The 57,276-nt window shown below is 42.6% G+C and overlaps 1 protein-coding gene across 1 annotated transcript; it reads right to left on the minus strand.

Moving 5' to 3' along the window:
• Positions 1-6,069: 6,069 nt before the first annotated feature.
• Positions 6,070-56,164, minus strand: LOC144592594 (copine-3-like). Its single transcript, XM_078397243.1, has 16 exons — positions 55,941-56,164; positions 46,256-46,392; positions 43,670-43,849; positions 40,410-40,484; positions 38,780-38,851; positions 38,206-38,289; positions 35,379-35,468; positions 33,746-33,844; positions 30,619-30,705; positions 28,631-28,690; positions 26,097-26,230; positions 25,375-25,429; positions 25,225-25,276; positions 19,283-19,416; positions 12,337-12,573; positions 6,070-7,774 (listed from the first exon to the last, which is right to left on the minus strand). The coding sequence occupies exons 2-16, from the start codon at positions 46,382-46,384 to the stop codon at positions 7,667-7,669; spliced, it is 1,596 nt and encodes a 531-aa protein (XP_078253369.1). The 5' UTR covers positions 46,385-46,392; positions 55,941-56,164; the 3' UTR covers positions 6,070-7,666.
• Positions 56,165-57,276: the final 1,112 nt, after the last annotated feature.

Here is a 57,276-nt window from a genome sequence, read left to right on the forward strand (position 1 = left end):
GAGAAGGAATGTGTGACATCTCGGGTCGGGACCCTTAACCCGATCTGAAACGTCACCCATTCTTTCTCTCCAGAGATGCTGCCAGGCCCGCTGAGTTACCCCAGCTTTTTGTATCTATCTTCAGAGAAAAGCCTTTGCTGCGTGCTAACCAGTCAGCGGAAAGCCAATGCGTAGATTACAAGCGATCCATTTACAGTGTACAGATACATGTTAAGGGAATAACGTTTAGTGCAAGGTACTAGGCGCCATCTTCCAAAAATGCTGCCCTGTCCTCAAGGTATGCCTACTTTGAAGTTCTCCGATCCACTCTTGCTGCTATCTCTGTCTCCCCCTCTCCCATTACTCAGTCTGAAGAAGGGTCTCGACCTGAAATGGCATCCATTCCTTCTCTCCAGAGATACTGCCTGTCCTGCAGAGTTACTCCTGCATTTTGTGTCTATCTTCAGTGTAGACCAGCATCTGCAGTTCCTTCTTACACATATCCATGTTCTTTGTAAGGTACGTTGAACAATCTCGGTTCCATGGTGTATACTGGTCTTATCCCCTAACTCTATCTCCGCTACATTGACGACTACATCAGTGCTACCTCCTGCATCCATGCAAAACCCTTGGACTTCATCAGATTCACTACCAATTTTCAACCTGCACTCAAATTCACTTTGACCACCTCAATCCCCTTTCTTGATCTCACCATCTCCATTACAGGAGATAGACTATTGACTAACGTCTATTATAAATCTACTGACTCCCACATCTATCTAGACTACACTTCTTCCCACTCTGCTTCCTGCAGACTATCCCCTGTCCCGCTGAGTTACTCCAGCATTTTGTGTCTATCTTCGATTTAAACCAGCATCTGCAGTTCCTTCTTACTCCAATCCCACAACCTGGCTGCAGAGCTGCAAAAGATTTGATCTCGTACACAGCAGATTAAACCAGTGGAGTCAATGAATTTACATCAGAATTGGGTAAAATTACAAATGAAACTTTGTACAAGTGAAATTAACATCTGTAGTTGGAAAATTACGAGAGGGTATCCCGAGGGATAGGAAATACAGGCATTTCGATGGACAAGGGCTGAGTAGGGATAGTCAGCATGGATTTGTAGGTGGGAGGTCGTGTCTCACAAATCTGATTGAGTTTTTTGAAGACGTGCCCAAATAGGGTGATGAAGGCAGAGCTGTAGATGTTGTGTACATGGATTTCAGTAAGGCATTCAACAAGGTTCCGCATGGTAGGCTGCTCTGGAAGGTTAGATCGCATGGGATCCAAGGGGATAGCAAATTGGCTTCATGGAAGGAAGCAGAGGGTAATGGTGGAAGGTTGCTTCTCAGACTGGATGCCTGTGACTAGTGGTGTGCCTCGGGGTTCGCTGCTGGGCCTGTTACTGCTCGTTATCAATGATTTGGATGAGAACATACGTGGCAAGATTAGCAAGTTTGCTGATGATACAAAAGTGGGTGGTTTTGCAGATAGTGAAGATGGTTGTGAAAGATTGCAGCAGGATCTTGACCGATTGGGCAGGTGGACTGAGGGAATGGTTGATGGAATTTAATACAGAAAAATGTGAAGTGTAGTATTTTGGGAAGTCTAACTTGGGCAGGACCTACACAGTGAATGGTAGGCCTCTGGGGACTGTGGCAGAGCAGAGGGATCTAGGAGTGCAGGTGCATTTCTCCGAGATCTTCGGTTTCCTCCCACACTCCAAAGACGTACAGGTATGTAGGTTAATTGGCTGGGCAAATGTAAAAATTGTCCCTAGTATGTTGTGTTAATGTGCGGGGATAGCTGGGCGGCGCGGACCCTGTGGGCCGGAGGGCCTGTTTCCGCGCTGTATCTCTAAATCTAAAATCTAAATCTACAGGGTGTGAGCTATAGGGAGAGGTTGAGCAGGCTGGGACACTATTCCTTGGAGCACAGGAGGATGAGGGGTGATCTTATAGAGGTGTATAAAATCATGAGAGGAATAGATCGGGTAGATGCAGAGTCTCTCGCCCGGAGTAGGTGAATCAAGGACCAGTGGACATAAGTATAAGGTGCAGGGGAACAGATTTAATAGGAATCTGAGGGGTAACTTTTTCACACAAAGGGTGGTGGGTGTAAGGAACAAGCTGCCAGATGAGGTAGGTGAGGCTGGGACTATCCCAACGTTTAAGAAACAGTTGGACAAGTACTTGGATAGGACAGGTTTGGAGGGATATGGACCAAATGCTGGCAGATGGGACTAGCATAGCTGGGACATGTTGGGCACGGTGTGGGCAAGTTGTGCCGAAGGGCCTGTTTCCACACTGTATCACTCTGTGACTCTATAAAACTCCTTTTAAATAGATGGAATCTATTTTCCTAATATATCAGCCATACTGTACTAATTCATCTGTACTGTACTAAATCAAAAGTGAAATTTAAATGATGTAAAATTAAATTATTGACACCGCAGTATAATACACATAACTAAATTAAACAATGGTAAATTAAGTATCAATTTTTTGGGAAGTTTTTCCCTGCACATCATTTGGTTATTGCCGAATTCTTTGCTTCTCTGCATTATGCATTTGCGTTTTATTAAAACAAACGTGCCCTTGTATACCTCTGCCAGAAAATGAATAATCCTGATTACATCAGCCGTTCCTTCATTGTAAAATGGGATGTGTTCTTTAAAATGGATTTTATTAAGTGAAATATTGTAAATTGCAAATGCATGGTGAATTCCGTTGTTTGTATCTGAAGCAGGGTCTCGACACGAAATGTCACCCATTCCTTCTCTCCTGCGATGCTGCCTGAGTTAGCGCAACATTTTGTGTCTATCATCTTGTGAGTGTTTTTACATCAGCATTACAGAGTGGTATTATTCAATATAGCAAAAATACATTCGTAAATTGAAGACCTAAATCACTGCCACAGAATGTTTGTAAAATGAGGAATATGCACAGGTTATATTAATTTTTTTATCTTAATCACACATAAGGTCATAAGTGACAGGAGCAGAATTAGGCCATTCGGCCCATCATCTACTCCGCCATTCAATCATGGCTGATCTATCTCTCCGTCCGAACCCCATTCTCCTGCCTTCTCCCCGTAACCTCTGACACCTGTACTAATCAAGAATCTATCTGCATTAAAAATAACCATTGACAGCCTCCACAGCCTTCTGTGGCAAAGAATTCCAGATTCCCCACCCTCTGACGAAAGAAATTCCTCATCTCCTCAAAGAAATGTCCTTTAATTCAGAGGCCATGTCTCCCTCGTCCTCGACTCTCCCACTTGTGGAAACATCCTCTCCACATCCACACTATCCAGGCCTTTCACTATTTTTTACGTTTCAATTAGGTCCCCTCTCATTCTACTAAATTTCAGTGAGTACAGGCCCAGTGCCATCAAATGCTCTTCATATGTTAACCCGCTCATTCCTGGGATCATTCTTGTAAACCTCCTCTGGACCCTCTCCAGAGCCAACACATCCTTCCTCAGATATGGGGCCCAAAATTGCTCACAATACTCCAAATGTGGCCTGACCAGCAACTTATTCTTGATATTTTCCTCACATTTTATATAAAATCATCCAGTTTACAAAAATGCATAGAAATTAACATACCGGACATTCACGTGAGCATTCCACAACATTATTTTAAGCAAAAGGGACTAAATGAGAACATAACTTGTTGATTTTTGCTAATGAAGGCAAATGATGTAATATGATAATGTATGAAAGGCGAGTTATCAAGTTATGCATTGGCCTCTGATTAACATTATACAATCAACTCTCATCCTACCATAATCAGTATAATTATATTAAGATGCGTTCCTTCACAAAGATGTGGATGATATAAACCAACTACCTGAAGTAGGCCAGAGTTCTTCCAATATGTTCCACAACATCTTCTCACTATGTGAATTGACATAATACCATGGGTATGTTTTTTTTTATACAGCCACTTTGAAGCAATCCATTATGCAAGTACACCACAAGGATGTTGCCAGGCCTCAAGGGTCTTAGCTATAGGGAAAGGTTGAGTAGGCTGGGACTATTCCTTGGAGAGCAGGAGGACAAGGGATGATTTTATAGAGGTGTTTAAAAACCATGAGAGGAATAGATCGGGTAAATGGCGGTATGGTGACACAGCCAGAATTGCTGCCTCACAGCACTTGCAATGCCGGAGACCCGGGTTCGATCCCTACTATGGGTGCTGTCTGTACGGAATTGGTAATGTTCTCCCTGTGACCGCATGGGTTTTCTCCAAGATCTTCGGTTTCCTCCCACACTCCAAAGACGTACAGGTATGTAGGCTAATTGGCTTGATGTATGTGTAAATTGTCCCTAGTGTGTAGGGTAGTGCTAATGTGCAAGGATCGCTGGTCGACGTGGACTCGGTGGGCTGAAGGGCCTGTTTCCGCGCTGTATCTCTAAACTAAACAAAAGATGCAGAGTCTCTTGCCCAGAATAAGGGAAATTGAGAAACACAGGACACGGGTTTATAGTGAAGGGGAAAAGATTTAATAGAAATCCGAAGTGTAACTTTTTCCGTACAAAGGGTAGTGGGTGTATGCAAGAGCTGCCAGAGGAGGTAGTTGAGGCAGGGACTATGCCAACATTCAAGAAAGTTAGATAGGTACATGGATAGGACAGGTTTGAAAGGATATTGGCCACATGCAGGCAGGTGGGACTAGTGTAGCGGGGACATGTTGGCCGGTGTGGGCAAGTTGGGCCGAAGGGCCTGTTTCCACACTGTATCACTCTATGACTACTTTAGATTATTCCACATCAGGATTGTGCTGTATAAAAAGGTAAATGTTTTACAATTTTTTAACTGCAAGTGCAAACTTGTTGAGTTTCATTTGATTGTATTACCTGATCTGATTGGATAGCATGCCAAACCTTTTCACTGTACCTCAGTGCATGTGACAATAATAAATCTAGACATAATGAATCCAAACACACATATGGAAACTATTTAAAATACATGATAGCTTTAAGGCTATGCTATCATCTTTTAAAAAACCATGTGCAGAAATGTACAAAATGTCAAGTTTACTTTAACGTAAAAATAAAAAAACACATGTGCTGGGAAAAAAAGTACAAATAGCTGGAAACTTACGTGTTTCCATATAAGCTGCCTCATAGCCAAGTGATTCCAGCATTTTCATATTTGCTTTAACAATCTCCTGGTAGTTAACTTTATTTCTCGTTAACGTTTTCTATGTTATTTTGGTTACTAGTTTCAGATATTGTCACGATAGTAAATGTTGTTGCTTTATTTCACACCCCTCCCCCACTCAGAATGGTACTTCTAGCCATTAGGTTTAGATTACGACTAGTCACATGATAATTTTAGGCAATTAATCAATCAGGCAGTGAAGAAAGCCAATGGAATGTTGGCCTTCATAACAAGAGGAGTTGAGTATAGGAGCAAAGAGGTCCTTCTACAGTTGTACCGGGCCCTGGTGAGACCGCACCTGGAGTACCGTGTGCAGTTTTGGTCTCCAAATTTGAGGAAGGATATTCTTGCTATGGAGGGCGTGCAGCGTAGGTTCACTAGGTTAATTCCCGGAATGGCGGGACTGTCGTATGTTGAAAGGCTGGAGCGATTGGGCTTGTATACACTGGAATTTAGAAGGATGAGGGGGGGATCTTATTGAAACGTATAAGATAATTAGGGGATTGGACACATTAGAGGCAGGAAACATGTTCCCAATGTTGGGGGAGTCCAGAACAAGGGGCCACAGTTTAAGAATAAGGGGTAGGCCATTTAGAACGGAGATGAGGAAGAACTTTTTCAGTCAGAGAGTGGTGAGGGTGTGGAATTCTCTGCCTCAGAAGGCAGTGGAGGCCAGTTCGTTGGATGCTTTCAAGAGAGAGCTGGATAGAGCTCTGAAGGATAGCGGAGTGAGGGGTATGGGGAGAAGGCAGGAACGGGGTACTGATTGAGAGTGATCAGCCATGATCGCATTGAATGGCGGTGCTGGCTCGAAGGGCTGAATGGCCTACTCCTGCACCTATTGTCTATCGTCTAATATCACGACTTCGTGTGAAGAAATAAGAACACAAATTTCAGATAACAAGAGCAGTGCTGATAGAAATACTGATTTAATTTCAACCCCATCGTTTTTGGGTTTGTAATTGTACATGAGGTAACACAAATAGTTGGTTCAGTTTACAACTTGAAAGTTAGAAAGATTGGTTTGTAGAATGGTGTAATTTCAGGCTGTATGGTAACTCAAATTTCACTGTACCTTAATTGGTACATGTGGCATTAAACTGACCTTGAAACTAATAGGTTCCAATGAATTACGAACGGTATAACATTAAAATATCAAGATAAAAATGCTGTAACTATATTAAAAAAAACAAATGCATTCGTGTCTAATATATTCTGGACAACTTTATCAGACCAAGAAAGGCCAGTAAACACTTAGTGAATTACATATATAAAGTAACTTTTTTTTCCTTCAAATTGCACTGTTTCTGCATTGACAAACAACATCAGAATTGGATAACAATTGGAACTTTTTGGCACTTTTAATTAATATAAAGTCGGAATGTGCTTTTGATAGTAAACTACTTTGAATGGTTTATCTTCTGTATGTTGGAGGCATTGTTGTAATTTCCCCACACCACAATAGCTAGGTACATTTTAAAGTAAGAACATGCTTTCACCCCATGCTTGGTTGCCTTCATATTTTGACTTCAGTATTTTAGATCTTCAAACCAGCAAGAACAGATAAAAGTAGATACAGTTAAATGAAGTATTCGTTCATTCATTCAAAGTTAAATGAAGACATGGAAACTTACTGTAGACACGAAATGCTGGAGTAACTCAGTGGGACAGGCAGCATCTCTGGAGAGAAAGAATGGGTGACATTTCAAGTCAAGACCCTTCTTGAGTCTGAAGAAGGGTCTTGACCCGAAACGTCACCCATTCCTTCTCTGCATAGATGCTGCCAGTCCCGATGAGTTACTCCAGCATTTTGTGTCTATCATCAGTTTAAATTAGCATCTGCAGATCCTTCCTACACATGGAAACTTACTGACAGATTTAAGAATATTTCTTCCATCTCGTTTTAATTCTGGTTAATGTTTAAGTTACCAGCTGTCAATAAACTGCCAGGGTCCTAATGACCGACATACTATACTCTTCAAACAACAGGAAGAATGTTATTGTTTTTGAGTGATTACATGTGATTATTCAGCATTAATTTTTTTTAAGGAAATATATTCAGCTATTATTTTTTAAATGAATATTTAGGGTGCTAGAATATGAAAACCCAAAGCATTCAAAAGCATTTATCTTATATTAAGTTATTTGGCCTAAATATAAAAAACTGTACATTTTCAAAAAAGATGAACATTAAAAAAAATGTAGACCAACATGTAGAATATGTAACAGAAAATTTAGAGAAAATGAGATGAAAGTTACTCCAGTCTTGAATGATTAATTTGTTGAATGAGTTGAATTGAAATTACTGAATAAATATTTGACACAATCAGTTAATTTGGCCAATTATATTGTCTTCGGAGTTACTCAAAATGTTAGTGAGAATGAATTTAACGTCACCTATATTTATATCGTGCATTTTAGGTTTAGTGAGACGTACTGATAGAACTGAAGATTTCCGTACTATGTTGAATTTACTTCGAGGTCATATATTGTCAGACCGCACTTTCAGATAATTAAGAAGGTTGATCTTTGGGAGGTTGGAGTTTGCGCGAGTTGAAGTAGCACACCACTTGTTGAGGTAATTCAGCCAGTACACTCTGTGCAAGAACTTCTTTGGGTGCCTGTTAAATGAGAGAAGAGTGTGTTATCACTTGCAAAACCGCTACCGCGAACAATAAACCACAACTGACAGGTAACACAGCAACTTTCAGTCGTTACAGAACAAGCTTCCGATGTGTAGGAAGGAATTGCAGATGCTGGATTAAACTGAAGATAGACACAAAAAGCTGGAGTAACTCAGCGGGTCAGGCAGCATCTCTGGAGAAAAGGAACAGGTGACGTTTCGGGTCGAGACCCTTCTTCAAACCGATCTCAAGAAGGGTCTCAAGCACCTCATGTCATTGGTTCCGATTATGTCATTGTCCCCATCAGTTTAGTTTGGTTTAGAGATACAGCGCGGAAACGGGCCCTTCGGCTCAGCGATCCCCGCGCACTAACACTATCCTGCATGTATTAGGGACAATTTATAATTAGACCATGCCAATTAGCCTCCAAACCTGTATGTCTTTGGCGTGTGGGAGGAAACCGGAGCACTCGGAGGAAAACCCACGAAGGTCACGGGGAGAACGTGTAAACTCCGTACAGACAAGCACCAGTAGGCAGGATCGAACCTTGGTCTCTGGCGCTGTAAGGCAGCAATCTACCGCTGCACCACCTCTCCTCTTGAAAAGATATCCAATTAATCCTAGTCCACATAGTTATGCTTTTCTTTCCTGCTAATTGTACTTATTCAATTCACTTTTGAAAATCTTTAAATCTGGCAGATTCTTTGGGGTGGTGGATGCAAGGTCTTGAAAGGTATTACTTGATGCAAGGTATTACTTGAAATTGGAGAATTCAATGTTCGTAAGGTCATAAGGGATTGGAGCAGAAATTGGTCATTCGGCCCATCAAGTCTATTCCGCCATTCAACCATGGCTGATTTATCTCTCCCTCCTAACCCCATTCTCCTGCCTTCTCCTCATAACCTCTGACACCTGTTACTAATCAAGAATCTGTCTGTCTCTGCCTTTAAAATATCCACTGACGGCCTCCACAGCCTTCTGCGGCAAAGAATTCTACAGATTCACCACCCTCTAACTAAAGAAATTTCTCCTATCCCCTTCCTAAAAGAACGCCCTTTAATTCTGAGGACCTCTAGTCCGAGATTCTCCTACTAGTGGAAACATCCTCCCCTTATCCACTCTATCCAAGCTTCTAGTCCTAGATTCTCCCACTAGTGGAAACATCCTCTCCATATCCATTCTACCCAAGCCTCTAGTCCTAGACTCTCCTTATAACAGTGGGTTGAAAGCTACTGAAGCCGAATAGGAGGTGCTGTTCCTCCAGTTTGCTTGTGGCTTCACTCTGGCAATGGAGGAGATCAAGGACAGAAAGTTCTGTATGGGAATAGGAGAAGAAGTTAAAATGACGAGCAAATGGAAAATCTAGCAGGCCTTGGGGGGACAAAGCTCGAGTGTCCGATGAAATGGTCGTCTAGTCTACACTTGGCCTCGTTGATGTAAAGGAGACCATGTTGGGAACACCAAATGTGTTAGACAAGGTAGGAGGGGGTGCATGTGAATTTGTCTCACCTGAAAGGGCTGTTGTGGTCCTGGATGGAAATGCAAGTCTCTTACAACTCAACTATATGAACACTGAATACCCCAGCTTCAATACCCCCCCTATCCCTTGTCGTTCCCCTGCCCTCACTGTAATGCACACCCATCTCTCTCACCACCCCAGCCACCCTGCTCCCTATTGCCACCCGTACACTACACTCCCATTCCCCAGTACCATATTTCTTTTTATCCACTCTTACCCACCCACCCCCCCACTTCCAGCCACACCCCTCCTTCCGGCTTCACATCTCACTTTTCCCCTTCTTTCCGTATCTGATGCCCTTTTGTCTCCTTTTCACCTTCATCTTTTGTCAATCATTTCCCAATCACCCCCTCCCCTGTATCCACCTATCACTTAAAATAGACACAACGTGCTGGAGTAACTCAGCAGGACAGGCAGCATCTCTGGAGAGAAGGAATGGGTGACGTTTCGGGTCGCGACCCTTCTCGACCCGAAACGTCACCCATTCCTTCTCTCCAGAGATGCTGCCTGTCCCGCTGAGTTACTCCAGCACTTTGTGTCTATCTTCGGCTTAAACCCGCATCTGCAGTTCCTTCCTACACATTCCACCTATCACTTGCCAGTCTTTGCCCCACTCCCACCTCTCTTTCCCAACCTTCTGCCTGCTCCTCCATCAATCTAAAGAAGGGTTCCGACCAGAAACGGCATCTGTCAATTCCCTCCACAGATGCTGCCTGACCCGCTGAGTCCCTCCAGCATGTTCAGTTTTTGGGGGATTGAATGGGAGCAGTTAGAGACTGAGAACATCAGCGATAGACAAAAGAATGTGAGTCTTGCAAAATCCCCTTCACTCTAACGGATGCCGCCTGACGTGCCAAGAATTCACAGCATATTCTGCTGAATTTCATTATTCCTTTTGCCATTTAGCTTAATCTATAGGCTGCTTAAACCACTCCTCCTGCTGCTGGAAGCAGCTTTTCCTTTCTTCAATATTTGTAATGTTACACACAACCACCTTGACAAATTGTTTTGCATTACATTGTTTAAAAATAGCTCTAGCAAATAAACTGCATTGTTAAAATCCGGCAGCATGGTGCTTATTTACTTTCCAATGTGCCCAGGACTCCGGCCAAATCCTACAATTTTCATATTCGATTGATAGTTGGAAATGGCTAGTGGCACTCACTTTGTTTACCTAGGTGTGTGTGAGTAATCAAATGTTAAAATCTAAAAAAAAGCAATACAATTCCAACGCACAAAAAAATGTCAAGGATTCCACAAGCAAGCCTCTGCTCTTAACACTGGTAGGGTTCCTTAGAATTAAAGATACCGCATGGAAACAGATGCTTTGGTCCACCTAGTCCATGCTGAGCACCGTTCACACTAGCTCTGTGTTATCCCACTTTCAATCCACTCTCCACACACTGGGGGCAATTTACAGAAGCCAATTAACCTACGACGCCATATGTCTTTGGTACGTGGGATGAAAATGGTGCACCCAGAGGATACCCACGATCAGAGGGAGAACGTGCACACTCCACAGGGACAGCACCATGATCGGGATCGAGCACGGATCTCTGGTTTTATGTCAACAAGCTACCTGGTGGACAAGAGTCTTGCAATTGGCGATTGGAAATCAAAGGCCTCACTCTAACAAAGGTATGCCATGTCCAAGATCCAAAGCATACCACCTTATCTGTGAAACACAGTGGTGGGGGTGTTATGGCCTGGGCATGTATGGCTGCTGAAGGTACTGGCTCACTTATCTTCATTGATGATACAACTGCTGATGATTGTGGTATAATGAATTCTGAAGTGTATAGACATATCCTATCTGCCCAAGTTCAAAGAAGCCTCAAAGCTCATTGGTCGGCGGTTCATTCTATAGCAAGAAAATATTCCCAAACGTACTGCTAAAGCAATAAAGGAGTTATTCAAAGCTAAAAAATGGTCAATTCTTGAGTGGCCAAGTCAATCACCCGATCTGAACCCAATTGAGCATACCTTTTATATGCTGAAGAGAAAACTGAAGGGGGGTAGTCCCCAAAATAAGCATAAGCTACAGATGGCTGCAATACAGGCCTGGCAGAGCATCACCAGAGAAGACACCCAGCAACTGGTGATGTCCATGAATCGCAGACTTCAAGCATGCAAAGGATATGCAACAAAATACTGAACATGACTACTTTCATTTACATGACATTGCTGTGTCCAAACATTATGGTGCCCTGAAATGGGGGGACTATGTATAAACACTGCTGTAATTTCTACATGGTGATACCAAAATGTATAACAATGGCCTTCATTAAAATCTGACGATGTGCACTTTAACCACATGTGATTTTTTAAATTATAAATCTCAAATTGTGGAGTACAGAGGCAAATAAATAAATGATGTGTCTATGTTTCAAACATTATGGAGGGCACTGTAAGTGATGTTTTGGGTTGGGACCTTGTGACTTCCAACTTGCTTTAATTTGAAGGAATCGCCTTTTTATCTCTGTAACAGCAGTGCTTTTAGGAAAAAAACTATTTTCAAATATCAAAAGTAAACTATTTAGCAAATGGAGACACAATGAACTGCAAATGCTGGTGGTTTACAAAAAATGGGATTGCCGGAGTAACTCAGCGAGTCAGGCAGCATTTCTGGAGAATATAGATTAGTGACATTTCGGATTGAGACCCTTCTTCAGACAATATATTTTTCAACTGAAATTGAACAAAAAAGATGTAATAAAGCACAACAAAATGACAAGCCCAAATCCTGCTTATTACTTAACATATTCAACTCATAACTCAATCTTTTGTATGTATCAACATAATCAAAATGTACAAAATCCAAGGCAGAATTTCAGTTTTTCTAAAATTACTTAACATTAGAACTAACAAAATATTTACACATTGTATACACATGCATGTACATAAATTATGATATAAATTACCAACTGCATTTAACTACCTATACAAACGTGATTAATTTTCAGATTTTATTTTAATGTGTTTGTTACAGTAAGCATGTTAAGTAAGCTCAAATTATTACCGGTCGGTATCACATACTTACATTTTGAAACTTCCTAAATGGTACAAATTGGACAATGTCTCGGATAGCTGGTTCTCCAGTGGGTGATTTCAGAACTCCATCATCACCGTCCAGAAACTCCATAGCACTGAAATCTGCTCCACCAACACCAATAATGATGATGGACATTGGCAACTTTGCTGCATTAACAATGGCCTGTCTCGTTTCATCTAAATCTGTTATCACTCCGTCTGTGATGATCAGCAGGATGTAATATTGCTGCCAAAAGATAGATCTTTCATCAAAAATATTTAAAGTTTACTGTGTTAACAAACAATTTACAAATATCAGATAACAATTCTTTAGTCAGAGGGTGGTGAATCTGTGGAATTCATTGCCACAGAAGGCTGCAGAGGCCAAGTCAATGAATAGTTTTAAGGCAGAGATAAATTCTTGATTAGTACGGGTGTGAGAGTTTATGGGGAGAAGGCAGGAGAATGGGGTTAGGAAGGAGAGATTGATCACCAATAATTGAATAGCAGAGTAGACTTGATGAGCCTAATGGCCTAATTCTGTTCCTATCACTTATGACCTTATGAAAATTAAGAGTTTAGAGATACAGCGTGCAAACAGGCCCTACAACTCACCGAGTCCACACCGACTATCGATCACCTGTACACTAGTTCTATGTTATCCCACTTTCGCATCCACTCCTTTCACACCAATGGCAATTTTACAGAAGCCAATTACGCTACAAGCCCACACATCTTTGGAATCTGCAAAGAAACCGGAGCACCCACAGAAAACGTGCGTGGTCACAGAGAGAACGTACAAACTCTGCACAGGCAGCAAACGTGGTCAGGATCGAAGCCAGGTCTCTAGTGCTGTGAGGCAGCAGTTCTGCTGTACCACTATCCCATCCTAAAATGAAATAATATCTTTGCCTGCACTTACTATAGATATAAATGATTTTTTATTATAAATATGCTTGGAGCATTGCATTTATAGAAACATAGAAAATAGGTGCAGGAGTAGGCCATTCGGCCCTTCGAGCCAGCACCGCCATTCAATATGATCATGGCTGATCATCCAAAATCAGTACCCCGTTTCTGCTTTCTCCCCATATCCCTTGATTCCGTCAGCCCTAAGAGCTAAATCAAACTCTCTCTTGAATACATTCAATCTCCTTTTATATGCAGATCTCAGAATGTGAACAAATTTGTGGACAAATGTCAAAGTTCTTCTGCTGTCCAAAATAAAAGTAATAATTTACTACATTTAAAAAACTCTCCTCATCTCTTCTTCTGTCATTTTGCTAATTACCTTAAAAATGTGTTATTTTTACTGGCACATTAAAAAAATTAATGGGTAATCCTTTGTAACACTGTTATAAGTACGGTCAAGAGCTTTTCAGAGCTCAATCAGAAAGAAAGATTTTCTGATATGGAACAAAGAGCAAGGCACAAAATTCAACTATGTTTTGTAGTGAACTAAATTACACAATGCAAACATGTCTTGCAATGTCTTCATGAAGTGAGGGCTGAAAGCAAGCTTGTGGTCCTAAATATGAGCTATAACTGGAAAACATGCCAACAGGGGCAGCAAGGTGGCGCAGCAGTCTAGTTGCTGCCTTACAGCGCCAGAGACCCGGGTTCGATCCTGACCACGAGTTCTGCCTGTATGGAGTTTGTACGTTCTCCCCGTGACCTGCGTGGGTTTTCTCCGGGTGCTCCGGTGTCCTCCCACATTCCAAAGACGTACAGGTTGTAGGTTATTTGACTTCGGTAAAAATGGAAAATAGTCCCTCGTGTGTAGGATAGTGCTAGTGTAAGGGGATTACTGGTCAGCACGGACTCGCTGGGCTGAAGGGCCAGTTTCTGTTCTGTATCTCTAAACTAAACGAAACAAGCAAAATCAGATTTGTTCTATCTCCAACGTAACCTGCCTGAATATGTCTGGAAAGTGCTAGGATTTGTCGACATTAATGCACGCATGTAATAGAGTAATTAAAAGTTCCAGCCAAATAGTTAGTCCAGTTTGCCAGTATTGTTCGGAATAAGTTTGTGTGCTGAATCTCTAGTGGATTTCCAAAATTACAACAATTTCCCACTGCCTACAGTGGAAAAATTCCTGGCACAGAGTGAGGAAATTTCTGCATCAGATTGGACCATGTACAAGGATTTCACCATCGCTTTCAATGAAAGAGGAATTGTGAGAGACTCAGAATTAGAACATAGAACAGTAAAGCACAAGAACAGGCCCTTTGGCCCACAATGTTTGTGCCGAACATGATGCCAAGACCATGACTTATCTACCTGCACATAACCCATATCCCTCCATATCCACATACCTATTCAAAAGATTTTTAAATGCCACTTACATATCTGGTTCAACAACCATCCGCACCAGTGTGTTCCAGATATATTTAAAAAATCTTGCCCCCACATATCCTTCAAACTTTGCCCCTCTCTTAAAGCTGGGAAAAAGATTCTGACTGTCTACCTTCTTTATGCCTCTTATAATTTTACATCCTTCTATCATCTCCCCATAACCTTCGATGTTCCAGAAAAATTAATCCAAATCTGTCCAACCTCTCCCTGGAACAAATAACCACCAATCCAGGCATCATTCAGGTAAAATTAGTACTTAGGTTTTTGACTTTAAGTTGTTTAAGTGTCTTTAAGTCTGAGAATGTTAATTTTCCACGTGTCCTTCCAAGTGGGTCTTAACATCAGAAATATTAGGTGTTTGACACCTTTCAAAATCAGCTAAACCTGTTGCCATGTTATGTCCTTATCAAGCCATTGGATTCTGTCACACAAAGTCGCCTTGAAGTGGAGTCTATGCCAGAAGGGATTGGGTCAGTTCTGAACCAAGTTCCCCCAGAGGCACATGTTGGCATTGGAACATTTGCCATTGCCTGTAGATTTACTATGTAGGCCTACAATTTTTTTTCCTATTATATAGTCACAGTCTTACAGCATGGACACAGATCCTTCGGCCCAACCTGCCCACACTTACCAACATGTCTCATCTACCCTAGTCCTCCACTTGCATGCGTTTGGCCCATATTCCTTTGAACCTGTCCTATCCATGTACCTGTCTAAATGTTTCTTAAACGCTGTGAAAATACCTGCCTTGACTACCTCCTCCGGCAGCTCATTCCATACACCCACCACCCTTTGTGTGAAAAGGTTACCCCTCAGGTTCCTTTTAATTCTTTCCCCTCTCACCTTCAACCTATGTCCTCTGTTCTCCTAAGTTTTAGGAGGCTAATCAGCCCATTGAAGCTATGCTGTAGACACAAAATGCTGGAGTAATTCAGCAGGACAGGCAGCATCTCTGGAGAGAAGGAATGGGTGATGTTTCGGATCCTCTTCAGACAGGTTCAGAAGCTATGCTGAGCCTTACAACAAACGGTTTCTCTCAATTATTTTCTCAGTCACCCAATCTCCCCGAATTTCTATGAACTCTGTTCCACACCCTCTAAATAGGTTCTACCGTTCCCTAAACCAGGAGCAGTTTACAGTGGCAAGTCTTTAGAACATGAAAGACACACAGAGCACCCAGATGAAATCCTCATGCTCACAAGGAATACAGACAAATATATACGAGGAAAGGTATCCAGGGTAGTTGAAACTATGACTAGAAATAACTCGAGTAATAGAATCAGAGCTGTGTAGCGTTGAAACAGTGCCTTTGGATCAACTTGTCCCGTAGCAATCCAAACCCTTCCTATTCCTCTATCTGTCCAAGTCATGACAGAATTTATTGTCCAGTATATGTGCTAAACACCCGACAATGAAATCTTTCTTTTTTTTTTTAAAAAGCTGTATTTCTGCAATTTTGCTCCATTTGGGAGCTCAACGCACACACACACTACACTACATTGGTACCTTTATCCCAGGGCGGAAAATACTAGATGACATAAGTTTAAGGTGAGAGGGGCAAAATTTAAAGGAGACTAGACCAAGTGGATCCGTTGGGCCCAAACCTCTCCTGCATTGGTGCACACCCTCTCCTACCCCCCTCCTCCTTCTCTCCCCACTTCCCCCTCTCCATCCCCCTCAACCCCCCCTTATCCACCTTCCTCCCACCTTCCTCCCTAGGAGATAGATTTAAACTTTAAAATGTCAATAACTTTAAAAATATAACTGTGGGAAGAAACTCCGTCTCATCCTCTCCGTTTTCACAGCGTGACAGCGGAGGCGTTTGCCTGACCGTAGCATCTGGAACAGTCCGTTACTGGGGTGGCAGGAGTCCCTCATAATCTTGCTTGCTCTGGATCTGCACCTCCTGATGTATAGGTCCTGCAGGGGGACGAGTGTAGTTCCCATGGTGCGTTCTGCCGAACGCACTACTCTCTGCAGGGCCATCCTGTCCTGGGCAGAGCTGTTCCCAAACCAGACTGTAATGTTGCCGGACAGGATGCTCTCTACAGCCCCAGAGTAGAAGCAATGAAGGATCCTCAGAGACACTCTGAATTTCCTCAGCTGTCTAAAGTGGTAAAGGCGCTGCTTTGCCTTACCCACCAGTGCGGCAATGTGCGTTGCCCACGTCAGATCCTCTGTGATGCGGACTCCCAAGTATTTAAAACTGCTCACCCTATCCACAGTAGACCCATTTATCTCCAGTGGCGTGTACGTCCTTGGATGTTGAGCCCTTCTAAAGTCCACAATCAGCTCCTTAGTTTTAGTGACATTCAAGAGGAGGCTATTGTCTCGACACCAGAGTGCCAGATCAGCCACCTCCTCCCGGTAGGCCTTCTCATCGTTGTTGGAGATCCGGCCCACCACCACAGTGTCATCAGCAAACTTGATGATGGAGTTTGAGCTGAACCTGGCCACACACACATGTGTGTACAGGGAGTACAGTAGGGGGCTAAGGACGCAACCCTGGGGGATCCTATGTTCAGGGTGAGGGAGCTAGATGTGTGTTCCCCCATCTTGACCACTTGGGGCCTGGCGGTGAGAAAGTCCAGGACCAAGGCACACAGAGGGGTGCTAAGCCCCAGTTCCAGCAGCTTCTCAGCCAGTCTGCTGGGGACTATTGTGTTGAATGCTGAACTAAAGTCAATGAACAGCAACCTCACATAGCCCCCCTGGCTGTCCAGATGAGAGAGAGCGGTGTGCAGAACCTGGGAGACCGCATCATCCGTGGACCTGTTCGGACGGTATGCGAACTGTAGTGGGTCCATGTTGCGAGGAAGGAGGGCGCAGATGTGCTTCTTGATTAGCCTCTCGAAGCATTTCATGACAACCGAGGTGAGGGCCACCGGTCGGTAGTCATTTAAACACGCTGGAGAGGCATTCTTTGGCACCGGTACAATGATGGATCTTTTGAAGCATGCAGGGACCACGGACTTGGCCAAGGAGAGGGTGAATATTGTGGTGAGCACCAGAGCAAGTTGAGTAGCACAAGACTTTAGTACTTGCCCAGAAATACCATCTGGACCTACAGCTTTCCTCGTGTTCACACGCGTCAGAGCCCACCTCACGTTTTGTGTTCTCCTATCTCATTGCGATACTGGGGCATGTGATGCAAAGAGTCATACAGAGTGGAAACAGCCCTTAGGCCCAACTTGCCCACACTGACCATCATGTCCTATCTACAGTAGTTCCACCTGCCTACTGGCCCATCTCCCACCAAACCTGTCCTATCCATGTACCTGTCTAATTGTATCTTAAACGGTGCAATGGTCCCTGTCTCAACTTCCGCCTCTGGCAGCTCGTTCCGTACACACTTTCTTCCATACATAGAAATATAGTAATAGGGCAGAGTAGGCCATGCAGCCCTTCGAGCCAGCACCGCCATTCAAAATGATCATGGCTGATCATCCAAAATCAGTACCCTGCTTTTTCCCCATATCCCTTGATTCCGTTAGCCCCAAAAGCTAAATCTAACCCTCTCTTGAAAACATCCAGTGAATTTGCCTCCACTGCCTCCTGTGGCAGCTAATTCCACAGATTCACAACTCTCTGGGTGAAAAAGATTTCCCTCATCCCAGTCCTAAATGGCCTACCCCTTATTCTTAAACTGTGACCCCCGGTTCTGGACTCCCCCAACATCGGGAACATTTTTGCTGCATCTAGCCTGTCCAATCCCTTAAGAATTGTATATGTTTCTATAAGATCCCCTCTCACACTTCTGAATTTCAGTGAATACAAGCCCAGTCAACCCATTCTTTCATATGTCAGTCCCGCCATCCCAGGAATTAACCAGGTGACCCTGCGCTGCACTCCCTCAACAGGAAGAATGTCCTTCCTCAAATTAAGAGACCAAAACTGCACACAATATTCCAGGTGTGGACTCACCAGGACTCACCACTGTACAACTGCAGTGGGACCTCCTTGCTGCTATATTCAAATCCTCTCACTGGCTTTCTTCACTACCTGCTGTACCTCCATGTTTACTTTCAGTGATTGATGTACAAGGACACCTAGGATCCGTTGCACCTCCCTTTTCTTAATCTGACACCATTCCGATAATAATCTGCCTTCTCGTTTTTTGCCATCAAAGTGGATAACCTCACATTTATCCACATTATACTGCTTCTGCCATGTTTCTGCCCACTCACCCAACCTGTCCAAGTCACCCTGCAGCCTCATAGCATCCTCCACCGACACTGCCACCCAGCTTTGTGTCATCCATAAACTCAGAGATGTTACATTTAATTCCCTCGTCTAAATCGTTAATATATATTGTAAATAACTGGGGTCCCAGCACCGAGCCTTGCGGCACCCTACTAGTCACTGCCTGCCATTCTGAAAAGGACCCGTTAATTCCTACTCTTTGCTTCCTGTCTGCCAGCCAGTTCTCTATCCATGTCAATACACCTACCCCCAATACCATGTGCTCTCATTTTGCCCACTAATCTCTTGTGCGGGACCTTGTCAAAGGCTTTTTGAAAGTCCAGGTACATTCTTAGTATTTCTACATGCAGCTCTGAGATGTAAGTTAGTTGGTGTGTAAAGGGAGGGATACTTACAGAAGCTTTGGGCTGCTGGGCGGCTGCAGCTGCAAACCTCCCCACATGGTTTATAATTGGAGAGAAGTTTGTTGGCCCATAAAGCCTGACTTGAGGAAGGCAGTTGCGGTAGGCGTCAATTATCCCTTGCACCCCTGAAGAACAAAATAAATAGTTAAGAAAAGAAATTTACTAAAATCCTTAAATGTAATTCTGATTTTGGTCATAAATTCTGCTAACCCACAGTTAGCTTTCTTAAAAAATTTGATTCAGTATAGTTTAGAGATATAGCGTTGAAACAGGCCCTTTGGCCCACCGAGTCCACGCCTACCAGCGATCACCCGCACACTAGTTCTGTCCTACAAACTAGGGACAATTTACAGAAGCTAACCTGTACGTCTTTGGAGTGTGGGAGGAAACCGGAGTACCTGGAGAAAACCCATGCAGGTGACAGGGAGAACGTGCAAACTCCGTACAGACAGTACCCGGTGTCAGGATCGAACCCGAGTCTCTGGCGCGATAAGGCAGCAACTCTAGCGCTGCGCCACCTGTGCTGTAGCCATTCTGAAGCAGTAGTTAAGAGGTAACCATTATTGAAACAGCAGTTACTTAACTGCAAAGTGGACGGAACGCATCTTCTGGCTGCTACAACTGTGGAAAGTGTGCCCAGGTTCAGCTCCTGAAGGACCGTGTTGGGACACTGGAGAGGCAACTGGATGACCTCAGGATCATCCGGAAAAACGAGTTTCCTGGACAAGACCTACAGCGAGATTGTTACACCGAAGGTACCGGAAGAGAGAAGGTGGGTGACGGTGAGGAAGGGAAGGAAGCTTGGAGTACAGGAGACCCCAGGGGTTGTACCTCTAGAAAACGGGTTCACCCTCTTGGAAGCTGTCGGGACAGAAGACACCGCCAGTCTGAGTGGCGGACAAGTCTGCGAGTCAAAACGTGGCGCTGAAGCAAAGCCAAAGAGACCGACGTCAGGCAGAGCCATGGCCTCCCTGGTGCCAGGATCCAGGACTTCACGGACCGATTGCAGGGCTTCCTCAAGGGTGAAGGTGAGCAGCCAGAAATGGTAGTGCATGTCAGCACAAACGACATCGGGAAGAAGAGGAAAGAGATTTTGCAGTGTGACTTTAGAGAGCTCGGAAGAAGGTTGAAAAGCAGGTCCTCCAGGGTGGATATCTCCGGTTTGCTTCCAGTTCCTCGTGCTGGTGAGGGCAGGAACAGGGAAATAGGCGATCTGAATGTGTGGCTGAGGAGCTGGTGCAGGGGGCAGGGATTTAGATTCTTAGACCTCTGGGATTCTTAGACCACAGGGGGCAGGGATTTAGATTCTTAAGACAACTGGGATCTGTTTATCTGTTTTGAGGTACGGGTGAATTGTACAAAAGGGACGGGTTGCACCTCAACAGGCGGGGGACCAGCATTCTGGCAGGCAGGTTTGCCACTGCTGCACGGGTGGGTTTAAACTAAAAAGTGGGGGGGGGGGGGGGGGGGGGGAGGAGACAAATGGGATAGACAAGGATGGAGTTAAAGGGAAAGAGAGTATAGGAAAAGTTATAAAAGACCCCAGAATTAACGGAACACAAAGCACACGAAGGGATAGGAGAGTCTGGCCAAGTGTAATAGGAATCGATGTGAAAGGTGAGGTGAGTAATGGATTAAAATTATTATATATGAATGCACGAAGTATAAGAAGTAAAGTGGATGAGCTTGAGGCTCAGTTAGAGATTGGTAGATCATTGAGGGGATTACAGAGACATGGCTGCAGGAGGATCAGGACTGGGAACTGAATATTCAGGGTTATACGTCCTACAGCAAAGACAGGCAGGTGGGCAGAGAAGGTGGGGTAGTTCTGTTGGTGAGGGATGAAATTCAGTCCCTTGCGAGGGGTGACATTGGGACTGACGATGTAGAGTCGCTGTGGATAGAGTTGAGGAATTGTAAAGGTGAGAAGACACCAATGGGAGTTAACTACAGGCCCCCAAACAGTAGCCTGGATATAGGGTGCAAGTTGCAGCAGGAGTTAAAATTGGCATGTAACAATAGTAATGCCACTGTGGTTATGGGAGATTTCAATGTGCAGGTAGACTCGAAAAATCAGGTTGGTTCTGAACCGCATGAAAGGGAGTTTGCAGAGTGCCTCCGAGATGGATTCATAGAGCAGCTTGTACTGGAGCCCACCAGAGAGAAGGCAATTCTGGATTTAGTGTTGTCCAATGAACCAGATTTAAAAAGGGGAACTCAAGGTAAAGGAACCGCTTGGAGGTAGTGACCATAATATGATTAGTTTTAATCTGCAATTTGAGAGGGAGAAGGTTAAATCAGAAGTGTCAGTGTTGCAGTTGAACAAAGGAGACTATGAAGGCATGAGAGAGGAGCTGGCCAAGGTAGACTGGAAAAAGATCCTAGCAGGAATGACGGTGGAACAGCAATGGCAGGAATTTCTGGGCATAATCCAGAAGACGCAGGATCATTTCATTCCAAAGAGGAAGAAAGATTCTAAGGGGAGTAAGAGTCAACCGTGGCTGACAAGAGAAGTTAGGGATGGAATAAAACTAAAAGAAAAGGTGTGTAACATAGCAAAGAGTAGCGGGAAGCCAGAGGATTGGGAAACTTTCAAAGGACAACAGAAGGTAACAAAAAGGCCAATACGGGCTGAAAAGATGAAGTACGAGGGGAAGCTGGCCAAGAAGATAAAGAAGGATAGTAAAAGCTTCTTTATGTATGTTAAGAGAAAAAGATTAATAAAGACAAATGTGGGTCCCTTGAAGGCAGAAACAGGTGAAATTATTATGGGGAACAAGGAAATGGCAGAAGAGTTGAACAGGTACTTTGGATCTGTCTTCACTATGGAAGACACAAACAACCTCCCAGATGTACTGAGGACAGAGGATCTAGGGAGATAGAGGAACTGAAAGAAATTTGCATTAGGCAAGAAATAGTATTGGGGGGACTGAAGGCTGATAAATCCCCAGGGCCTGATGGTCTGCATCCCAGGGTACTTAAGGAGGTGGCTCTAGAAATCGTGGACGCATTGGTGATCATTTTCCAATGTTCTACAGATTCAGGATCAGTTCCTGTGGATTGGGGGGTAGTTAATGTTATCCCACTTTTCAAAAAAGGAGCGAGAGATAACGGGGAATTATAGACCAGTTAGCCTGACATCGGTGGTGGGGAAGATGCTGGAGTCAATTATTAAAGAAGTAATAACCACGCATTTGGATAGCAGTAAAAGGATTAGTCGAGGTCAGCATGGATTTAGGAAGGGGAAATCCTGCTTGACTAAACTTCTGGAATTTTTTGAGGATGTGACCAGTAAAATGGATGAAGTAGAGCCAGTGGATGTAGTGTATCTGGACTTTCAGAAAGCCTTTGATAAGGTCCCACACGGGAGATTAGTAGGCAAAATTAGAGCACATGGTATTGGGGGTAGGGTATTGACATGGATAGAGAATTTGTTGGCAGACAGGAAACAAAGAGTCGGAATAAATCCCCGTCTGAATGGCAGGCAGTGGCGAGTGGAGTGCCGTAAGGGTCGGTGCTGGGGCCGCAACTATTTACAATATACACCGATCAGCCAAAACATTATGACCTGATGAGCCAAAACATGATGACGACCTGCCTCCATGTGCAGCCCCATACGCTGCAGGGTGCGATGCACTGTGTATTGTGACACATTCCTCCCGTGACCAGCATTAAAAAAAATTGTGACTTGTGTCACAGTAGACCTGTCGGTTCGGACCAGATGGGATAGCCTTCGTTGCCCTTGCTCGTCGATGTGCCTTGGGCGCCCAACACCCTGTTTTCACCCAGTTGTGAATTTGTGTAATTCTCTGCCACAGAGGGCAGTAGAGGCCAATTCACTGGATCAATTTAAGAGAGTTAGATGGAGCTCTAGGGGCTAGTGAAATCAAGGGAAATGGGGAGAAGGCAGGCATGGGTTACTGATTGTGAATGATCAGGCATGATCACAAGGAATGGCGGTGCTGGCTCGAAGGGCCAAATAGCCTCCTTCTGCATCTATTTTCTATGTTTCCATGTAAAAACATTCACCTACGTTTCACTTTTGCTTCTATTTACAATCTAGATAGACTTAGATATAGTGAATATGGAGAGGATGTTTCCAGTAGTGGGAGAGTCTAGGACCGGAGGGCACATCCTCAGAATTAGAGGACATGCCGATAGAATGAGATGTGGAGGAATCTCCTTAACCAGAGGGTGGAATTCAATGCCACAGAAGGCAGTGGAGGCCAAGTCATTGGGTATTTTTAAAGTGGAGATTGACTAGTAAGGGCGTCGAAGGTTAGGGGAGAAGGCAGCAGAATTGTGATGAGAGGGAAAGATAGATCAGCCATGTCCAAATGGTGGAGCAGACTCGATGGGCCAAATGGCCTAATTCTGCTCCTATGTCTCCTGAACATAATATAAATAATGGACAATTAAAATAACTCAATTTGTGTCAATTTTCAGTTTATGATTTAAAATTGTAAGTCATGTTAACCTGATTAGTGGCAATGTCGTAGCAGCCATGATTTTATCGTACAGAAGATAGGACATGAGGGGCTGAATGGTATATTACTGTTTCTTTACGTTTTATTGTGCAAAAAATAATAATTACGAAGGGGTTACTATTTGTGCTGGTGAGTTACATTCTTCCAACAGTGCCACCTTCCAAAAGAGTTACCGCCACACAAACACGTAATCTTTTTAAAGATTATTTTCCCTTGACGAGCCTCTTCCACGATGGTTGACCAATTGAGAAAATATAGTGAATTGGCCTCCACTGTCTTCTGTGGCAGAGAATTCTAGATTCACAACTCTCTGGGTGAAAACGTTTATCCTCATCTCAGTCCTAAATGGCCTACCCCTTATTCTTAAACTGTGACCCCAGGTTCTGGACTCCCCCAACATGGGGAACATGTTTCCTGCATATAGACTGTCCAATCCCTTAAGAATGTTATATGTTTCTTTCAGATACCCTCTCATCATTCTAAATTCCAGTGAATTCCATTCTAAATTCCAGCCCAGTCGATCCATTGAATTTTAGCCCAGTCGAAGCATGTTCCTTGATCTTTCGTGAGAATTGAATTTTTAAATCAACACCTATTATCCAGTTACATACTAATCTGATTGTTGTTTATACTGAAAAAAAGCCATGCTGCATTATGAATCAGTGTATTGGGTGGAAATGGTGGCAAATTAGTTGGGTTCTTGCTCCTGACTACGTGTCAAGTAACATTCAATCTCCAGAATGTGTCCACTCAATGGCAATTAGTGGACAATGTACATACAAAGTTCATACGTGTAGCAGTCTGCCAACATGTGTTAGCTCATACCCAATGGACTCATCCCAACATTAGTGTGTAAGAAAAAACTGCAGATGCTGGTTTAAATCAAAGGCAGACACAAAATGCTGGAGTAACTCAGCGGGACAGGCAGCATCTCTGGAGATGTTGCCTGTCCCACTGAGTTACCCCAGCATTTTGTGTCTACCTTCATCTCTTAACATTAGTTACCTTAGCCAGGAGTAAAAGGCAAATCAAAAAAACGGAAAGGTGTGCAATATCTGATAGATATTTCAAAAAGTATGAAGCAGAAGGATCATGTATTGGGTGCTGTGAGAAGAGAAAAAGATAATGTGCAGACAGATAAGATTAGTTTAGCTTTGCATCATGTTAGTCACAAATAGGCTGTACATTTCTATTTTCTATGCAAAAGAAAATCAAGTCAGATTAATTCTGAAAGGGACAGGTACCTCAAATATGATAGACACTATTGTACATTGGAAAATTAATGATTGCTTTATCAAATAAAGCTTTCAAAATGAAAATCTATACTTGGATGGCAATATTGCATCCGATCAACAACACACTTCCTACAAGAAAAAGTAACGTTATTTTAACACTATCTTCCCTCTTCTCAGTTACAAACCTATTAAGGAAAAAAATGTTCCCTACCTTCACAAAATGGATTTTGCAGATTGAAGTTAAGTGGAAATTCATGTGATACCTGCAGGAAAAAAAACACTGCATAGTACAAGTCATTTACAAAAATCTTTCATTTGAATACATATTAATGCAAAATATCTACTTTATTTTGATATTTACCTGCCAGGTAGGAGGTATTTGTGCACCAAATCCAAATGAAGGGAATAATTTGTCTCTGTAAACATATAATTAAAGGTCTGCCCGTAAGTCACTGGTACAAAAAATGATAGAATGCAAAGTTCATTGAGCATCAACATATAATCAATTTTTAAAAAAACAGGTAATCAAAATATTCATTATATTAATATCGTATCATGGATGTTCTTAACATAATTTTGCATCAGCTACTAAAATACTGTTGATCAAAAGCAATCAGAGAGTGGATAGCATGTGCAAGTGATTCCCCACCTATTTTACACCCAAAGCATGTGGGACTCGTGTAGATGGGGCTTCATGGTCACTATGGGTTAGTTGAGCCAAAGGACCTATTTCCGTGCTGCGTGACTCTATGACTCTAGGTGCGTTAATGGAATTCTCTCTGATTCTATCAGGACATTGCTTCTCTCTACCCTCACCTTTTGTTTTCTCACTTTCCTAGTCCTGACCAAGCGTGACAAAATTATTAACCATTTCTCTGATACGCAGAGTATTGCCGCTATTTTCTGTTTTTAATGTTACTTGCCCACACAAAGCTGTTGCACGTTAGATTTATTCACTCAAATTTTCACACTGGTTCCAAGTTATCCCACTTTTCCATCCACTCTCTACACACTGGGAGCAATAGCTTTGCAAATTAAATTTAACATATAAGAACACTATGCTGACAACACAGAATACATTACGCGTCATAGTCTTGAATGATCACTCCAATGGACCAGATTGCCATCTGATATTCATTGAGTCCACTTGGATTTAAATAATGCAGGGAGTTTGGTGTCCGAGGATCCCCATTAGAACCTGTGAAATCAATTCCAACCTACAAATTGGAAAACAAGAAAACATTTACTGGAAGGAGAAAATAAAGTGTATTTTGGACAGCCAATGGCTAACATTCATCTTGGTAAACAAACAGTTGTAGAAATTTGTCCTTGGTGGTTTTTCCGTGTTAATAGCATGAGTGATCTCACCCGATGCCATTTTTAAAAACTTCAAATCATGGAAGTGATAGTTCCCAAAGCAGTACGAGGTTGATATGTTCTGTTGTGTAATGTGACTCAGGTCCATGGGCACGGGCGCCGCGGGGGGGCCCGGCGGCGGTCGATGAGGGCGCTGGAGGTCGAGGACATGCTGCCAGGAACAAAGGAGGAATGGCGTGGGGGAACCACTGTGAGGTGGGTGAGGGAGAGAACATAGGTGGATCTGGAGGGAGGGGGAGGTGGTGAGAACAGAGGAGGACCAGGTGCAGGATACTTTGGAACTCTGTCGGTGCCCTTTATGTGGTGACTATTTGCATAACTTGGGTATGCAAGCAAAGAATTTCACTGTGACTTGTCAGATGTGAAAATAAAGTATTCATTTATTCATTCATTAGTCAGGAATCCAAATTCCCGTAGTAGCATCTGTTATTACAATTCTAATTTCAGATTTTAGTTTAGTTTGGTTTAGAGATACGGCCGGAAACAGGCCCTTCGGGCCACCGAGTCCACGCCGACCAGCAAATCCCCACACACCGACACATATTAAGGGCAATTTTACCACACCCAATTAGCCTACAAACCCGAACATCTTTGGAGTGTGGGAGGAAACCGGAGCACCTGGAGAAACCCCACTCAGGTCACGGGGAGAACGTACAGACAGCACCCGTAGTCAGGAATGAAGATGGGTCTCTGGCGCTGTAAGGCAGCAACTCAACCACTGTGCCACCCGATACCCTTTAAATGATCACACAATTACACCGGCACTCTTTCAACTACAGGGAAATGCTGGCAAGTATTGGGCAGATATGATAAAGATGGGTGGCAAGGAAGCAGAAAAACTGCACACAGTTTTCCGAGAAATGGTGAACGCAGGAAACGCCGATCACATGTAAAGGGTTTTCATGGCAAAAAGTTGCCAGAGTTTTTGTTTTCTCCAAAGACACAAATCACTTCCATAAATGACTGCCACTAAATACCCATCCCAGGTCCATTGCACCATGCTGCATTTATACAGCCATTTGATAAATGCAAATGTCACAATTATCACAAAATAGCTATTTTCCCCATATTGCATGAATTGCTTTGATGACCTGCAATAACATGAGCCAAGAGTAACACGCATCATCTCAATGGAGAAAGCCTGCAAAGGTACTGAGCAAGGTTTCTGAAGGTTATGACCCAAGGTGAGAGAAATGCAGGTATTTCTGCATCTAGTATAAAGAAGGGTTCTGACCTGAAACGTCACCCATCCTTTTTCTCCAGAGATCCTGCCTGACCCAGCTGTTATTTCAGCACTTTCTGTCTATTTTCAGTATAAACCAGCATCTGTAGTTTCTTCCACACACATTTTGTCTGCAGATATCTGAATGGTAACTTTTTCACACAAAGGATGGTGGGTGATGTGGATTGCACTGCCAGAGGAGGGAGTTGAGGCAGGTACATTCGCAACATTTAAGAAACAATTAGACAAGTGGATGGATAGAACAGGTTTAGTGGGATGTGGGCCAAACGCAGACAGGTGGGACTCAATGGGACATGTGTGGGCAAGTTGGGTCAAAGGGCTTGTTTCCACACTGTATGACTATATTTATCAACTTGCTAAATTAAACCGCAAATTGTAAAATGCCTTTATAGAAACCTCTTTAGATACATTTGGATATATTTCGTCTGAAGAACCATCTCTATCGTCAGATGTTTATCAATATGTATTTATTCATCTGGGATCTGATGGAATCACTTTTCTTTTTGCGTTAATGTTATTCTAATGCTACTTCTAGCTTTCCCAATCATGAATTATCTTCGAACATTTGCAGGCAGGTGTGTACATGCACGTGTATGTAATTCATACCTATCGGCTTCGAGAATCCGAAAAATATTAGCAAAACAGAGACTAAATTGTAGTTTTAGTTTAATTTAGAAATACAGCGCGGAAACAGGCCCACTGAGTCCACCCATACCAGCAATCCCCGCACATTAACACTATCTTACACCACCGACAATTTTTAATTTTTTTATACCAAGCCAATTAACCTACAAACCTGTGCTTCTTTAGAGTGTGGGAGGAAACTGGTTCTCAGAGAAAACCCACGCAGGTCACAGGGAGAGCGTACAAATTCTGTAAAGACAGCAACCGTAGTCAGGATCGAACCCGGGTCTCTGGCGCTGTAAGCGCGGTAAGGCAGCAACTCTACCATTGCACCACCACACCCCCCCGTTTTACCAATGTGAATGTTACTCACTATAAAGTTTAGTTGACAGCCTCCCATAATGAAATCCAAGAAAGTGTACTCCTTCACGACCTGTAACATAAACAGCAGGGAACTAAAGCAACATTGTCATTCTTGAGTGAATGTTTGCCAAAGATACTTCTAGTAGTATTTCTGTGTGATTTAAAGTATTTCAGCCTTCATCTCTCGTAAACAATATCTGATAGATGCACATTTATTTGTTATTTGAAAAGAAATCCACATTTTATCACATGTTTCTTAACAAGGTCGAATCACAAAATAATTAATTTCATTGTTTTCAGTGATTTAAGTGTAAACTTATGAATGAATGAATGACTGTGTCCATTGTCTATCTCACTTGTTGTTGAATACCTCTTGGCTATCTCCGTAGAAATGAAAAGGAGGGTCTCACAAAAAGAACAATAGTAAAATATTGGCAGGTCTAAAGATAATAAAATAGTCAGTGTCGAAGTGTGTAGCATTGTTGAAAGTAGATCATTGCCACGCCCAAATGAAATAGGGCTGCAAATTATTAGGAAATTCAAGCTCCTAGGGTCTCCAAAGAATCAAGGAATGAAACTGCAGAGACCGTGATCATCATTGTTCAGTCCTTCCTACTTAAAACAATGGTTTCAGAAAATTGAAGAACTAACATTGTACTTTTTTTTTAAAAAACAGAGCAAGCAATAAACCAAGTATAATGTATCAATTCCAAGCAGTTCATCAGAATTCTAAGAATTCTAAGAATCTAAATTCTGATATCTCTCAACGGTTATTTATTAATTTATGATCTGGTGGAATCACTCTTGTTTTTCCAATACTACTTCTACATTACCAAACATGAATTATCCTTGCACGTTTGCAGGTGCATGCATCTAGCATGTATCAAGATGTAAAAGCAAAGGAAACATTGAGGAAAAGTGGACATTGCACAAACCCACTCCAATGTCTCAACATGTTCCTCCAATCACTTCATTGCTGTCTCCAAATCTTCAAATAATCCTCTATAGAAAGCCCTTGTTTTCCCTCTCTCTCCATCCCCTCCCCCTTCCCAGTTCTCCCACTAGTCTTACTGCCTCCGACTACATTTTATCTCTGTACCGCCAACTTCCCTGACATCAGTCTGAAGAAGGGTCTCGACCCGAAACGTCACCCATTCCTTCTCTCCAGAGATGCTGCCAGTAACCCAGCATTTTGTCTACCTTCGATTTAAACCAGCATCTGCAGTTTTTTCCTACACATCCTCGATTATTTTCTATCAACGTGATCTCGATAAATATTTCTCTCTCTTGGAAACTATCGTCTAGTCATGCTGCTTTTCTCATTTTTGATATTGATTTGAAATCTAAAGGACATTGTTTCTCCAGCAACATTTACAGTAGCTTAAAATTTGAATTTTCCAATTACAAAGTAACAAATTGTAGCCCAGAACATCTACCATTCTATATTCAACACGTATCCACTTTCCAGTTCCCAATTTCCCAACTAGTGCTTCTAGATCAGTGCTTCTAACACTGGTGAATGGCTCACCCAAGGGAGAATGAAATTATTTTGGGGCGAACAAAACTAGAGAGGCGAATGAAGGGTGAATGACTAAATATAAATTATATAAAATTATACACAAGGGAGAATAAGACGAAAATGACCAAAAATACATAAGAAAATTTAGTCGAGGGTGAATGAAATTTTGTGATAAAGACTCAAGGGTGAATGACACTGAAATAGTTTAAGAAGCACTGGTCTAGATCATAGTGTAATTTTTTTAACTTTCTATAATGCTTCTACCTGCTTGCAGTCTGCTAAAACAGAAAAATTAGTTCATAAAACCCAGTGCCAGTTCAAACCTGGCATGAAATGCAGTCTTAAACTTCAAAACTTTAGAGATAACGCACATAAACAGGCCCTTCGGCCCACAGAGATGAGAGAGGGGGCAAAACAAGCAAATCATTGTACGGGGAAATTCCTTCCTTAGAAATCCAACAGAAACCAATGTTTTTTACCTGACACAATTTAAAACTCACAATCCCTGAGTTTTTGTAACCTTTCTTTTTCTGTTTCTTCTTTGGATTAATGCACTCAAATTCCGCCTGCAGGAAAACAAGAGGGAAAATATTTATTTGTGAAGCTGAATCTAATGACTTATTCCAAGTGTGGAAGTTTAAAACATTACTGCAGCATGGCCAGTGACCTGGGTTCACTCCTGACCTCTGTGTGGAATTTGCACCTTCTCCCTGTGACTGCTTGGGCTTCCAGTTTCCTCCCACATCCATAAGATGTGCAGGTTCGGAAGTGAATTGGACTCTGTAAAAACTGCCTTGAGTGTGTAAGGAGTGGATGCGTAAATGGGATAACACAGAGCTGGTGTGGACAGGTCGCCGTGGGCTCGGTGAGCCGAAGAGTCTGTTTCCAGGCTATATTAGACTGCATAAATAAAAGAAAAGCCCACAATACAACAACAACCAATTTCAGACAGCACCCAAGGTCAAACAGTCAAAGTAACTGTGTGAGCAAGCATAGATATGTGCAAGGAGCAAGTGAGTTTCATGCAAGGAATGTCGCAATATCCTGCAATATTTTCTTTGCCAAACTCTAATACACTGCAGCCCCCATACACCAACAGAAATCAAACAATTTGTGAGTCACAAGAGACGTTAGAAGATCCAAAGTTTGGAAAAAGGAAGGAAATAAAAAAACTTTAAAAAGGGGAAGAGAGGAGAGTTAGTTTAGGCAACTGAGCCACAAAATGATCTTGGGAAGGCGATCAAATGCGTGACTGTGAGGCAGGCTAGTTATAAACTTTAACTAGAATTAGACATTACACATTTTTTCCTTCAATAAGTTATAAGACAAGGTTAACCACCAAAGCTATCAACAGAAATGCAAAGTTGGTACAGTTTAATTTTGTTTATTATTATTGTCACATGTACTGAGGTACAGTGAAAAGCTTTCTTGTGTGCTATTCAGTCAGTGGAACGACTCTACATGATTACAATCAAGCCATCCGCAGTGTGAAGGGAGTAATGTTTAGTGCAAGATAAAGTGAAACGTCACCCATTCCTTCTCTCCAGAGATGCTGCCTGTCCCGCTGAGTTACTCCAGCTTTTTGTGTCTATCTAAAGTCTAGTAAAGTCCGATTAAAGATAGTCCAAGGGTCTCCAGTGAGGAAGATAGTACGTCATGACTGCTCTCTAGTTGGTAATAGGATGGTTCAGTTGCCTGATAACAGCTGAGGTGTGCGTTTTCACACTTCTGCCCCTCTTGGCTGATGGAAGAGGGGAGATGACTCTTCCTTGATTATGCTAGTGACCTTGCCGAGGCAGAGTAAAGTTATGGAGTCAATGGAAGGGAGGTTGGTTTGCGTGATGGTCTGGGCTCAGTCCACAATTCTGATCGTAACATTTGAAAAATTTCAGATATTACTAAAAAGTGGTTCAACATAAACAGTGAAAAACTAGTTGTATCCATTCTTACAATCTGAAAACAGAGCTCATGCAAAAGAAATTATATGTAACTCTGTGGATGAGGCTTTCCAGTACGTATTCAAAAGTTGCGACATTCAAGTTACAAGGAAATGTTTGTAGCCCTCTGGAAGTGAGAGGGTGAACACAACCATGTTCTCATCAACCGAGGTGGTTGACAGCTACAAGTTCCTAAGCATCCATATCACCCGAACCTAACCTGGTCTCTTCACACTGAAGGAATGATCAAGAAAGCACATCAGTGCATTTAGATTCTTAGGCGTCTGAGAACGTCTTGATTAGAACTGGCGTCAAGGGTTTTGTGGAGAAGGCAGGAAAATGGGATTAGGAAGCAGTGATCAGCCATGATTGAATGGAGGAGTAAACTCGATGGACCGAATGGCCTAATTCTACTCCTATAACTTGTTAAGAAGATTTGGCTTGTTCACAAGGATTCTTTTGAACTTCCACAGATGCTCTGTAGAGAGTATTCTGTCAGGATGCGAGTCAGCCGGATATGGCAACTGTGAACATGCAGAGAGTGGTGAACATAGCCCAATCCATCACAGTCTTGTCACTTCCTTCCATCTGGTCTATCTGCATTAGGAAGGCTGGAAGAATTATCAAGGATGTCTGCCACCCTTTTCTCTCTGAAGATAGACACAAAATGCTAGAGAGACAGGCAGCATCTCTGGAGAGAAGGAATGGGTGACATTTCGGGTCGAGACCCTTCAGACTGAAGAAACGTCACCCATTCTTTCTCCCATCACCATTGCCTGTCCCGCTGAGTTACTCCACCATTTTGTGTCTAGCTTCAATGACACTTTTATTGATGGCAGTATATCATTTCCAGTTGAATGGAGGTGTAGACTTGATGTGGTCAAATAGCCTTATTCTGCTCCTAAAAGTTATGAACTTGTGAACTCATCTCCATTCTTAAGTTACGTCCTTTTATTCTGAGGCTGTGTCCTCTGGTCCTAGATTCTCCCACTAGTGGAAACATCTTCTCCACATTAACTCTATCTTCCATTATTTGGTAACTTCCCACTCCTAAACACAGTACAGTTAATAACAATTGAAACAGGAAAGCAAAGAAAGATTAACAAAATATTTAGAATGTAAAATAGTCCATCATAGCATTTGGTTGAAGCAGATTGCTCGGTTGCTTTCTGATGAAAATCATACTAGAATAAGCATACCACACTACCAATGAGCAAACCATGCTCGAATAAGAAAAAGTTGGGCAGCGCAGTGATGTAGCGGTGGAGTTGCTGCCTTACAGTGCCAGAGACCCAGGTTTGATCCTGGTTATGGGTGCTGTCTATACGGAGTTTGTACATTCTCCCTGTGTCTGCGTGGGTTTTCTCCGGGTGCTCCGGTTTCCTCCCATTCTCCAAAGACGTACAGGTTTGTAGGTTAATTGGCTTTGGTAAAAAAAGTAAATTGTCTCTAGTGTGTACGATAATACGAGATAACGGGGTGATCTCTGGTCGGCATGGACTGGGTGGAGCTGTAAGGCCTGTTTCCGCGATGTATCTCTAAAGTCGAAAGTCTATAGCGATTAGACAGAAATATCGAAGGGCTAAGATATAGGTAAAAAAAACACACTCATAAATCACAAACATTATACAAAAACAGTCTCTAACTGCATTTCCAATGTAAAACCTACTGGTGAGCTGTGAGTTGCATCTTGAAGTTTGGCCATATTTGTCTCAAATATACCAATTAGGTCATGTGATCCATCGTTATCATAATCATAGCAATCCACCTGTAAAAGATTAAAGTTTAGTTTTGTTGGAAACTGCACAAATTGCTGTTTTCAGATTTCTGTACATTGCTGCCCTTAATCTGCAATTACTGGTATGCCCACTCTTTGGTTGAGCAGGCTGGTACTCTATGAGGGGTGATCTCATAGAAGTGTATAAAACCATGGGAGGAATAGATCGGGCAGACGCACAGAGTTTCTTGCCCAGAATGCGGGAATCAAGAACCAGAGAGCATAGGTTTAAGTTGAAGGGGAAAAGATTTTATAGGAATCTGAAGGGTAACTTTTCACACAAAGGTTGGTGGGTGTATGGAATAAGCAGCCGGATGAGGTGGTTGAGGCACGTTTAAGAAGCATTTAGACAGGTACATGGATGGGACCGGTTTAGAGGGATAAGGGCCAAACGCAGGCAGGTGGGACTAGTGCAGATGGGACATGTTGGTTGGTGTGGACAAGTCGGGCTGAAGAGCCTGTTTCCACGCCATATGACTCTCATATTACTGAAGAATACAACATTCTTCGGCACATTACCATCCTTTGATGACTGGAGCATTTTGGATCATATATAATACACCCAGAAAATCTGTGCTACAAGCATAGAAAAACTAAGTAGACTTGCAGACAAACCATCAAAGAGATATAGCAGATCTGGGCAGACAGTTAGCATTTTGATGTAACAAAGCAAAAATGGAGGCTTAAAAAATATGGGGAGGCTTAAAAAAATATTGGCTGGATGTTCACTTTTAGTCAATAGCATTAAATGTGCTGTGCAGTATTGTCAACCAGTTGTACTCTTCACCTGAAATTCCTCATATTTCATTCTCACACAAAAGTCTATTTCTTTTTCGAAGACACAAAATGCTGGAGTAACTCCATGGGACAGGCAGCATCTCTGCACAGAAGGAATGGGGGGACATTTCGGGTCGGGACCCTTCTTCAGACTGCGAGTCAGGGGAGAGGGAGACTAGAGATGTGGACAGGTAAAGGTGTGAAAACGACTGATCAAGGAAATGTAAAATGGTTCATTGTTAGCTGAGAGGAAGGTGACAACAAGACATACAATTAGTAAAATTAATTAGGATGAGAGTGAAACTAGTCGGAGTTAGATAAAGCTCTTGGGGCTAGTGGAATCAAGGGATATGGGGAGAAGGCAGGCACGGGTTACTGATTGTGAATGATCAGCCATGATCACAATAAATGGCGGTGCTGGCTCGAAGGGCATCCTCTTGCATCTATTTTCTATGTTTCTAGGTAACTAGGGTGGGGAAGGGGTGGAGAGAGAGGGAGAGCAAGGGTTACTTGAAGTTGTTATTTTGCTGCTTGTATCCACAATAAAATATAAACAAGGACAATGTATCTGTTACTTGCCTTTATTCATTCATTGCCAACTAAAAGTATTTATTCTTTTGAGTCAATATTTTTAATACGGATGGCATTGACTTACAAAAATATTTCCTTGATAATCATTTTAAAAGCAAGCATTGTGAAAAGATTAAGTAGTTATTTCTGTTTCTGCAGAGATAAAATATAAACTCACCTTTATATTTCTGTCAAAATCACCGTTGCACAGAGATCGCAAAGGGATTTTAAAAGGCTTCCAACTAGGATTCAGGTTATTCTTTATTACCTGAAAATTAAAGGTCAACATTAGCAACATGACATATTGTTTACATTTTCAAATCTTAAGAGACCAAGCACTTTATAAAAATTATAAAAAATGCCCAAAATTGGGGGTGTTGATGGAAATGGGATTGTGTGATGAAGTGAACCAGGGTGATAGAACATGGAACATGTGTAGGAAGGAACTGCAGATACTGGCGGACACCAAAGATAGACACAAAAAGTTGGATAACTCAGCGGGTCAGGCAGCATCTTTGGAGGTAAAGAATAGGTGACGTTTCAGGTCGAGGACCTACTTCTGACTGAGAGTCAGGGGAGAGGGAACCGAAAGATATGAAAACAATTCTACATAGAATAAATTATATGCAAAAAGACAGATCAAAGCCAGCAACGATGATAGAAACATAGAAAAATAGGTGCAGGAGTAGGCCATTCGGCCCTTCGAGCAAGCACCGCCATTCAATATGATCATGCCTTATAGAGATCAGGGTTCAATCCTGACTACGGGTGCTGTCTGTAGAGAGTTTGTACGTTGTCCCTGTGATATAGATCAGCCACGATTGAATGGCGGAGTAGACTTGATGGACCGAATGGCCTAATTCTACTCCTATCACTTATGAACGAACTAAACCGATCTGTCCATAGGTCGGAGATGAACAAAAGTTAGCGTTTGGGAGAGAATCACAGAAACAGCTGTAACAGAGAAGTGAGCTGGCATGGGAAGTGCAGCCACAAGCCGGAGTCACCAACTGAGTGAGTGAGTCTGCTCAGTGCTTCCAGCTCTGCCCGACTCAACCCAGCCCATGATTGTTGAGGGTAGACACAAAATGCTGGAGTAACTCAGCAGGTCAGGCAGCATTTCTGGAGAGAAGGAATGGGTGACGTTTTGGGTCGAGACCCTTCTTCAGAGTGAAGAAGGGTCTCGACCCGAAACGTCACCCATTCCTTCTCTCAAAGAGATGCTGCCTGGCCCGCTGAGTTACTCCAGCATTTTGTGTCTACCTTCGATTTAAACCAGCATCTGCAGTTCTTTCCGACACACCATGATTGTTGAGGCTCACTCTACTGAAGGGGGCACAAAAGGCAGATGGAACTCCTACATTCCATCTCAGCTGAAGGTTTGTAGGTTAATTGGCTAGGCAAATGTAAAAATTGTCCCGTCCCTAGTGGGTGTAGGATAGTGTTAATGTGCGGGGATCGCTGGGCGGCGCGGACCCGGTGGGCCAAAGGGCCTGTTTCTGCGCTGCATCTCTAAATCTAAAAATAAATAAAAAATAAAATCTAAGATGCCTGCAGCAGCCAGCAAATCCATCCCCTGCCACCCTGCACATCTAAAGGACATGTGTACGGCAAGTTTTTTTGTTTTTTTTTACACAGAGGGTGGCAAGTGCCTGGAATACAGGTTTTTGTGGGGTGATGGTAGAGGCAGAGACTCTAGTGGCATTTCAGAGACTTTAACGGATATGCAGAGAATGGAGGAGTTGAATTATGTGCAGGCAAATACGAGTTGGTCTTGGCATCATGTTCGGCACAGACATTGTGGGCCTAAGGGCCTGTTCCTGTGCTGTTCTGGTTTATGGCATGCAAGTAACTTGGTTGCAATATCCTTTCAGTGCAAAATCAGCCAAAGCAAGAACAATTGATGCAAAACCTAAAACAAATTTTAGTCCAATCACTTTCCAGTTTGGTATAAATTGGGAAAAAAAATACAATACTCCCCAGATCTTCAGAGTATACAGGACATTCAGATATTATAATTAGATAGTTCAGGACATTGGATTGCAAAAACAGTAGTATTAAGATTTTTTTTTTAATGTGTTGCTTGACCTTTCAAGTTGGTTTAACCTCAGGACATTTCAACAAGACTAGAAACAGATGGAAAGCCTCCTAAATGCATGTATCTATGCAATATCTAATCTATTTTCAGGATAGGCCATTGACTCCCTTGTTGTACTTCATAAAATTGGTGTCATGTACTGTTGTTCTCACTCGACAGGTATTTGAAGGGACAACTTAGAGATGGTTTGTTAGAAGATAAAAGACACAAAACATTGGAGTAACTCAGGTGGACTAGCCGCATTGCTGGAGAGAGGGAATGGATGATGTTTTGGGTCGTGACATTTCTTCACACCTTAAACATCACCCATTCCTTCTCTCCAGAGATGCTACTTGCCCCGCTGAGTTACTCTATTGTTTTGTCTATCTTGGATGTAAACCAGCATCTGCAGTTCCTTCCTACACAGATGGTTTGTTCCTACACAGAATGCCCCCTAATAAGTACGTTGAATTAAGTCATCAACTCTTCAGGAACTGAACGATGAGAGGGGATCTTATAGAAACATAGAATTCTTTAAATTCTAAGGAATTGGACAGGGTTAGGTGCAGGAAAAATGGTCCTGATGTTGGGGGAGTCCAGAACCAGGGATCACAGTTTAAGAATAAGGGGTAGGACTGAGATGTAGGACTGAAATTTAGGACTGAGATGAGGAAAGGCTTTTTCACCCAGTGTTGTGAAACTATGGAATTCTCTGCCACAGAAGGCAGTGGAGGCCAATTCACTGGATGTATTCAAGAAAGAGTTAGATATAGCTCTTAGGGCAAATAGAATCAAGGGATATGGGGAGAAAGCAGGAACGGGGTTTTGATTTAGGATGATCAGCCATGATCATATTGAGTGGCGGTGCTGGTTCGAAGGGCTGAATGGCCTATCCTGCACCTATTTTCTATGTTTTTATGTTTCTTACCTCCGTTCTATGAACCATTTGCCATTTTCCTTCCGGTGTCAGTTTGTGGAACTCCAGATAAGGATCTGATTTCCCAAAGAAATCCTAATCACCATCAAGAGCAGAAATAGAAGAGATATTATTTCCGTATCATAAATTTGAGCAGTAACTGTACAAAACTCCTTTAATGACATACAAAAAAAAACAAAAGCAATACAGCTACACAATGGCACAGCTGGTAGAGCTGCCGCCTCACAGTGTCAGAGACCCAGGTTCGATCCTTAGCTCGGGCGCTGCCTGTGTGGAGTTTGCACGTTCTTTCTGTGACCAGAGATGCTGCCCATCCCGCTGAATTACTCCACCATTTTGTGTCTACCTTCCTGTGACCACGTGGGTTAGCTCCGGGTGCTCTGGTTTTCACCCACATCCCAAAGACGTGCATGTTTAATAGGTTAATTGGCCTTTGTAAACATCAGCCCCAATAATGTGACAAATAAATCACGTTCACTAGCCAGTACTCACAAGGATATCAAACCACTGCTCTTTCTTAAAACAAGACAATTTTTACCTTTCAACTTTTGCACACAATACCCACCTTATTGTCCAATTTTCGTGCTTGAGCTTCAAAATTTACCACTCTGTTGTCTTTTACTTCCTCAGCATAGATCTTTAATAAAAATAGAAATCACTTGGCTCCTTATATTTTGAAGTTTAGCTCAGTTTACTGTCACGTGTACCGAGGTAAGTGAAAAGCCTCTGTTGCGTGATAACCAGTCAGCGGAAAGACAATACATGATTACAATCGAGCCATTCATGTACATAAATGACAGGAGCAAAATTAGCCCATTCGGCCCATCAAGTTTACTCTGCCAATCAATCGTGGCTGATCTATCTCTCCCTCCAAACTCCATTCTCTTGCCTTCTCCCCATTACCCCTGACACCCTATCTATCTCTGCCTTACAAATATCTATTGACTTGGCCTGAACAGCCTTCTGTGGCAATGAGTTCCACAGATTCACCACCCTTCACAGTGTACAGATACATGAATGAGTGTGTGTGTGAAGAGGCAGAGCCTCAAAAAGACAGGGCCTGCCCATATTTGAGGTGACTAGGGACACTGGACAAATATCCCATGCCAGAAAACAGGCTCAAAATGCAGCTAATATCGCAACCGAAACTAATGCTGCTACAGTATGCCAGTAATCCCAGTGGACTGGAAAGTCAAGCCATGCGTGGTGCCTTCAAACCATCGATAAAGTATAAATTACGAATCCCTTGATATAAAAAAAGGACATGGAGGTTAAATTAGTTGCCTGGGCAGGGATTCTGAAATCGGAGGTACAAAGCAACTTGGGAGTGCCGGTGCAGGATTCCAAAAAGGTTGATTTGCAAGTTGAATCACTAGTGAGGAAGGCAAATGTAATGTCAGCATTTATTTTGAGAGGATTAGAATATAAAAACAAGGGTGTAATGCTGAGGCTTTGAAAGGCATTGGTCAGACTGTATTTGGAGTATTGTGAGCAGTTTTGGGCCCCATATATGGGCATATCTGAGGAAGGAAGTGCCGGCGTGGAGAGAGTTCAGAGGAGGTTTACGAGAATGATCCCAGGAATGATTGGGTTAACATACAAGGACGGCACTGGGCCCGTACTCACTGGAGTTTCGAAGGATGAGGGGGGAATCTCATTGAAACTTACCGAATAGTGAAAGGCCTGGATAGAGTGGATGCAAAGAGGATTTTTCCACGGGTGGGGAGCGTCTAGGACCAGAGGGCATAGCCTCAGAATAAAAGGATGTACCTTTAGAAAGGAGATGAGTCAGAGGGTGGTAAATCTGTGGAATTCATTGCCACACATGGTTGTGGAGGCCAAGTCATGGGGCATTTTAAAGGCGCAGATTGACAGATTCCTGATTAGTACGGGTGTCAGGGGTTACGGGGAGAAGGCAGGAGAATGGAGTTGAGTGGGAGAGATAGATCAGCCATGATTGAATGGCGGATTAGCCTCGATGGGCCAAATGGCCTAATTCTGCTCCAATGACATGAACATGATATCACAAGGCTTAAGAATGGAATAACATTTCACAAAGGAAGGAGAAAGATAACAACATTCAAATCAACATTTAATTGATTTAATTGAAAGGCAAATGCTCCAATCATTTTTTTTTCTTACTTTTACCAACATATATTTCTAAACACAAAATAAAAATGATTTTAAGTCTGTACCGTGATTGTTCCTTTTCCTGCTGGTCTTCTATTTTTCAGCAAGAGGGGTCTAATCAGTTTTCTACTGGAGACAATCTGTCAGAACAGATCAATTTTTAGTGTTCAATTTTCAACCAAAATAATAACCAGTCATGCAAATAGCTGCCCTAATTCTCCTTGGAGTGGATATAAATTTCTGTAAATAAAACAATCCATTGGGAGCCTTAACAGCTGAGAACCTGTTTTCCATCTACTGCATTGTTGGGAGGTGAAATAAAGCAAAGAGCAACAACATGCAGCTAACAAACAAAATCTGATACAAGCGAGAAGATTTTTGCTGAAATTAGTAACTTCAAGACAAAACCTTCTACAAGCAGTAAATTTCACCAAGAATTTATAAATCATAAGATTGACTCAGTTTCCAAAGTTCCATATTCAAATTTGATGAACACATAGAATAGTACTCTGTATATCTGTATTAAAAATTCTGAATTCACACACATTTCTGTTCAAATTCTGAATTCAAATTCTGAATTCATTGACCATTTGTCACTCCATCTTTCACTGCATATCAATGGATATTATTCATTTGATTTCATACAGTGCCCTCCATAATGTTTGGGACAAACACCCATCATTTATTTATTTGCCTCTGTATTCCACAATTTGAGATTTGTAATAGAAAAAAATCATATGTGGTTAAAATGCGCATTATCAGATTTTCTACATTTTGGTTTCACCATGTAGAAATTACAGCACTGTTTATACATAGTCCCCAATTTCAGGGCACCATAATGTTTGGGACACAGCAATGTCACGTAAATGAAAGTAGTCATGTTTAGTATTTTGCTGCATATCCTTTGCATATAATGACTTGAAGTCTGTGATTCATGGACATCACCAGTTGCTGGGTGTCTTCTCTGGTGATGATGCTCTGCCAGGCCTGTATTGCAGCCATCTTTAGTTCATGCTTGTTTTGGGGCTAGTCCCCTTCAGTTTTCTCTTCAGCATATAAAAGGCATGCTCAATTGGGTTCAGATCGGGTGATTGACTTGGCCACTCAAGAATTTACCATTTTTTAGCTTTGAAAAACTCCTTTGTTGCTTTAACAGTATGTTTGGGATCATTGTCTTGCTGTAGAATGAAACGCTGGCCAATGTTTTGAGGCATTTGTTTGAAGTTGAACAGATAGGATGTGTCTATACACTTCATTATGCTATTACCATCAGCAGCAGTTGTATCATCAATGAAGAAAAGTGAGCCAGTACCTTCAGCAGCCATACATGCCCAGGCCACAAAACCCCCAACCACCGTGTTTCACAGATGAAGTGGTATGCTTTGGATCTTGGGCAGTTCCTTCTCTCCTCCATACTTTGCTCTTGCCATCACTCTGATATCAGTTCATCTTCGTCTCATATGTCCACAAGACCTTTTTTCCAGAACTGTGGTTGCTCTTTTAAGCACTTCTTGGCAAACTGTTACCTGGCCATCCTATTTTTGCGGCTAACCAGTGGTTTGCATCTTGCAGTGTAGCCTCTGTATTTCTGTTCATGAAGTCTTCTGTGGACAATGGTCGTTGACAAATCCACACCTGACTCCTGAAGAGTGTTTCTGATCTGTCGGACAGGTGGCTGGGATTTTTCTTTATTAGAGAGAATTCTTCTGTCATCAGCTGTGGAGGTCTTCCTTGGCCTGCCAGTCCCTTTGCGATTAGTAAGCTCACCAGTGCTCTCTTTCTTCTTAATGATATTCCAAACAGTTGATTTTGGTAAGCCTAAGGTTTGGCTGATGTCTCTAACAGTTTTATTCTTGTTTTTCAGTCTCATAATGGCTTCTTTGACTTTCATTGGCACAACTTTGGTCCTCATGTTGATAAACAGCAATGAAAGTTTCCAAAGGTGATGGAAAGACTGGAGGAAAGACTAGGTGCTGAGAGCTCTCTTATACCTGCATTAAGGAGGCAATTAAACACACCTGAGTAGTTACAAAGACCTGTGAAGCCATGTGTCCCAAACATTATGGTGCCCTGAAATGGGGGGGACTATGTGTAAACACAGCTGTAATTTCTACATGGTGAAACCAAAATGTATAAAAATACCCTTTAATAAAATCTGACAATGTGCACTTTAACCACGTGATTTTTTTTCTATTACAATCTCAAATTGTGGAGTACAGAGGCAAATAAATAAATGATGGGTCTTTGTCCCAAACATTATGGAGGGCACTGTATGTTGTAATTGCATTGCTTCCTCCGTTTGGAGCCACTTCCATGACAGCACAAGCAGAAAGCTAATTCTAGCACTGAAAAACTTAAATCCTTAGTGTGTGTAGGAAAGAACTGCAGATGCTGATTTAAACCGAAGATAGACACAAAAAGCTGGAGTAACTCAATGGGACAGGCAGTATCTCTGGAGAAAAGGAATGGGTGACATTTCGGGCCGAGACCCTTCTTCAGACTGGTTAGAGATATAGACGATGATGTAGAGAGATAAAGAACAATGAATAAAAGATATGCAAAAAAGTAATGATGATAAAGGAAACAGGCCATTGTTAGCTGTTTGTAGGGTGAAAACGAGAAGCTAGTGCGACTTTTCGGGGAGGGATAGAGAGAGAGAGAGAGAGAGAGAGAGAGAGAGGGAATGCCGGGGCTACCTGAAGTGAGAGAAATTAATACTCATACCACTGGGCTGTGATGCATTAGGATCTTGACTGGTCAAAAGAGTGATGGCTGCACATTAATAGTTAGAACTCTTGCAAAAGACACAGAATAAACAGGTTTTCGTGGTTGAAACCGTAATGCTTCGCATCTTGTTTCAAAAAAGGTAATCCTTTACAAGCCACCTTTGTAGAGAAGAGATTTGCCAGATTTCTTAATTCATCATTAACAATACTGTTTTTTATTTCCCAATGACAACGACATAGGGCGGCACGGTGGCGCAGCGGTAGAGTTGCTGCTTTACAGCGAATGCAGCACCGGAGACTCAGGTTCGATCCTGACTACGGGTACTGCACTGTAAGGAGTTTGTACGTTCTCCCCGTGACCTGCGTGGGTTTTCTCCGAGATCTTCGGTTTCCTCCCACACTCCAAAGACGTACAGGTATGTAGGTTAATTGGCTGGGTAAATGTAAAAATTGTCCCTAGTGGGTGTAGGATAGGGTTAATGTACGGGGATCGCTGGGCGGCACGGACTTGGAGGGCCGAAAAGGCCTGTTTCCGGCTGTATATATATGATATGATATGATATGATATGACAAATGACAAAAGCTCTATTCGTACTTACCTGCCCTAGAGTGCATTCTAGTTCCCCCAAGAAATCATCATCACTCAGATCAATGGTTTTGTTGTCAATATCATAAATTCCAAACTTCAGTTTTTGAACTTGCTCAAAGTAGTAATCAATCAAGAACTTCTTCGCAAACTTTGGAGTGAGACAGTTTTTTACTCTCTCTGTGCGATCTATCTAGAAAAAATAAAATGGACCAATTAAAACCACTAGAACAAGATGAGCAAACAAGTACAAAGAATGCTAACACCATATTCTGGGCCAACCGTGCAATGCCGACCAGCACCCAGATAAGCAATACAGACCAGTAAGTTAATTTACATTGCTGTTTCATGTTTTCCGATTTCCTCAAGTGCAATTTGGGCGGCACAATGACGCAGGAATAGTGCCGCTGTGACACAACGACAGAGACCCGGGTTTGATCCTGACTTTGGGTGCTGTCTGTGGGGAGTTTAAAGGTTCTCCCTGTGATCGCGTGGGTTTTCTCCAGGTGGTACGGTTTCCTCCCATATTCCAAAGATGTGTAGGTTTGTAGATTAATTGGCTTCTGTAAATTGCCCCTGGTGCGTAGAATGCAAAAGTGGGATAACATAGAACTAGCGTATGGGTTGATCAATGGTTGGCATGTAGTCGGTGGGCCAAAGGGCCTGTTTCTACACTGTACCTCTAAACTAAAAACTAAACAAAACTACAGATGCGGCACATATACAAAGTGCCTAATCGTCCTGAAAATTAAACGGAAAAAGTAATACCGATTCCAATGTCAACTAGAAAAGATTACTGGGGTACACCTTTCGCGTTACCGCGGCGTAGCGGTAGAGTTGCTGCCTTACAGCGAATGGTTCGATCCTGACTACGGGTGCTGTACTGTATGGAGTTTGCACGTTCTCCCCGTGACCTGCGTGGGTCTTCTCCGAGATCTTCGGTTTCCTCCCACACTCCAAAGACGTGCAGGTTTGTAGGTTAATTGGCTGGGCAAATGTAAAAATTGTCCCTAGTGGGTGTAGGATAGTGTTAGTGTGCGGGGATCGCTGGGCGGCGCGGACCCGGTGGGCCGAAGGGCCTGTTTCTGCGCTGTATCACTAAATCTAAAAAATCTAAATCTAAATCCAAATCAGAGGACAGACATACAAAGCAATATACAAACTGTACAGCAATACTCATATTTTCGTAACTTGTATAAAAATGCAAAACTTCTGGTTGGAGATTTTTAAAATAGTTTCTAAAGTTATTAATAAAAAATTAGATATGGATCCAAAATTAATTATATTAGGATTATCAGAACATACTACAAATTTTACAGCAAGTCAGGTACATTTTCTTGATTACAGTCTAATAACTGCGAAAAAATTAATACTTAAATTTTGGAAAAAACCAATAACCCCCACAATTAAAATGTGGACTACGGAAATGACAGAGACCCTGCATTTGGAAAAAATAAGGTTTGCCTTAATCGACAAACCTGAGTTATTTTTAAAAATATGGTCTCCATTTATTGAATTTTTAGAAAAGTAGATGGGTTTGGCACAGGACTAAAATAAAAAATTTAAATTAAAAGTTGAAACTTGAGTTAGGGGTTGGATGTACAACTGTGGTTATTGTCTCCCGGATCTACCCCCTTTAATTTTTATTGTTAGATCCTTTTTTTTAACCCTCTTATTCTCTCTCCCCAAGTTTATAGTTTTTTGTTTTTTTTTACTTTCTCTCTTCAAAAATTTTAAAATTGAAGCTATGTAAGAACTTTGTAACAAATGTGTTTTTTTATTTCTATTTGTACATATGCTTTTCAAAAAAAAAAAAAAAAAAAAAAAAAAAAAAAAACTACAGCAATACTTCTTAATAACTAGAACAGTACAGGAACAGGCCCTTCGGCTCACATGCTGAACATGATGCCATTAAACTGATCTTATCAGCCTGCACGTGATCCGGATCCCTCCATTTCTTTGTATATCCACGTGCCAATCCATAGTGCACAGACTGTCACAATCACACATCTATTCTCAATTTCTATTATATTTCCAAGTAGTTATATTCAAACTCAGTTTGAAATCATTACAAAATAGAACTCCCGACTATTGCCAGCAATGGTCACTATATAAACTGTTTAACTGGAAACTAACTGGCCTGATTGACTAAGTTTGAAAATAAGGAACAGGATGTATATAGTGTAGGAAACAAGTTAGCAAATATTTAATGGGTGGGAAACGGATCGTTTAGTTTAGAGATATAGCGAGGAAACATGGACACCACCGAGTCCACACCGACCAGCGATGACTCATAGTACACTCGTTCTATTCTACACCATTTACCGAAGCCAATTAACCCTGAAACCTGCACGTCTTTAGAATGTGGGAGGAAACCGGAGAAAACCCATGGAGTCACAGGGAAAACAGGCAAACTCCGATCATACAGCACCCATAGTCAGGATCGAACCAGGGTCTCTGGCGCCATAAGGCGGCAACTCTACCACTGTGCCACCATACTGCCCTAAATTCAGCAGAATGAAGTATAAAATATTTCATTGCTCCAACTTATGCTTGCATGATTGCAAGATGATGTCAAAGAGCCGAAAAAGCTACTTACTTCAACCCACTGGTTTTCACTAACATTGACGTGCAACGCGCACATTGGGTCCGATTTGGAAGTAACATCTTTATCCAACAGGTTCTCACAGCAGATGCTCAGTTCAACTTTAGTCACACAATCTGCCATCTGCTACCCTGCAAAATAAACAGCAAACCCACGTAAGTAGGACACAGCACAATTTGGATTAATTTCAAACTGGAAAGGGTGCAGGGAAGATGCAGAGAAGAGTTAGATTTAGCTCTTAGGGCTAATGGAATCAAGGGATTATGGGGAGAAAGCAGGAACGGGGTACTGATTTAGGATGATCAGCCATGATCTATTGAATGGCGGTGCTGGCTCGAAGGGCCGAATGGCCTACTCCTGCACTTATTTTCTATATTTCTGTGTTTCTAGGATTCACGAGGATGTTACCAAGAATCAAGGGTTTGAGCTATAGGGAGAAGTTGAGCAGGCTAGAACTTTATTCCTTTGGAGCGCAGGAGGAAGAGGAGGCTGATCTTGTAGAGGTGTACAAAACCATGAGAGGAATAGATCGGGTAAACACACAGTGTCTTTTGCCCAGAGTAGGGTAATCGGAAACCAGCAGACAAAGGTTTAAGATGAGGGGGGGAAGATTTAATAGAAACCAGAGGGGCAATTTTATTTTTTACACAAAGGGTGGTGGGTGTATGGAACAAGCTGCCAGAGGATGTTGTTGAGGCAGGTACCACGGCAACATATAAGAAACATTTAGACAGGTACAGGGATAGGCTAGGTTTAGAGTGATATGGGCCAAATGAAGGCAAGTGGGACTAGTGTAGATGGGACAAGTTTGTCGGTGTGGGCAAGTTGGACCGAAAGGCCGGTTTCCACACTATAATCATTCCAATGGAATCATTAAAAACTTACAATTACAACCAGAGAGTCATACAGCACAGAAACAGGCCCTTCAGCCCAACCTGCCCATGCCGACCAAGATGCCCCATTTACACCAGTCCCACCTGCCCGTGTTTGGCCCATAACCTTCTAAACCTTTCCTATCCATGTAATGCATCTAAGCCAAATAGTAAAAATACCGCTCGCATTTTTCATGGTGAAAAAAAAAAATCAAAAATATACTTCAGACATTTTTTTCTGAGAGGAAAACAGACATTCTACTTCCATTTAGGTGTATCGTGGCCACAGAAAAATTATAGATTAGCTACCAATAATTAAATAATCGTGGAATTGTTTTGCGATGCAATCTGTGTATTAATCACAAAATTAAGTTACTAGATATTAAAAGTGTCAAAAGTAAATGTGTGCATTTCAACAACTGCTGACAGCTACGCATCATTACCTCAGAATTGTCACTGGTGCTTCTCAAATTTAATCACAGATAAGATATACATGGTCCTGCAGGGGTATCATGTTCAACAACCAATTGGTACAAGCTAACAAATGTCATCCGATATAGAAGCAAGGAGCTGCAGATGGTGGTTTACAAGAGAATACACAAAGTATTCAGCAGGTCAGGCAGCATCTCTGGAGAATATGGAGAGGTGGTATTTGCAGTTAGAATCTTTCTTTGTCAAGAATCATGAGTGCTTTATTGTCTATGTCCCAGATATAGCAATGAAATTCTTACTCGTAGCAGCACAACAGAATATGTAAACACAGAGTGATCAGAAGGGTCCTGACCAGAAACGACACCTATCCACGTTCTCCAGAGATGTTGCCTGACCTGCTGAGTTAATCCAGCACTCAGTCTTCAAATGTCACCCAATCATTGACTCCCTGTAATTATTAAGGTGGATCAGAACAAATGTGAACTAATAACCAAACTGCAGCAAATGCACCGACCACTTGGCACGGCATGCCTTGCATTCATTAATTTATTGCACTCGTTCCTGCAATCCTCTGAAATCAATGAACTTCAATCTTCCTTGTCCGCGTTATTAATAGCTAACCCATTCACGGCTGGTCCAATATCTCCATTGGAACAGAAGCAATGCAAGTAAAGAACTTAATCTGCTGACCCGTCATTCTTCGTCACTAGCTGACAGAGGTTTCACCAGCCAGTGATTCGTCATCACTGATACACAAAATATTAATCAAGGCATCTTACGGTGGAAAGACATGAACTCTGCATTATATTAACCAGTGTGTGTCCAAAACAATTCACTGCGTCAGACAGGAACAGGCCCTTCGGCCCTCTATGTCTGTGCTGACCAAGATAAGAAATTTCAATAAGAATTTGTGAGTTAACGCACAGTGCACATTTTTTTTTTTAAAGTTCAACTTCCTATAATAATCATATTACAAACATCCGACTTATGGACATATAGTATTTGGAAGACCGGCGTAATGGATGAGACAGATTTGCTGGCTGTTGTGGGGCACCGGGCATCTTCTGCCGGGTGAGAACGGGTCACTTCGGCATGTCGTCTCTGTCTCCCCCCCCTCCCCAGAACCCCGCCCGAGGCCACAACAATTGGGATGATGTCATTGAAAGGAACCGCAGATGTTGGTTTATACCAAAGATAGATAGAAATTGCTGGAGTAACTCAGCGGGTCACGCAGCGTCTCTGGAGAAAATGGATAGGTGACGTTTCGTGTTGGGACCCACTTTCAGACCGGGAGCAATCGGAAACTGGTTTCGAGCTGAGCAGATCTGAGAGTGTCGAGCAGACTAACTGAGAGTCAGTGAGGCTGGCTCACTCTTCCCACACTCTTCCTGCTCGCTCCCCTATCACCGCCCTCTCCGTGATTCTTTCCCACACCTCCTTTTTGTTCATTTCCAACTTACGGACAGTTTGGGTTACGAACAGTTCTCAGGTACAGAATCACCTGGTTTTGTTTAGTTTAGAGATACAGTGCGGACACAGGCCGTTCGGCCCACCAAGTCCGCACCAACCGGCAATCCCCGTGCACTAGCACTATCCTACACACTAGGGACAATTTACAATCTTTACTGAACCCAATTAACCTACAAATTTACCTAGTAATGTGGTGACTTCCTGCATCGTCAGATTCAACTATTCATTAAGGGCAGCAAGGTGGTGCAGCGGTAGAGTTGCTGCCTTACAGCGCCAGAGAACCAGGTTGGGTGCTTTGGTACAAAATTTGTATGTTCTCCCTGTGACCACGTGGGTTTTCTCCGGCTGCACTGGTTTCCTCCCACACACCAAAGACGTACAGGTTGGTAGGCAAATTGGCTTGGTATAATTGCAAACTGTCCCTAGTGTGTGTAGGATAGTGTTGGTGTGCTGGTCGGCACGGACTCAAAGGGCTGAAGATCCTGTTTCCGTGTTGTATCCCTAAACTAAACTATTTCACTTAGCATAAATGTATCTGAAATTAACCACCCTGTGGTACCAGGCTGTGCAAAATAATAAATAAGAACGCATAACAAGGAGTATAAAAAAAACCAAGAGGGCACTGGTGTAATGACCGAGTAAGGAATTTTTTAATGGGCTTTGATGAACATGTTTTTTAAAAATGTTTTTATCTTGAACTCACTGCCAGTGAAGGTGGTGGAGTCAGATCGTCAGTATTTCAAAGAAACACAAGACAGCCAATGGCTTTAAAGGATATGAAGCTTGTGCAGCAAAATGAGATCAGTATAGATCGTCAAAAAGTTTGGCATGGACAACATGGTGGATTCAATTGCCTATTTCTGTGCAATATGACTAACTAATGCAATTTAAAAGCCAGCTGTACTTTGACTGCGGAAAGCAAATGATGGGTGTAAATTATGTACACTGCAGTTTTTCTAACAAATTTGGGATCACTCAGATTGAATGTCATTATCTTTCTCAAAGCTAAGCGTTCTTAAATGCAGTGCATTTTTAGTGATATTGTCAGTTTGCAAGCTACATGTAAACGGTTCCAAAAATCACTTGGCTTTTCCAAACCATCCATTTGTGGCCTTCTGATGGTTCTGAAATGTCATTCATGCTACACTTTCTCTAATGAAAGATGTAATTTCAAATGAGAGGACATATGAAAAGTGTCTCAGGGAAAGTAAATATACTGCAAGCAGAACATGTAACTTGAGACTTGAAAGCTGACTTTAATAATATAATCCAATGGTTTTATACATATCATATCATATCATATATATACAGCCGGAAACAGGCCTTTTCGGCCCACCAAGTCCGTGCCGCCCAGCGATCCCCGTACATTAACACTATCCTACACCCACTAGGGACAATTTTTACATTTACCCAGCCAATTAACCTACATACCTGTACGTCTTTGGAGTGTGGGAGGAAACCGAAGATCTCGGAGAAAACCCACGCAGGTCACGGGGAGAACGTACAAACTCCTTACAGTGCAGCCCCCTTAGTCAGGATCGAACCTGAGTCTCCGGCGCTGCATTCGCTGTAAAGCTGTAAAACTGTACCAAATACATAAGAATGGTTTCCGGTTTTCAGAAAAAATTTAAAATTAACGCATCAAATTTCTAATAAAGCTCATACTAACATCCATGTCAGATTTACAGAAATACACAGCTCCCCAAGCTGATAAGGTCAGAAGTGATAGTAGAATTAGGCCATTCAGCCCATCAAGTCTACTCTGCCATTCAATCATGGCTGATCTATCTCTCCCTCCTCACCCCATTCTCCTACCTTCCCCCCACAACCTCTGACACCTGTACTAATCAAGAATCTATATATCTCTGCCTTAAAAAACGGAGTTTGTACTTGATTAGATTTGTAATATATGAAAAAATTCTCACTGTACTTATTTCTATTTGAAATTTATTGTGTATTCTTTCGAACACATACCTTGCATTGTAGAAATAAAGAACTGGAAATGCTGGTTTATATAAAAAATAGACACAAAGTGGTGGAGTAACTCAGCGGGTCAGGCAGCATCTCTGGAGGAAAAGGATAGGTGATGTTTCAGGTCAGGACCCTTCTTCTTGCTTTAATGGTCCTATCTTGATGATACATAATATTGGGTGACACTGACAAGTTGTAGTCGTACAGTGTGGAAACTGACCGTTCGGCCTAGTTTGCCTACGCCAACCAACATGTCACATCCACACACTAGTCCCACCTGCCTGCACTTGACCCATATATCCCTCCAAACCTATCCTAATTACTTCGCACATGACAAGCCTTTTCATTGAACTACTGCAATCCCAATGAAAGTGATCCCACAACAATTCTGGGTAGGGAATTACAAGTTCATTGTTTTAAGGAGAGAGACTTGAATTTATGACGAGCTTTACATAACCTCAGAAGGGCGGCCTGGTGGTAGAGTTGCTGCTTTTCAGCGTCAGAGACCTAGGTTCAATCCTGACTACGAGTGCTGCCTGTACGGAGTTTGTACGATCCTCCGTGACCTGAGTGGGTTTTCTCCAGGTGCGCCGGTTTCCTCCCACACTCCAAAGACGTGCAGTTTTGTAGGTTAATTTGGGTTGGTATAATTGTAAAATGTTCCTAGTGTGTAGGAAAGTGTAAGTGTGTGGGGATCGCTGGTCGGCACAAACTCGGTGGGCCAAAGGACCCGTTTCCACGCTGTTTCTCTAAACTAAAAAACTAAACATCCAAATTGCTGTTTCACCAACACCGACATTTTTGAAGTGCAGTCAATGCAAGCATCAGTTTTCGTATTTTGGGAAACTATGTATGAAAATATCCAAACTGAAGCCAGTGTGGTCCTGCTCCTCGGGATTGTAGAGGAGGGCAAAATAAATAGCTGCAGCCTAGCTGAGGCTGCAAGGTTTTTCTTGGTATTCACAACCGTTTTTTTCTTTCAGTAGCTTAGAGGCTGAACACAGTTCATTCATGTTACTACACTGGCACCATTACAAGACAAATTCAGACCATCAAATACAACGTTACACCTCGATCCCCATCTACCGATGACCAAAACTTCATTGGTCATAGAACCTCTGCTGCACAGGAACAGGCCCTTCGGCCCACAATGTCTGTGCTGAACTTGATGCCAAGACCAACTCTTATCTGCCTGCACATAATCCATAGCCCTCCATGTCCATATGCCTATCCAAAAGTCTCATACCTTCCTCCACCACAACCAGAAATGTGCGGGGATCGCTGGTTGGGATGGACTCGGTGGGCCGAAGGGCCTGTTTCCGTGCTGTATCTCTAAAAATTAAAACTGAAACCAATCCTGGTAGCATATTCCAGGTACTCACCGTCCGCTGTGTAAAAAAAACTTGTCCCCTCTCCCCTCTTGTATTTGTCCTTTGCCCTCTTGTATTTGTTTTTCCGTCATGGGGGCTGTGCGTGTCGTTTGCCTCGGTAGGGGTCGAGCTGCCTGTCCGTGGGTGCGGGGGGAAGAGAGGGGAAGTTTTGTTGCCTCCATCACAGTGAGGGGGTGTTTGGAGTCACTGTGATGGATGTTTGTGTTGGGGTCGGGTGTCCTGTGTTCTTTTCTTTTTGCTGTATTTTGTGTGACTGCTGAAATTTCGCTCGGTGTTGTGCCGAGTGACAATAAAGTGTTGTTATGTTATGTTATGTTGTTATGTTATGTTAGTGACTGCCTACCCCTATTTGTGCCATTCATAATTTTATATACTTCTGGCATTCCAGAGAAAACATTGCAAGTCTGTCCAACCTTTCCCTGTAGCTCAGACCACCTAATCATTTTGGTAAACCTCTTCTGCACCCTTTCCAAAGCCTCCACATCCCTCCTGTAATGGGGATGACCAGAACTGCACACAACACTCCAAATGCTGCCTAACCAAAGTCCTATATATGTAGGAAAGAACTGCAGATGCTGGTTTAAATCGAAGATAGACACAAAATGCTGGAGTAACTCAGTGGGGCAGGCAGCATCTGTGGAGAGAAGGAATGGGGGACGTTTCGGGTCGAGACCCTTCGTTGCATCATGACTTCCTGACTCTTATACTCAATGCCCCCTGAAAACAAGCATACTATGCCTTCTTTACCATTCTATCTACTTGTGTTGCCACTTTCAAGGAATTACAAATGAGTTCCAGGATCCGTTGTATATTTTCCCCTTATATTTGACCTCCAAAACTGCAATACCTCACACTTGCTCGGATTATACTTCATCTGCCATTTCACAGCCCATTTCTGCAGGTGATCTACATCCCACTGACAGATTTCCTCACAGTCCGTGACCCCAGAAATCATGGGCCTCCTCCAGTGCCATAGTGAGGCCCACCGGAAATTGGAGGAACAGCACCTCATATTTCGCCTGGGCAGCTTGCAGCCCAGTGGTATGAACATTGACTTCTCCAACTTTAGATAGTTCCTCTGTCCCTCTCTTCCCCTCCCCCTTTCCAGATCTCCCTCTATCTTCCTGTCCCCACCTATATCCTTCCTTTGTCCCGCCCCCCTGACATCAGTCTGAAGAAGGGTCTCGACCCGAAACGTCACCCATTCCTTCTCTCCTGAGATGCTGCCTGACCTGCTGACCAGCATTTTGTGAATAAATACCTTCTTGTTTGTCATCTGCAAACTTACTAACCGACCCGTCTAGGTTACGTCCAAGTCACAAACAGCAGAATTCCTAGCACAGATTCTTGCGGAACTCCACTGGTCACAGACCTCCAGCCGAAGTTTTGTCCCTGCACCATAACCCCTCTTTCTTCTATCTGTGTGCCAGTTCTGAATCCATGCGACCAAATCAATGCCAGTCCCGTGCATCTTAATCTTCTGGGTCAACCTACCACGGGGGACTTTATCAAATGCCTTACCAAAATCCACATAGACAACATCCACCAAACTACCCTCATCGATCACCTTCCTCAAAACACTTCATCAAGTTAATAAGACACGATCTGCCATGTACAAAGCCAAGCTTACTGAGCCTAATTAACCCATTCTCTTCTAAATGGGAGTACATCCTATCACGGAGAATCCTTTCCAATAGCTTCTCTACCACTGACATGAGGCTCACCGGCCTAAATCCCTGGAATCTCCCCACTTCTCTTCTTAGATAATGGAACAACATTAGCTACTTATGTAAATTATTAATACATTTGAGGATAATGTATTGAAACATAAAGCAAATGAAGTCAAAGTAGATAAGACAACATGCAGACAAGATATTTTTCAAAATGTGCCACTGACACACAACCTACATTGCATTCAAGACTTTTAAATTGGCTATTAAAAATAATGCTCAATATAGTAGAAATTAGGAGTAGGCCATTCAGCCCTTCAACTTGCTTCGTCATTCATCACAATCATGGCTGCCCACGTATCAACGCCACAGTCCTGCTCTCCACATAATCTTTGATGCCATTTTTCACGTCGACATTTATCTAGATACTTTTTCTAAACCATATTCAGTAACATAAACTCTACGGCCCACTATGAATAGCAAATTCCACCGATTCGCAACTCTCTGAATGAAGACATTTCTAATTTTATAAAATAAAAATAAATTTGCCCCGTCACCCAAGATTGTGGCCCCTCATAAATGTCCATAGGTGATATGAGTAGAATTAGGCCATTCGGTCCATCAAGTCCACTCCGCCCATTCAATCGTGGCTGATCTATCTCTCCTTTCTAACCCCATTCTCCTGCTTTCTCCCCATAACCCCTGGCACCTGTACTAATCAAATACATCTCGACATGTACATCCCATTCAGGATAAACATCATAAGTTCTAGGCTCAGAATTAGACCATTTGGCCCATCAAGGCTACTCTGCCATTCAATCATGGCTGATCTATCTCTCCCTCCTAAACCCCATTCCCCTCCCCATAGCCATGATTGTGATAAATGGTGAAGCAAGTTGAAGGGCTGAATGGCCTACTCCTATTTTCCACTCTATTGAGCATTATTTTTAATACCCAATTTGAAATTCTTGAATGCAATGTAGGTTGTGTGTCAGTTGCACATTCAACCCCCCACACCCGTACTAATCAAGAATCCGTCGAGATATCCTTCCTCCATTTAGTATGTAGGAGTTGCAACTGGTCCCCCTCTCATTCCTCCAAGTTCCAGTGAGAAGACAAGTTAGCCCTCCTGCGACAGGCAGTCCTGCTATGCCAGGAACCAGCCCGGGGAACATCACAACATCATCAAACAAAAAGTGAGCCTGAAGAAGGGTCCGAAGTCAGAAACGTCACCCATTCCCTCGCTCCACAGAGATGCTGAGTTACACAGACGCTGAGTTACTCCAGCATTTTGGTGTCCATCATTAAAAAAAAAGTGTATACACTGTTTATGTATGTGCTGTTATGTTTGTGTGCCATTGTATGTTCGTTCTTGGTACCTGAACTGATGTACAGCACTTTGGTCAACGTGGGTGGTTTTTAAATGTGCTATACAAATAAAATTGACTTGAAGGTATTTATTCACAAAATGCTGGAGTAACTCAGCAGGTCAGGCAGCATCTCGGGAGAGAAGGAATGGGTGACGTTTCGGGTCGAGACCCTTCTTCAGACTTGACTTGACACAGGGACAAGCACACTGTGGTGCTTACCAGGCCCTGGAATCATTGCAACAACCATGAACCTCTCACAAAATGAAACCAAGTTTTACTCGCGACCCTTCAACACGAAAAGGTTTTTGTTTTTTTTAAATCACACGTCAAAAAGTTCAATCAATGCAAAGATCGCAGTATGCACAGATTTGTAACCACTAAGGCCACACACACACACACACACACACACACAAATATGTCTAATGTCTACTAGTTCCTAGACCCGCGACGTTAGGTTAGGAGGCAAGAAGCATTTGGAAAATAAAAATGGATGCAAAACATACGAGAAGGAGCCGCGCCTCTTCTTCTTCTTCTTCTTTGCCACGTCTCTTGTCAAGCCAAAGGTGGTAGGGGACGGGTGGAAAGAAAGGTGTTCAATTCCTGACGAGAAAGGGGGAGGGAAGGAGGGGGAGGAAGATACAGGACGTCCGAGAGCTGCAACCGGGACCAGGCAAATGTAGCAACAACAATGTAGCAATAACGATGTAGCGACTGTGTAGCCCGGGGTTGGCACCACGTTCGGTAGAGGCTGAGCATAACAACTCCCTTGACCAGTGTTTGCAAGGCAGGCAAACCCTGGGCGGGGTGAGCTCCAAATACCCAAGAGTGTTTCGCAAGTTCACAAGACATAGATTTATTGATTAAAATTGAAATGCATTAATGCAGATAAAATAAGCAATCAGTATCTGCTCTTTGGGTGTGAGCTGGGGACACATGCAATAAATCTCCTTGTGTGCAGGAAGGAACTGCAGATGCTGGTTTAAACCGAAGATATAATCACAAAAGGCTGGAAAAACAAACTCAGCAGGTCGGGCAGCAATTATGGAGAAAGGGAATAGGTGATGTTTTGGGCCAAGACCCTTCTTCAGTCTGAACATCACCCATTCCTTCTCTCCACAGATGCTGCCTGTCCCACTGAGTTACTCCAGCATTTTGTGTCTATCTGAACCAGCATCTGCAGTTCATTCTGCCCATCGAGTCCACCCCGCCATTCAATTCCACTAGTGAAAGGCCTGGGGTGAGGTGATGTGGAGAGGATGTTTCCACTAGTGGAATAGTCTTGGACCAGAGGCCATAACCTCAGAATAAAAGGACTATACCTTTAGAAGGGAGATGAGGTTTAGAAGATTGAGGAGGGACTTCATTGAAAGTTACCGAATATTGAAAGGCCTGGATAGAGTGGATAAGGAGAGGATGTTTCCACTTGTGGGATAGTCTTGGATGAGAGAACACAGCAACAGACTAAAAGGACTGCACCTTTAGAAAGGAGATAAGGAGGAATTTCTTTAATCATTGGGAAGTGAATCTGTGGAATTCATTACCACATACAGCTGTGGTCAAGTCATTTGGGTATTTTTAAAGTTACAGATTTCTTGATTAGTTAGGGTATCAGGGGTTATGGGGAGAAGGCAGGAGAATGAGATCGAGAGGGAAAGATAGAATGTTGGAGGAGACTCGATGGGACAAATGGACAAATTCTGCTCCTATAACATGAAATAATCATGGTTGATCAGTGCACCACTTCCATATTTCAAGGGCCACTCCTTGGCATAGGCTGACAGCAATGAAGAAATGTAACCTTTAGTGCACCATCATGGGTGGCACAGCAGTAGAGTTGCT

The sequence above is a fragment of the Rhinoraja longicauda genome, chromosome 4, assembly GCF_053455715.1.
Source record: "Rhinoraja longicauda isolate Sanriku21f chromosome 4, sRhiLon1.1, whole genome shotgun sequence".
NCBI classification, from domain to species: Eukaryota; Metazoa; Chordata; class Chondrichthyes; order Rajiformes; family Arhynchobatidae; genus Rhinoraja; species Rhinoraja longicauda.

Excerpts from the sequence above, each read along its gene's own strand:
- LOC144592594 (XM_078397243.1), bottom strand. The coding sequence starts at position 46,384 with ATGGCAGATTGTGTGACTAAAGTTGAACTGAGCATCTGCTGTGAGAAC. Across the intron at positions 40,485-43,669 it reads TAGAATGCACTCTAGGGCAG|ATTGTCTCCAGTAGAAAACT; the intron begins GTAAGTACGAAT and ends CTGTTCTGACAG. Across the intron at positions 26,231-28,630 it reads GCTGTCAACTAAACTTTATA|GTTGGAATTGATTTCACAGG; the intron begins GTGAGTAACATT and ends TCCAATTTGTAG.